Source organism: Phocoena sinus, chromosome 3 (genome assembly GCF_008692025.1).
Source record: "Phocoena sinus isolate mPhoSin1 chromosome 3, mPhoSin1.pri, whole genome shotgun sequence".
Taxonomy (NCBI): Eukaryota; Metazoa; Chordata; class Mammalia; order Artiodactyla; family Phocoenidae; genus Phocoena; species Phocoena sinus.
The window spans coordinates 10,138,279-10,199,226 of NC_045765.1; the positions used below are offsets into that span (position 1 = coordinate 10,138,279).

General features: G+C 41.7%; 2 protein-coding genes and 1 pseudogene across 4 annotated transcripts; 1 reads left to right on the top strand and 2 right to left on the bottom strand.

The window, feature by feature from the left end:
- Positions 1 to 7,497: 7,497 nt before the first annotated feature.
- LOC116750493 (zinc finger protein 709-like) lies at positions 7,498 to 40,800 on the bottom strand. 2 transcript variants are annotated; one of them, XM_032625207.1, is made up of 4 exons: positions 40,708 to 40,800; positions 10,854 to 10,980; positions 10,589 to 10,649; positions 7,498 to 10,178 (listed from the first exon to the last, which is right to left on the bottom strand). In XM_032625207.1, the coding sequence occupies exons 1-4, from the start codon at positions 40,738 to 40,740 to the stop codon at positions 8,198 to 8,200; spliced, it is 2,202 nt and encodes a 733-aa protein (XP_032481098.1). In that variant the 5' UTR covers positions 40,741 to 40,800; the 3' UTR covers positions 7,498 to 8,197. The 2 variants fall into 2 exon arrangements, with proteins under 2 accessions (XP_032481098.1, XP_032481099.1); XM_032625208.1 differs by lacking the exon at positions 40,708 to 40,800 and adding an exon at positions 17,793 to 17,922.
- A 41-nt stretch (positions 40,801 to 40,841) lies between these two features.
- LOC116750495 (zinc finger protein 709-like) lies at positions 40,842 to 59,560 on the bottom strand. Of its 2 annotated transcripts, none has more exons than XM_032625210.1 (4): positions 59,442 to 59,560; positions 45,119 to 45,245; positions 44,842 to 44,902; positions 40,842 to 42,832 (listed from the first exon to the last, which is right to left on the bottom strand). In XM_032625210.1, the coding sequence occupies exons 1-4, from the start codon at positions 59,442 to 59,444 to the stop codon at positions 41,431 to 41,433; spliced, it is 1,593 nt and encodes a 530-aa protein (XP_032481101.1). In that variant the 5' UTR covers positions 59,445 to 59,560; the 3' UTR covers positions 40,842 to 41,430. The 2 variants fall into 2 exon arrangements, with proteins under 2 accessions (XP_032481101.1, XP_032481100.1); XM_032625209.1 differs by having other exon boundaries at positions 41,409 to 42,994.
- LOC116752399 lies at positions 49,390 to 49,483 on the top strand (annotated as a pseudogene).
- Positions 59,561 to 60,948: the final 1,388 nt, after the last annotated feature.

Here is a 60,948-nt window from a genome sequence, read left to right on the forward strand (position 1 = left end):
GAATTAAGTTAAGACTCCATGCTTAACTTTCTTCATTTGTATGTGGGAGGAATGATGGGGACAGATCAAATGAGATATTAATAATTGTAAAGTCACATGTCAACACTGCTAAGAAAGCATAAATTAGTACTGAAAAATAAGGGGAGCAAGTTTGAACTTCCACCGCTGTCTAATGAAACCAAACTGTCACCTTTTACCCTACCTTCCATAACATGTGAAAATGTAAACACGGATATGATCCCTGAAAACAGAAAAAAAATGAGCTTTGAGGGCTTTGTGCATAAACCTCCCAGCTACTCCTCTTATAAGAAGGCATAGAAAATATCCTAGTTTGAGGACGTCAAATATACCTCTTTTCCCACTCCATTCAGATATTACTCAAAATGATACCTCTGATTGCAGCTTACCTCATTTACTCCTTGGATAACTGCCCTCTAAACAGCCATAGCTATTTTTGGTGTTTCAATGAGGAAATCATATTGGACTTGCACAGATATCACTCTACTCATAGGAAAACTAATGATGAGCTACAGCTGTGCAGATGACCTTTACTCAAACCCAAAGGAACTCGAAAGTTTCATGGGGTACAAATTGTGTCCGTCGGTCTAAAATAGCAGCAAAATGATAATGCCAAATCAAAAGGCAATTTCAATTCCCTTCAAATGCTAATCAGAAACATAAATACTATGAAAACTGATAGCCAAAAAGCAAAGGGGAAACTCACATCCCAGATACCCATGTCCAAACTCATGATCAAACAGCACATGCACTAAAACTTTTAACCATGGCTAAAATGAAGATGAACCATGTCTATACCAACCACTGCTGCTAATCCCAAGAACGCAGGACTGAAGTATTGTTTACATCCACATCCAAGCAGTTCCTCAGTATCTTAAGATGTTAGATGGAAAAATGATCAGTGGTGACATCCTCACTCACTGAGGCCACTACCCTCCATAAAAAAGATATACAACATACCCTCCCTTCCCTATCATCTCACCTGTCATCCTTTCCTTTCCTTTCACACACTTATATTCTTTTATAAAAGCAAAGGTTTCTTATTTAACCATCTCTCTTTTCCTACAAAAATATAAGCACCCAGAAGTTCAAGAACTTCTTTTATACTTCCATATCCAGAGCCTAGAGTGCCTGGAAAATTTTTGCTAAACTGTATATGTTTTCAGTCTACACTGCCTGGCATATGAGGAATGTTGAAAAATTAGCATCAAGAGATTAGTCTCTGAGCAAGAAGGTTTCACTGGACCAGGTATCCTGACTTTTTCCTTTGCTTGGTTTGTGTTCTCTGAAAAGTTGTAAGCTTCACTTGACTCATAAAGAAATAACAGAAGAAAATCTAATTTGCTAAGGAGTTTGTCATTACAAATACATATTTTAAGTGTGTACTTCTTTTAAAATCATCCAGTACACTGCAGGAAATATTTCAGTATTTAGACAAGAAAGGCAAAACCTGTTTCAGATGACTGGGAGCTGGCCTCACACTCCCCACAAGGCCTAGATATATCCTGTTGAAGAGAAAAATGTGACACACATCCATCATCAGACAAAGCTACTCTGTGACCATGATGGATCAAAATGAAAACAAAGACAAAATGAAAACCGTATCTCTATAAATAATAAAAGAGAACAGATTCTAAAGTTTTTGTTTTGTTTTTTGTTTTTTCTGGCCACACCAGAAAAACAGGATCTTAGTTGCAGCTTGCAGGATCTTAGTTCCCCAACCAGGGACTGAACCGGGGCCCTCGGCAGTGAAAGTGCGGAGTCATAACCACTGGACTGCCAGGGAATTCCCTAAAGATTTTAAATGACCCAAATTCCCCTCTTCTCACTAATGATTGGTACTTCTTAAAAATTAACTTCAGGGCTTCCCTGGTGGCACAGTGGTTGAGAGTCTGCCTGCCGATGCAGGGGACACGGGTTTGTGCCCTGTCCCGGGGAGATCCCACATGCTGCGGAGCGGCTGGGCCCGTGAGCCATGGCTGCTGAGCCTGCGCGTCCGGAGCCTGTGCTCCGCAACGGGAGAGGCCACAACAGGGAGAGGCCCGCGTACCGCAAAAAAAAAAAAAAAAAAAAAAAAAATTAACTTCAACATCATGCCATTCTTTCTGCCTTGTTAGATAATAACTATTATGATTACCCATGACAGAATTTGGCTCACTTCCTCACAGCATCCAATGTAGAATAATGTCTTGCTTCCTTGAATAGCAATCAAATCATCTAACACAAGTCAAAATCCAATAGGAAGTCCTCAAGTGCACCGTTACTGTTACACCCCACATTTTGTGGTCATTCCTAGTATGAGAACTCATTACACCCCTCCTTCTCCTTGACAACAGACGTGATCATGGTGGTCTTGGCAAAATGAGACAGAAAACACCACGATTTAAGTGCTTGGTGTTATGAATGAAGAAGAAACTAGTCTCATGACAGAAATTATAAGTATAAAAGAATAAAAAATAAAAAGTGCCTGAGGTAAAAATACCTGCCCTTGTATGCACAATAATACTGACTCAATGTATAATGATTAGGTGGAGAAAATTACAAGTTGATCTGAAATTCTATAATTACAATGGGATATTTAATATACCCTCTCAGGAAATGAAAAACAGTTATTTCCTAGCAGATGAGTGCTTGTTAAACAGCTAATAAAATATTTCTAAGAAAAAGCTACAAAAGCACTCATTACAGAAATTAATGCACATGCTTTGAATCATATACAATCAAAGAGAACTGAAAACATATTCAGGGATTACACTCAGATGTGAGTAAAAGGAAACACTGAGAATCTGCCTGATATGAGGAAGGTGCTGATTCTACACGGAAGGACTGGGTCTGAGCAGTCACTGCACAGTGAAGAACAGGAACAAACTCACAGGTAGTTCTTTTGGACTGCAACACAAAGGGGAATCAGGAGCACAAAGTCAACAGCAGTATTAACAGACCAAGGTGTTATTACAAATTAGAGCTTATATGAATACAGTCTAGAGAACAGTGTTCAGAGGATATTCTCAACCACGACAGCCTAAATTTCTTGCCAGGTGGACACAGTGGGCTTGCAGGAAAATCCAAACTGTGCTGAATCTTCTAGGTTGAACTTTGGAAAACACTGTGGAAGCCTACAGCTCTGATCAAATGGAAGTCAAACAGTCTGGTGGTTTTGAGGATATTCTCTTTTCCAGTTTTATTGAGAAATAATTGACATACAGCAGTGTATAAATTTAAAGAGTACAGTATGATTTAACTTATATACATCATGAAAGGATTATCACAATAAGGTTAGTGAACATCCTTCACTTCATATAGATACAAAATTTTAAAGAAATAGAAAAAATTATTTTCCTTTTGATGAGAAATCTTAGGATTTACTCTCTTTAACAACTTTCTCATGTTGTACATTACATCCCTAGTACTAATTATTTTATAACAGGAAGTGAGTACCGTTTGACTGCCTTCCTTCAATTTCCCCTTCCCCCCACACCTTGCCTCTGGTAATCAGAAATCTGATCTCTTTATGAGTTTGTTTTTGAAATATAAATGACCTACAACACTGTTAGTTCCTGTTACACAACATGGTGTTTCGATATTCCTATACATTTCAATATGATCACTAATATAAGTTTAGTTACAATCTCTCACCATACAAAGATATAATTATTGACTATATTTCCCACACCTTAAACTTCATACCTGTGACTCATTTTGCAATTCTAAGTTTGCACCTCTTAGTCTCCCTCACCTATTTCTTTCCTCCCCTACCTCTTCTCCCTCTGCCAACTATGTGTTTGACACAGTATCTGTAACTCTGTTTCTGTTTTGCTATGTTTGCTTGTTTTGTTTTTTAGATTCCAAAAGTAAGTGAAATTATACAGTATTTGTCTTTCTCTGTCAGACTTATTTCACTTAGGATAATACCTTCTAGGCCCATGCACAATGTTGCAAATGGCAAAATTTCATTCTTTTTTATGGTTGAGTAATATTCCATGATATATTATAATATAAATATATACAATAATATATATATATATATATGGATTAGATTGGTCCTTTGGGGACTGTAATTCCTGAACCTGGATGTCTGTTCCCTTACCAGGTTACGGAAGTTCTTGACTATTATGTCTTCAAATATGTCTTCTGCCCATTTTCTCTCCTTTCTTTCTGGGACTCCTATAATGAGAATGTTAGTATGCTTCTTGTTGTCTCAGAAGTCTCAAACTCTCATTTTAAAAAAATTCTTTTTCCTTATTTTCTGTTCAGATTGAGTGATTTCCACTACTCTGTCGTCCAGTTGCTGATTCATTCCTCTGTATCATCTAATCTACTACTGATTCTTTCTAGTGTATTTAAAAGTATCACTTATTGTATTCTTCAACTGTTTGGTTCTTTGTATTTTTTAAATTTTTGTTAAAAATGACTAATTTCTCACTCTGTTCACCCATTCTTCTCCCAAGTTCTTTGAGCATCTTTACGATCATTACCTTGAACAAGCAGATTGCTTATTTCTGCTTCCTTAGTTCTACTTCTGGGGTTTTATCTTGTTCCTTGTTTGGAACATATTCCTGTCACCTCACTTTGCCCAATTTGCTTTTTAAATTTCTATGTATTTGGCACATTGCTTGTTTCCAGACGTTGGAGAAGTGGCCTTTTGTAGGAGACGTCCTATGTGTGCCAGCAGTGCTCTCTCCTCTGGACACCAGAGGTATATGCTCTAGGTGTGCCCCCTATGTGGGTCCTTCTCGTGCAGCGGGCTGACTAGGTGTGGCTGCCCCTTGGTGCAGTTGGTTGCCAGGTCCTGCCTTGTGGGGAGGTTGCTGACTGTTGGTAGGTAGGGTCAGGACATGAAGTGGCTGGCTATAGAGCCCCAGGGGTTCTGAGGGCCAGTGCTGCCCCACTGGTGGGTGGAGCTAGTTTCCAGGGTGGGAGGTCATGGGCCTGGGACCCCCAAATCTACTGACAGCCTGGTGGTGATTGGGGCCAAATCCCAGGGTGGCTGGCTGAAGGGTCCAAGGTGTCTTAGAGTTGGTAGGTGGGGCTGAGGCCCAGGGGGTCCTAGGGTTAATGCCAGCTCACTGGTGGGTGGAGCCAGATCCTGAGGTCTTTGGCTGCAGTAAGCTGGGGGTCTCAGAGTTGGTGTCAGCCCACTGGTGAGCAGGGCTTATTTCTGTCACAGACGGCTACAAGGTCTGGGGTGTCCCAAAGCTGGTAGTGGCCCACTGGTGAATGGGGCTGGATCCTGGTGTAGGCCCACTGGTATATTGGGTTGGGCCCCAACAGCTGGCTGTGGGGCCTCAGGGGTCCCAGAGCCAGTGCCAGGGCAACTGGGGGCTCAATGTGTCTTAAGGCAGCCGGCCATATGGTGGGTGGGGCTGCATCCCCACCTGGCTAGCTGCTTGGCCTGAGGTATCCCAATACTGGTGCCAACAGGCTGGTGGGTAGTGCACATCTCTTGTGCTAATAAGCTAGAAGGACAATTCCAAAACCACACTTGTCAGCACCAGTATCCTTGTGGACAGCCCCAAAAGGGCTGTCACAGTGTCTATGTCCCGAGAGTAAACACCAGTTGCCTCCTGCTTTTCCAGGAGTCTCTCCAAGATCAGCAGGTGGGTCAAACCTAGGCTCCTTTCAAATTACTGCTTTTGCCCTGGATTTTGGAGCACATGAGATGTTATGTGCATCCTTGAAGAGTGGAGTCTCTATTTCCTACAGCCCTCTGAGTATCCTGAAAGTAAGCCCTGCTGGTCTTCAAAGCCAAATGTTCTGGGGGCTTGTCTTTCCAGTGCAGGGCCCTTAGGCTGGGGAGCAAGATGTGGGGTTTGGACCCCCTTGCTCCTTGGGACAACTTCTGCAATTGTAATTATCCTCCTGTTTGTGGGTAATGGGTCTTGACTAACATTTCTCCACACTTCCTACTGGTCTTGTTGTGGGTCCTTCTTCCTATCTTTACATGTAGAAGATCTTTTCTGCTAGTGTTCAGGTCTTTCTCATCAATAGTTGCTTGGTAAACAGTTGTAATTTTGATGTGCCCATGGGAGGAGGTGAGCTCAGGGTCTTCCTACTCCACCGTCTTGGACTCTCTTCAGTTTTGAGAATATTCCTGACTGGCAGAGCAAAAAATGAGGAAAATGAGCTGGAAGCAAGTGTCTGCAAAGGCCCTATGCTTCTTGTATGTCTCTTTCCATACAAGTGGCTCCAAAATCTACCTAATCCTATTTCACATCTGCATTTCAAGTTACCTGTAAATTAGGCTTTGGTGAATTCTAACATGGGGCCATAAAAGCAACAGAATCTAGAAAATGTAATTCACAACATTACTCACATTGACGTAACAGAGTCAAAAAGGGTCCTCTCCAACTCTAAATTTTATTGTCCTCTCACAGGTCTCTCTTTTTTTTTTTTTTCAGTACGTGGGCCTCTCACTGCCGTGGCCTCTCCCGTCGCGGAGCACAGGCCCTGAACATGCAGGCCCAGTGGCCATTGCTCATGGGCCCAGCCGCTCCGTGGCATGTGGGACCCTCCTGGACCGGGGCACGAACCTGTGTCCCCTGCAATGGCAGGTGGACCCTCAACCACTGCGCCACCAGGGAAGCCCTCACAGGTCTCTCTTAATGCAAATTCCATAGCCCAAATCTCAGCCAGAAGGAATGACAAATAACAAAGGACAAAAGATGAAAACAATAATTCACATGAGAGTATATGATGAACTTTGCATACTTACAAATATATGCCAACTCATTGTTAGCAAAGAAATGGAATAAAGCTCTTCAGGCCAATGAAAAGTTAGTTTTCTCTTAAGAAGTAAAGGTGGAATATGTATATAATGTATAAGGGATGTTGAGTACTTGCTGCAGGAGGCCAGTACAATAAACAAACAAGTACCAAAGTGTCATTTTTCAGTGTTCTCTTATTTGCAGAAGAGTATTATATAAAAATTAACCCCACTTACATATTAGAAATGCACTTCAATTCACCCATGGATCAAAGAGTCTTCAAAATAAAAACAAAAATTTTACTGAGTAAAGGATAAAATTACCTATTAAACTTAGGAACAATTGCCTAAAGAGTACCTACAGAATTATCTTACCTCAATATTTACTTGCAAAAGTAAGTACTACTCCATACTACAGATAATAACTTTAAGAATGTGCCACTGATAAAGACAATATATGTTTAAAGTTTACAACACTTCTTCCAGACTGTAACTTTGAGTATTCTACATGAATTAATTTGTACCAGGCTTACCCATATTACTTACATTAACATGAGTTTTTTCGGGGCTTCCCTGGTGGCGCGGTGGTTGGGAGTCCGCCTGCCAATGCAGTGGACAGGGGTTCGTGCCCCGGTCCGGGAAGATCCCACATGCCGCGGAGCGGCTGGGCCGCTGAGCCTGCGCGTCCGGAGCCTGTGCTCCGCAGCGGGAGAGGCCACAACAGTGAGAGGCCCACGTACCACAAAAAAAAAAAAAAAAAAAAAAAAAAAAACATGAGTTTTTTCCAGTGCAGTTTTCACATGACTACAAAAATATTTGTTTCAACTGAATAGTTTGTTTTACTTTTCAGTTACTTGCTATCTATCCAGTGTACATTCTCACATGGTTTTGTAAGGATGTAGGGCAAATGAAGGTTTTCATATATTGTTTATATTTAACAGAATTCTCTCTAGAGTGAGTTCTTTCCCAAGAAAATGGGACTGAAAACCTCCCCAATTCCTCATGCTTACATGGTGTGCACCATCTTGTGTCCTTAAAACGTTGTGTGATAAAGGCTTTCCAATATTCCTTACGTTCAGTTTCTGGTAAGAGTTCACATATTTGAACATAATAGGAATTGCTGAGGGCTTTACCATACAGTTTGCATTCACAGGGTTTCTCTCCAGTGTGAATTCTTTTTTTGTATTCAGAATGAACTGGGACAACTGAAGGTTCTCCTACATTCCTGACATTCATAGGCCTACTTTCCATTATGAGTGTTTTCATGGTTTTGAACAGAACTGGGACAATCGAAGACTTTCCTATAATTTTCACATTCGTGTGGTTTCTCTCCAGTATGAGTTCTTTCATGATTTCATAATGAACTGAAAAAACTCGAAGGCCTTCCCACATTCCTTACACTATTAGGTCCATCTCCAGTGTGCTTCACCACATGTCTTGAAAATTTAGTGACAGAACTGAAGGCTTTCCCAAGCGCTACTCTCCAATATGAGTTCTTTCATGGTTTCGTAAAGAACGGAGATGACTGAAGGCTTTACTACAATTCTTACATTCATACGGTTTCTCTCCAGTGTGAGTTCTTTCATGGTTTTGTAATGAACTGGGACAATCGAAGGCTTTCCCACGTTTCTTACATGTGTAAGGTCCAACTCCAGTATGTTTTATCATGTGTAATCGAAATTTTGAGAGAAAAATGAATGCTTTCCCACATTCCTTACATCCATAGGGTTTCTCTCCACTATGAGTTCTTTCATGACTTCGAAGGGAACTGAGATAACTGACGGCTTTACCACATTGTTTACATTGATAGGGTTTCTCCCCAGTATGACTTCTTTCATGTTTTTGAAGGAAACTGGGATAACTGAAGGCTTTACCACATTCCTTACATGCATGAGGTTTCTCTCCAGTATGAGTTCTTTCATGTCTTCGAAGGGACCTAGGAGTACTGAAGGCTTTACAACATTCCTTACATTCATAGGGCTTTTCTACACTGTGAATCCTTTCATGACTTTGAAAGTAATTGGGACAATCAAAGACTTTCTCACACTCCTTATAAGGTCCATCTCCAGTGTGCTTCATCACGCGTCTTTGAAATTTGATGAGAGAACTGAAGGCTTTCTCACATTCTTTACATTCATAAGGTTTCTCTCCATCATGACTTCTTTCATGTTTTCGACAGGAATATGGACAACTGAAGGCTTTACCACATTTTTTACATTCATAAGGCTTTTCTCCACTGTGTCTCCTTTCATGGCTTTGAAAGGATCTGGGACAACTGAAGGCTTTACCACATTGCCTACACTCATAGGGTTTCTCTCCACTATGACTTTTTTCATGTCTGCGAATGGAAGTGGGCCAATTGAAAGTTTTCCCACATTGTTTACATTTATAAGGCTTCTCTCCTGTGTGAGTCCTTACATGTATTTGAAATGAACTGGGAGTAATGAATGCTTTCTTACATTCCTTACATTTATAAGGTCCATCTCCAGAGTGACTTATCATGTGTGCCCGAAGGCTTGAGAGAAAAATAAAACCTTTTCCACAATCCTTACATTCATAGGGTTTCTCTCCAGTATGATTTCTTTCATGTTTTCGAAGAGAACTGGAATAACTGAATGCTTTACTACATCTTTTACATTCATAGAATTTCTTTCCATTGTGATTTCTTTCATGGTTTTGTAATCCTACACGGGAAATAAAAGATTTACCACATTGCTTACATTCATAGGGTTTCTCTCCTGTGTGAATCCTTTCATGTGTTTGAAAAGTTCGACGATATCTAAAGGCTTTTCCACATTGTTTACATTGATAGGGTTTCTCTCCCATGTGGGTTTTTTCACGTATTTGTAGTGCACTTAAAAAAGTAAAGACTTTCCCACATTCCTTACATTTATAAGGAGCATCTCCAGTGTGTGTTATCATGTGTCTCCGAAAGGTTGTGAGCCACTTAAAGGGTTTCCCACATTCCTTACATTTATAAGGAGTATCTCCAGTGTGCATTATCATGTGTCTTTGAAAGGTTGTAAGCCACATAAAGGATTTCCCACATTCTTTACATTCATAGGGCTTTTCTCCTGTATGAATCCTTTTATGTGTTTGAAAGGATGTGCGAAAACGAAAAGCTTTCCCACATTCCTTACATTTATAGTTCTCCTGTCCACTGTGTTTTCTTTCATGTTTTTCAAAACACTGAAGATAACTGAAGGCTTTACCACATTCCTTACATTTATATGGCTTCTCTTCATATTTCTGATACTCATACAGTTTGTGCCCACTATGACGGTTGATATGCCTATTAAGGGATGAATGATGCATAAAGACTTTTCCACATGCACTGCATTCATGTAGTTTCACTCCAGTAGTTTTCTTCTTCAGACTGAGTTTTGGAATAAGGCTGAAGTTTCCTGCACACTGACTACCCTCTTTACTTTCACAGAGTCTCTCTACAACATGACTTCTGTAAAAAATGAGAATCGCGTTAGTAATGATTTCTTTACCAACAATTTAACATTTATTAGTAGGATATTTGAACTACATTTTTATGATCTATAGCAAAAGTGTAGGTTATCTCCCTTCCCTGAATTGTTTTTGATTGAATATAAGAAATGCCCTGCAAGAAGACTTCACTCTTGGAATTATCAAAACACTGATATTCACATATAGGGCTTGTTAATACTGTTTCCAAGAGAACTATTTTCCAAACACTTAGTATCTATGTCACATATTAGAAAGTATTTGGGGGAAAGTTTTTCTGAGAATAAATAAATGTCAAGCAGGCATTATGTGTTTAGGTCCCTTCTTTTAAAATTTCATCACATACCAGGACCCTCATATAAGGCACTACTTTCTGTTGTGAGTGTGACTTACCTTAGTTTTCTCCCCTGGTTTTTGTACTGATCTTCAATGTCATGATCCTCCCATTTTTTCCCTAAATTGCAGATGCAGAAAAACGAATCCAAAATATTAGAAATTATAAAATAATTATTAGATTCTATATTCATTGTTGGCTGTGACCAGGCCTAGTTTATATACCAACATCCTTCCTTCCACATGGGACATCTTAGAAGACCATCAATGAGCAAGAAACATTTGTTCCCTAATTGACAAAGTAAAGGAAAGCTGTCACCCTTACCTACTGAGGCCAGGTTTCTGAAGGTTTCCTGCATCACATCTCTGTAGAGTTTCTTCTGTGAAGGATTCAGTAAAGCCCACTCCTCCAGGGTGAAATTCACAGCCACATCTTCAATGGCTACCGAGCCCTAAAATACCCCAAATATGTGTATAGCAGGATGAATGACACTGACAGGACTAGACATCTATACAGGATTTTTGTTTTGTGTTTATTTTTGGCTGCTTTGGGTCTTCCTCTAGTTGCAGCAAGCAGGGGCTACTCTTCATTGCAGCACGCAGGCTTCCCATTGTGGTGGCTTCTCTTGTTGCAGAGCACAGGCTCTAGGCGCGCGGGCTTCAGTAGTCGTGGCACATGGGCTCTAGAGCGCAGGCTCAGTAGTTGTGGCACACGGCCTTAGTTGCTCCGTGGCATGTGGGATCTTCCTGGGCCAGGGATCGAACCCATGTCCCCTGAATTGGCAGGCAGTTTCTTAACTGCTGTGCCACAGGGAAGCCACATACACTATTTATATGAAGGTTATGTATGATTCTGTCATATCCAAACATTTATTCTACGACTTGATCATCAGGAATTTACTCTGTCTCTACTTCCTCACAAATTTAGCAGCATAATGAACATGGAAGTATTTACTCTGATCACATTACATCTCATTTCTCACTAACAGCAGGGTCCAGAACATGTTGGGAAATGACAGACATGATATACAAATGAAACAAATGTTACCATTTTAATACCATCAATACTTTTGAGGAAAAACTCTTTCATCTCCTTCCTTTTTACATACCATTTTTAGCACTTATGAGACAGAGGGTCAAATCTGCACAAACTTTTATGAATAAGAACATAGTGCTGCACTGGAAGCTTTTTCTTCTATTCCCATCACCAAACAAGAGTCCAAGAAAACTGTAAAACTTTTAATAGGATCCAGCTGGCCAATTTGGCCGTAAAGTAATCCAGGCCTTTATAAGTAGTCAGATGTAGGTGACAAAAAAAAAAAATTCTGGTGGGGAAATAGTGCTGTTAACTTGTGTAATATTTACCACAGATTCAGTTTTTCCTTTCTCTTTGTTTGATCTGATGCACTAGAAAGTTAATTGGCGCAGACAGTAGGAAGATAGCATGAAAACACAGACCACAAAATTCCTATAGTCATGTACCTCAGGGCTGCTTAAGAGGCATACATAGCCACACAGAGTGAGACAATATGCCAGAAGATCTCTTTATGGCAGATCTAGAACACAGTGCCCTGTGCCTTTCTAACCTTGAGGAACAGATTAAGAGTTGTAGATTGCAAGTGCATTCACTGAAAATCACAAGGGTTTGATGGTGAATCTGCCCAAAAGTATGAAATACACAAAGGATTCAACAGTGCTTTCCTCCTAAAGAACATAAAATCTCCATTTTCAAATTGCAAGAGGAAGTTATTTCCTGACCAGCCACTCTAGAGGCTGCCCTGCCAACTTCTCTAATTTCCAAGCTCCAACAAGGTTTACAGGAACATGACAGCTTGACCCCTGGGGATAGGAATTCCTTTGCTGATGACAGCACACATTGCCAATAGTGTATGAAAGGTTTTATTACCTAAATAATTGAGGTATCTGAGGAAAGTAAGGCAGGCCTCTCCAGAGCTTTCAAGAAATGGCTTCACAAGCAAGGAAAGGTAATTGGACTTTTAAAAACTGAAGTTAGGGGCTGGGTTAGGATGAGGGTTCACACACAAGAGCAGGATCTTAGGAGGATTGAATCTCTTGCCACTGCCAATGGAAGAAGGACTAAGGCTTTCTGATCACTTTGTATAGATGTGGGTAAAAGTGTAAAGAGAATGAATGAGGTTTTAAAGCAGTCAGCAATCATCAAAAATTGAAGACAGAGACTTACAGGTTCTAATCTGGCATTTAAGGAGCTTAGAAGTCATCATTCCTGGCCTCAAAGAAAAAAAATGAAAAAAACTTGAACAAGTCTTCTTAGACCCATCAGAGCATTGAGGTCACAGGCAAAACACTCTCTCTAAAACTGGGAAAGAAGAAATAAAGATGGCATGTAAAAATAAGCACCAGGGACTTCCCTGGTGGTCCAGTGGTTAACACTTCGCCTTCCAATGTAGGGGGCGCAGGTTTGATCCCTGGTTGGGGAGCTAAGATATGCCTCGTGGCCAAAAAACCAAAACATAAAAATAGAAATAATATCATAACAAAATTCAATAAAGACTTTTAAAAATGTCCACATCAAAAAAAAAAATAATAAAAAATACCAAATACTCTGTTCTTAACAAGGCCTGTACTGAAAACAATATATTTCACCAGAGGCTAACACAAAGTCAAAAATACAAAAACAAAACAAACAAGACAGAACACAATATCCATGAACTGTACAGCAATGACAGGTTTAAAATACACAAAATGGGAATATCTGAAAAAAGAAAGGATACACAGAAAGGAACAGAAAAAATGAAGTAATAATCATTGAGATTTTCCTAAAATTAATCATAAATGGCATGCTGTAGATCCAAAAAGCTTAAAGAACACTAAACGTCAAAAATGCATACTAAGGGCTTCCCTAGTGGTGCAGTGGTTGAGAGTCCACCTGCCGATGCAGTGGACACGGGTTCGTGCCCCGGTCCAGGAAGATCCCACATGCAGCGGAGCAGCTAGGCCTGTGAGCCATGGTCTCTGAGACTGCACGTCCAGAGCCTGTGCTCCGCAAGGGGAGAGGCCACAACAGTGAGAGGCCTGCGTACCACAAAAAAAAAAAAAAAAAAAAAAATGCATACCAAGTATATAATATTCTAACTAGAGAAAAATCAAAGAGAAAGAGAATATAGTGAAAAAAAGCCAGAGGGGAAACCCACCTTACTTATAGAGAAAAACGATTAGAATTAAATCAGACTTCTTTTCAGAAACCATGCAAGCAGGAAGAGAGTAGAGTGAAATATTTAAATTTTTGAAAGAAAAAACTACTCTTCTACTTTTCAAAACTAAAACCTGGTCCGCAGAAAATACTAATTATAATAAAATTGATTGACATCTAGTCAAGATAACAGAGAAGAGAAGGCAAAACAGAAATAATATCAGAAATGAAAGGAGGGGGGAAATGAACATAAAAAGATTTGATACAATTCAACATCCATTTATGGTAACAAACTAATAATAGAAGGGAACTCTCTGTCCTTGAGAAAAATGTCTACAGGACACCTGCAGCTAACATCATACTTAGATACAACACCCAAAACAAACAAACCAACCATGAAAGGAAAAAATGATGTCTCACTTTATTAAAAGGAAAATTCCTGTGCTGGGAAAGTGTTAAGACAATGAAAAGACAAGTCACAGACTAGGAGAATGTCTTTGTAACACACATATCTGATAAACGACTGGTATCCAGAATATACATAGAATTCTTGGGGACTTCCCTGGTGGTGCGGTGGATAAGACTATGTGCTTCCCAACGCAGGGGGGCCCGAGTTCAATTCCTGGTCAGGGCACTAGATCCCAAATGCATGCCACAATTAAGAGTTTGCATGCCACAACTAAGGAGCCCATGTACTGCAACTAAGGAGCCTGCAAGCTGCAACTCAGACCCAGTGCAACCAAATAAATAAATAATTTTTTAAAAACCCCAAACCAAAATATATATATATAATTCTTAAAACTCAACAGTAAGAAGACAAACAACTCAATTAAAAATGGGAAAAAGATCTGAACAGACACCACACCAAACAAGATATACAGATGGGAAATAAGCAACATGAAAACATGCTCAACAAATGTCTTTGGGAAATTACAAAAAAAACCAACAATGATATGTCACTACACACTTATTAAATGGCTAAATTCAAAACACTCAGAACACCAGATATTAGTGAAGATGTTGAAGCTGCTGGTAATCCTCATTCCTTGGTGGTGGGAATGAAATTTGGTATGCCTACATTGGAAGATAAGAATTTTCCATCAATACTTAATATACTCTTATAGTAAGATCCAGCAATCACATTCCTTGGTAGAGACCTAAATTAGTGGAAACCTTAAGTACACAAAAAAGCCTACACATGAATGTTTCTAGGTGTTTTATTCATAATGGGCAAGAGTTAGAGTTAAGCATGATGTCCTTCAAGAGTCGAATGGATAAAATATCAGTGTCGTTCCCACTGTAATAAGATGAAATATTGTTCAGTGAAAAAATGAAATGAGGTATCAAACCATGAAAACACATGAAGGAATCTTAAAAGTACATTGCTAAGTGAAAGAAGCCAATCTGACAAGGCAACACAAGATTCCAAGTATTTGACATTCTGGAAAAGACATTATTATGAGCCAGAAAAAGATCTTTGGTTCTGAAGGATTTGGGGGTTGAAGGGAGAGATGAATGAATAGATGAAGCATAAGGGACTTTGAGGGAACTGATACTATTCTACAGGATAGAGAAATGATAGATACGTTTCAATAAACATTTACCAAAACCCATAGATCCTATAACACAAAGAGTCATTGATAATAAAAACTGTGGACTTTAGTGCATCACTATTGGTTCAGTAATTGTTATAAATGTACTGTGGTAATACAAGATGTATAAAACAGTGCATACTGTGTGGATGCAGAGGGGTTATGTGGGAACTACTAAGGAAAAGAATTACAGGACCACAATGTTCAAGAGATAAAGGAATCCAAAGGAAAGAAAAGCAAATATTTGAATCAGCTGAGATAAGCACACTGCTTCCCTACCGTTCAAAACGAAAATCCACATTCAGAAAGTTAAATACATTCTTAAAATTGTGGTCCAGACACTCCCAACTGAGATAGAACCCCTAGAAGTGAGTCAGTCCCTGGTGAAGAAGGGTAGGGACCCAAAATAAACTCTGGCAGCTGCACATACTCTTCTCTTGCCTGGCCACGTGTGAGCCCTTCCTCTCCCAGGCTTCCATTCTCACAAGTGAGGAATTTCTCAGCAGGTTCCGACCCAAATGAACTGCCAAATTCATAAACCCTTTGTCAAGGAGACAGAACACCAACCTCCATAGACTTTCCTGTGCACAAATTACACTGAATGCGCCAACATTATGGATGCAACACTTAGGCATACATCTGCACCTGAAGAAACCACTATTACAACTGCAGAAAGAAATCACCAAGTCTCCTCCGCTTACCCAGGTGCACTTGAACCCCCATCTTTCCAGGGCTCTGCACCTTCTCTCAGCATAAAGGCTCCTTCTGTAGTGGGTGTGAGCAGGTGAGAAAACCTACAAGGAGAGGTTCCCCAGGAAGAACCAATTGGCCTTCACTTCTACCTCTCTGTGCATGCTCAGAGAGGGCCTTGGTTTGGCTCACCCACCACAGGCCATACTCAACACTGGAGTTACTTGGCACCACTATTACATTTTTTTTTTTTTTTTTTTTTTTGCGGTATGCGGGCCTCTCACTGTTGTGGCCTCTCCCGTTGCGGAGCACAGGCTCCGGACGCGCAGGCTCAGCGACCATGGCTCATGGGCCCAGCCGCTCCGCGGCATGTGGGATCTTCCCGGACCGGGGCGCGAATCCGTGTCCCCTGCATCGGCAGGCGGACTCCCAACCACTGCGCCACCAGGGAAGCCCCTACTATTACATTTTAATGACACAAACACACTGACCAATCCAGCAAATTCACTCAGACTCAGTGTTTATGTGGAAAGGAGGAAAGAAAACTGGAACGTACTTTACTAGTTCAACCAGAAAATCCCAAACATATATTCCTTTCAGCAAAGAAGATGTCAGTTAATTATTAGTTCATGGCAAGACTTGTTTTGTAATTAATTAATCATACTTGAACACTTCTGGTCTGCAAGTCTAAACCCTGGAATTTCATTTGAAATCATCCAAAAGTAATGAACAGCCCTCTGAAACAACTACAGTCAGGGTAAGAGGGAGTGAAACCAGTATCTTAAGTGAAATGCAATACTGGAACCTTTCTTTTCACCCCTGAAATTCACCTCTTTTTTTTTGCCTCTTTGGAAATGTTTTATGCTATCTTTCGAGCCTATTGATTAAATAAAAACGTATTTACCCCTGAAAACGAACACTTAAAGCAATAAATCTTTTCAGGTCAACAAAAGCAGGGATGGGCAAGGCTGACAGAACAGATCACCCAGGAAAGTTTCAAAAAGGAACCTCCAACCAAAGGATTTTCCGTAGGATGTCTGGGCCCAGGAAAGATCCTGGGACGAGAGGCACAAGGATTTCATACAACATAGTTCCAGGCGGTCATTCTCGGCTTTCCTTTCATGTAAAATACACACAAAAAAATAAAGCTTTCAAAATCAGCCCATCCGTGGCTCTACTTAAGAAGGATAAACAATTAAAATATTGAGGCTATTTGAAATGTACCACGGCGGACAAACAGTAGAATATGTTGTGAATCAGAGAGAGGAAACTGGCGTTTGGGAATATGAAAGGGATTTTTAAATTTAGGGATTTATCGCCAACCCTAGGAAGAGCTACGCTGGTAAAACAGGGTTGTGGATTTGAGACCCCGCTCCCACCAAATTTGAAAAACTCAAGAGAAAACGTGTCGCGCTGGGGAGAAAGGAGGGAATGGGGACCTCACACACCACAGCTCCTCCCACGCCTATGGCCCAGACCCCGAGTCTAACGACCCTCCCGCGGTCACCGCACAACCTGGGGGAGACGCGGGGCTGCGGGCGCAGAGCTGCGCAGAGAGGCTCCGGGGTCAGGGCCGACGTCGCCGCGCACCAAGGGACGGGACAGGACGCCCGGGGTCCCGGCTGCCGGCCCCGCCCCGCCCCCACGCTGCGAGCCGGAGCGGACTGAGGTCCGAGCGGCGCCCCGGGTGGACTCGGGCCAGCGGACTCCGAAGTTGACCGCGGGGAGGCCCGGGTCCCGCCACGGCCGCTTCCGGCCGGTTCCCACCAGCCCCTCCTCTCCGTCTCCACATCCAGGGAAGCACACTCACCATTTCTAGGTTTCCTGGGTCTCCCCGAATCCTTCCTACGACTCCCACGACCCGTATAGATCACAGCACAACACAGCCTGCGGCAGAGGAAGAAGACCACTAGGGGAAGATAAGCATCCGGAGCAAAGCCAGAGCGGTTAGCTACAGCCCTTCCGTTGAGGGGCGTCACCCCACCCACAGGCCCCAGCGACCTCCCTGATTGGGCAGTTCCCAAGGCCTCGCCCCCTCGTGCCTGAGTGACAGCGGGGCGGGAGGACGCTTGGCTCAGGCGAAGAGGCTTCAGCCGTTGGTGGGTGACCTGTCCCCGCGGGAATATTTGAATTTAAACAGAGCTTATTCCTGTCCTAAGGCTGACTCTGTAGTCTTCCCGCAGCTTGGTCGGAACGCGAGGTCACAGGTGTGCACAGGGAATTCCTCATTCAGTTTGAAGATGAAGCAAGTATAGACAAGAAGGCGCCCAGACCAGGACAAACTGCAACAAGAAGGCTTGGTGTAACTGGAACTGTGACCCTTGTTTAGAAACGTAGCCACTTCAGTGTGACATCACTATCTGTAATAAAGAGTCAGGCTCCGTTTTTTTGTTTGTTTGTTTGTTTTTGCGGTACGCGGGCCTCTCACTGTTATGGCCTCTCACGTTGCAGCGCACAGGCTCCGGACGCGCAGGCTCGGCCATGGCTCACGGGCCCAGCCGCTCCGCGGCATGTGGGATACTCCCGGACCGGGGCACGAAACCGTGTCCTTTGCACCGGCAGGTGGACTCTCAACCACTGCGCCACGAGCGAAGCCCTCAGGCTCCGTTTTAATCTTAATTTGACAGCCTTGAGACTTCTACCCATCTCTTCCCCACCCCCACTCATTTGAGAAGAATCCCAGAGCGTTTGGCTCTAGTGGGGAGTTTGAACCCCACAGTCCTAGCTGGGGGAAGGGCCTCTTCTCTAAGCAGAGGGTGTGAGATGTGTCATTAAACTATCAGGTTTCATTAAATTCACATTTTACACTGGAAGGAAATTTATTTTAGATCAATGTTAGCTTGTGTCCCTAGAGAATTTTGAAATGTAAAAAGCTATAAGATCCCTAAAGCAATTGAATTCCTATTTTCACTAAAATAACAAAAAGAACAATAACAAACCGTAATGTAAATGTGAGATGCACCTGGAAAGTCTTTTTACCCCTCCAAGCTCTACTTCGAGGTATAACTGACTAATAAAATGGTCTAATTTGAGGATGACAATACGATGATTTGAGATACTTATACTGTATTGTATAAATGAAATTTGCTAAGAGAGTGGATCTTAAGAGTTCTCAACACACACACGCACACACATACACACACACACACACACACATACACGATAACAGTTTGAGGTGATGGATGTGTTAAATAACCTGGAAACTCTTAGATGTCTAAGAGCCTGAATTGCTTGCATTGCAAAACTCTTAACGCATTTATCCACTTATTTGCACGCTTTATTGAGATACAACACACATACTATACAATGGACCCTTTAATGTCTAAAACTCACTGGTTTTCAGTGAAACCGAATTCCCCTAAAACAAAGTTCCCTTACTGAGTTTATGATTAATCTCTTTATCCAAAACTTTATTACTTTTCTCGTCCCCTCTGACCTAATCAACTAGAGTCAAATTGCTGCTGTAGATAACATCGTTAATGTACTAAAATTGTTATTACAGATATCATCATTAACGTACAAACAGAGGTTGTTTCTCCAGGGCAAGATAAGCTAACAGACCTCCAAGCCATGGACCACCTGGGCTGGGAATCCTAAAGGAGAGACATCCTGACTCCTGAAGCTATCATTAAGAAATGTCACAGAAGTGTCACAAGATGATGATTAATCCCAGCCTCTTTATTCTTCCCCTTAAAAAAACCCTTAACTCAAAGACCAAGCTGGAGTGGATCTGAGACTTGCCTCCCACTCCCTTGCTTGGAACCCTGCAAATAAACCCTTACTTTGCTACAAACACCCACTGTCAGAGCTTTCTGTGCTGTGGGCACACGAGCCCTTGTTCATAGCATCAGTATATTCACAGGTAGATTCAATAATCACCACTACAGCCAATTTCTGAACATTTTCCTCACCTTAAAAAGAAACTCCTCTGCTCTCTTCTATTCCCTAGTGGGAACAAATCAAACAGCTATCTATCCAGTGATTTATATACAGGAAGTGTCTCTGGGGAAAAAAGAATGCAGGTGACCAAGTGTAAACTCTTTGTAAATATACTGAAAACTGAGCTCTTGGTAAATAGACTAATAACCTTTGAGAGAGAAGAGTCCTCACCAAAAGAATACTTTTATTAGGACATTTCTGGTTTAGTATTTTTTATGGTAAATAAATCATAATCACAGATTTATAGAAGAGCATGACTACTTAGAAAATGCCACATAAACTACTCAACTGAGTGTAAAATGGAAATTTATAGTGACCTGAGTTAAATCAATCACATTTTCACTCTGGAAACTGGGCTCAAGGGACACACAAAAAAAGTTGACAATGAGATATAATTTCCCTGATCACTTGACTTAAAATTGCAACTCACTGCCAAACCCATTTCTGATTCACCCTAGTCCTCTCCAGTATTTTTCATAACGCTCACGATTTCCTTATGTAGTGTGTAATTTATTCTTCATTGTTTATTGCCTCTCTTCATTGGAATATAAGATGCATGAGTAAAGGAATCTACTCTTGCTTCATTGATTTATACTAAACCCTTGAATAGTGACAAGTGTGCAACAAAGTGTTAACTGAATGCAGGCTGGAGCTATTATGCATCATGTGCAAAATGAAGCTATGGGAATTCAGATTGGGGTTAAGAGATTGCATTTGTATGAATTATAGAAGTTAAGAAGGAGAGAGAGGGCTTCCCTGGTGGCGCAGTGGTTAAGAATCCATCTGCTAATGCAGGGGACACGGGTTGGAGCCCCGGTCCGGGAAGATCCCACATGCTGCGGAGCAACTAAGCCTGTGCGCCACAACTACTGAGCCTACGCTCTAGAGCCCGCGAGCTACAACTACTGAAGCCCGCGCGCCTACAGCCTGTGCTTCCCAACAAGAGAAGCCACCGCAATGAGAAGCCTACGCACTGCAACGAAGAGTAGCCCCCGCTCACCACAACTAGAGAAAGTCCGTGCACAGCAATGAAGACCCAACACAGCCAAAAATAAATAAATAAAATAAATAAATAAACCTCTGTGAAGAAGGAGAGAGGCAGGAGGAAGACAAGAAAAGAGATAAGACGATATGAAAGAAAAGGAAAAAGGAATTGATGGGAATGAGGAAAAGGAGAGGAAAAAGTAGAGTATAGGATTAACTCATCTCTAGAGATCTTTTAGTTCTTGTCCTTATAATCATTGGTTGTTTATCTTCTTGGATCTCTAAGGAATTCTCTAAGAGACCCCTATACGTAACTACGCTAAACCACGTATTTCCCAAACATTTAAAAAGTGGATTTCTAGTTCCTGACACACAAAGAACTCATGAGAAAGAATGAATTCCCTGAAATCTACTACAAAATATTTTAATCTAATTCAATAGTAACATGAACAATAATCACAGTAAAATCATTTTGATGACAAACAAAAGTATTCTCATTTTTTTAAAAAATGAATGAAACCTTTTCTTTAAAATGAATGAATCTTTCTTTAAAGGTTGCATTCAAATTTTTATAAATCTGATACTTTTTTTAAAATTTCCAATAAAATTATGAAAATATAATTGAGAACACTAGTTCCTTGGTAACACATTACTTCTAGTCCACAACAGCTATAATTAGAGTTCACTGTTCTCCTTTTGACCTTGCAGAAACAATAAATGTTAATGAGGCACTCATTTTTTGTGTGGAGTTGTTCAGCAAAAAAACAAAACAAAAAACCATTAAAAATTCACCTGCTAACATCTGGGGTGCCCACAGACTTTACACAGAGAGTTGAATGCCTTACTCTCAATGATGCACAAAATATTCCCATGTTGACAAAATATAATCTTGTAGCTCCAACACCTTGTTATTAAAAACAAGATAATAAAAAGATTAAAAAAAAACTCCTCTGCTCTTTAGCTATCACTCCCAATGTTCCCAATTTCTTCCTCCAGTCCCCATGCCTAGACAACCACTAATCTTTGTATCTATATAGATTTCCCTACTCAAGGCTTTCAAATGAATGGCATTATATAATATATGGTCTTTGTGATTGACTTCACTCACTTAGCATGATTTTTTCAAGGTACTCCCATGTTGTAGCATGTATCAACACTTCATTTGTGTTTACGGCCAAAAAATATTCCACTGGATGAATAAAACACATTGCATTTATCTATTCATCCATTAATGTACATTTGGAATTTTCCTATCTTTGGCTACTATGAATAATGCTGCTATACAATTCATGTACAGGGACTTCCCTGGTGGTGCAGTGGTTAAGAATCCGCCTGCCAATGCAGGGGACACAGGTTCCAGCCCTGGTCCAGGAAGATCCCACATGCCACAGAGCAACTAAGCCCATGTGCCACAACTACTGAGCTTGCACTCTAGAGCCCACAAGCCACAACTACTGAAGCCTGTGTGCCTACAGCCCATGCTACGCAACAAGAGAAGCCACTGCAATGAGAAGCCTGCACACCGCAAAGAAGAGTAGCCCCCCGCTCACCACAACTAGAGAAAGCCCGTACACAGCAATGAAGACCCAACACAGCCAAAAATAAATAAATAAATTTACTTTAAAAAAATAAATAAAATTCATGGGAGACGCAAGAGGGAGGGGATATGGGGATATATGTATACGTATAGCTGATTCACTTTGTTATACAGCAGAAACTAACACAACATTGTAAAGCAATTATACTCCAATAAAGATGTTAAAAAAATTCATGTACAAGTTTTTGTTTGAACATGTGTTGTTATTTCACTTGGGCATATAGGTAGAGAGAAATTGATGGATTATATGGTAATTCTAGGTTTAATATTTGAGGAACAGCCAGACTGTTTTCCAAAGTGACTGCACCAATTATTATTTGCACCACTCAGTTATGAGGGTTCCAGTTGCTCCATATATCCTCAACAACACTTGTTATGATTCTAGCTTTTTGATTCTAGCCATCCTACTGGCTATGTAGTGATATTTCATTAGTGGGTTTTTTTTCCTTTTTTTTTTTTTTGGCCATACCACGCAGCATGTGGGATCTTAGTTCCCCAACCAGGGATTAAACATGCTCCCTGCAGTGGAAGTGCAGTCTTAACTGCTGGACCACCAGGGAAGTCCCTCATTAGTGTTTTGATTTGCATTTCCTTGATGACTAATGATATGCAGCCTTTTTTCATAGCTCCTGGTCATTTGTATATCGTTTTTGGACAAATATGTATGCAGATCCTTTGCCATTTTTAAACTGAGTTATTTGACTTTTATTATTAAGTAATAATAGTTCTTTATATTTTTCTATATAAGTCCTCTATCAGATATATGATATGCAAAGTTTTCTTCCATACTGTGGGCTGTGCTTTCACTCTTTTGCCTTAAAAACTTTACATTTAATTGTGGTAATATACACATATTATAAAATTTACTTTTTTTTTTTTTACTATATATAAAATAAGAAGATCCCACTGTATAGCACAGGGAACTATATTCAATATCTTGTAATAAGCCAGAATGGAAGAGAATCTGAAAAAGAAAAATAAAAGCATGGGGTAAATCTATAAGCACTGATCTATATGTGCTGTAGAATGATGTAGCTAAGTTAAAAATTTCCAATTTGCTGGGAATTCCTGGTGGTCCAGTGCTTAGGACTCCACGTTTTCACTGCCAAGGTCCTGCATTCCATCACTGGTCAGGGAAAAGAAAATTTCCAATTTGCAGTTATATATATATATATATGTTTCCATCATGGTTACCTCTACTGAGTAGGACTGAGGGTGCTGAAGAATGGTTAAATTTCTCCACACTTTGAAATGTTTATTATGTATGACTTTTTACACTTATTATTTTTTTAATTTTAATTTTTTAATTTATTTATCTTTTGGCTGCATTGGGTCTTTGTTGCTGCACGTGGGCTTTCTCTCTAGTTGTGGTGAGCGGGGGCTACTCTTCGTTGCAGTGCGTGGGTTTCTTATTGTGGTGGCTTCTCTTGTTGCGGAGCATGGGCTCTAGGTGTGCGGGCTTCAGTAGTTACGGTGCGCGGGCTTCAGTAGTTGCGGTGCACGGGCTTCAGTAGTTGCGGTGCGTGGGCTTAGTTGCTCCGAAGCATGTGGGATCTTCCCGGACCAGGGATTGAATCTGTGTCCCCTGCATTGGCAGGCGGATTCTTAGCCACTGCGCCACCAGGGAAGTCCCTACATTTAATTTTTAAATGTTTAATTAAGCAGGTAATTCATGACTACCAAAAATAAAAATAAAATAATAAATTAGTCATTTGACTATAAAGTATTAAAAATAAAATATGGGTACATTTTGTTTAGCATGATTTGTTTATTTTGTATATCAACTTTCAAAACCTCAGCCTGAGACATAGAGGTATGCCTGAAGACTCACTCCTGGCATGTCTTCTACCATTGGTGACTAAATTCCCCATGCTCCTGTAGATAATGATGTGATTTGTTGCTTATAAGTCTTTTCAGCACTTATGTAAAAAGAAGCTTAAATTGCTTCTTTTAAATTATTTAAATTATATATATTTTTGTTTCTTCCTCTTGAAATGCAAAGGTAATGTGGTTTACATTTTGAAATATGCTTGCTTTCTTGTTCATTTAAAATAAATCCTGGAAATTCCCTGGTGGTCCAGTGGTTAGGACTCTGTGCTTTCACTGTCAAGGGCCTGGGTTCAATCCCTGGTCAGGGAACTAAGATCCCTCAAGCCAAGCAGCTCCGCAAGCAAGCAAGCAAGCAAGCAAGAAATAAATAAATAAATAGATAAATAGATAGATAAATAAAATCCTAAATAAATAAATAGATAAATAAAATAAATCCTGTACATGTTTTCCTATCAATGGTGGTGTGCTACCAGCACATGTGAGCAAGAGCACTGGAAAGCTGCTGCTACAATCCCTAACCAGGCCACTCCTAGTCTGCAATGGCACCCAATGGGCAGCAGGATTAGTTAATCTCCAGGCAATCATGCTAGAGGATGCCCTGGGCAACAGTTGACCTCATCTGCACATTTTTACAGACTTTTAGGCCATTATCATGGTGTAGGTACTTGGTACCAAGAACAATGTTAACCAAATTTTTCTAAGTGGAGATCTGATTGCAATTAAAAACTATTTATTTGGGGTTTGTTAGGACTGCAGCCCGGGAGACACGGATTCAAGAAGCACTTGAATTGTGTTTTGCTAGACTACAGAATAGGGGTGGTTTATAAAGGCAAAAAGCTGCAAAGCTACGGTCAGTTACATAAATTGTTTGTCAAGAATTATAATTGGAGCTGACAGAAAGTGAGGGTACTTGTTATGCAAGGATTGGTTTGGGATGTGAAATGGTTGCACAGTTACCAGGGGAGACCTTGAGACAATAAGGTTGTAGCTGGCAGGTGTTGTTCTGAATATGGCTGGTGGTCCCTGGGTCTGGTTCAGTTCAAAGAAAGTTCAAGTTCTCAGTGGTAAAGAGATGTCTGAGATTAAATCCTCAATGGCCACCTGACTCCGTTTTAGTATGCCTGAATTGTGATTACTCGATTATAATTTCAATTTGTCATCAACAACAACTCCTTATCCAAGGGTGTCTCTTCGGGATAAAGCACTCTGAGATGATCTTGCCTCATAATCACACAAACACAAAGGTCACGTATCTCTGCACTTACTAAAAATCAAACTTCAGTGCTTCATTGCAATCCTCAGGCTGGTAAATTAGTTCAAATTTCTGAAACACATACTGACACCTCAGTTGCACTCGGGAGCCCAGAGAACAACCTGGGTGAGGGAGGCAGACTTTGCAGTGTCAAGAGGGTGAGGTGCCCTGTGTTCCCACGGGAGGATGTGAGCGACTTATTTGATTGCTTTTGTGGACAGACATGGAATGATACTATACTACAGACTGATAAGACTGTAATACAGTCATCCTTAGGTAACCAGGGGGGATTGGTTCCAGGAGACACTGACTATACCACAATCCACCGTTGCTCAAGTCCCATAGTAGGCCCTCTATATCCCCAGGTTCTGCATCCACAGATTCATCCAACGTCCAATGGAAATTTCAGTCTGAGTTTGGCTGAATGCTCCAACGCTAAACATGGGACTAGAGAGGACCGACTCTATATATGTTGAAAAAATCCGCATGTAAGTGGACCCTCGCAGTTCAAACTCATGTTTTGCAAGGGTCAACTGTACTATTCTGTAAAAGTACAATACTATACACTATAAAGTAATTATGTATATGCTAATTATATATAATATATTCTATTTACATATAGTATAAGCTAATTACATATAATGCTATACTACATACTACCTATGCTATGTACAGATAATATACTACATTTTACAGGTAATATACTACATTACAAAGTGTAATATACTACACTTTACTTTTTTTAGCTTTAAAAAATATATATTTTTTAATTTTAATTTTGGCTGCCTTGGGTCTTCATTGCTGCGCGCGGGCTTTCTCTAGTTGTGGCGAGCAGGGGTTACTCTTTGTTGCAGTGCGCGGGCTTCTCACCGCAGTGGCTTCTCTTGTTGCGGATCACGGGCTCTAGGTGCACGGGCTTCAGTAGTTGTGGCTCGCAGGCTCTAGAGCGCAGGCTCAGTAGTTGTGGCGCAGGGGCTTACTTGCTCTGTGGCATGTGGGATCTTCACAGACCAGGGCTGGAACCCGTGTCCCCTGCGTTGGCAGGTGGATTCTTAACCACTGCGCCACCAGGGAAGTCCTACGCCATTTTATATAAGAAAAACTTCTCAGGAGCGTGAAGAGGTGAGGGTCAGGGTCTGCAATGCCAGGAGTTATCCTGTTCCAACCACTCACGCTGCTATAATCACTTTCAGAAAAGCACCCCTCACGATGTGACCCTTCCTCACTTTATTTTCCCATTGGAAGCTCAGTGAGGGCGACAAAGGTTTCTGTGTCCTCACTCGGCCTCCATGTCCTCTGGGAGGTCTCCTCCGTATGGTATCCATCACCCCCCAGGTCTCACCTGCGCACTGAGGTCGCTCCGGTCCGCCTCACAGGCCGTCCCCACCGAGCCCTTGATCGCTGTCCCCTACTTGAACTTCCACTGATGGGGAGAGAGGCGGCCTCCAGACCTCGGACCCCAGGCTTCACAGCCACAGAGAGAGTACTTTCTGGGACCCTGGAAAGCACTGAAAGCTGTTGCAAGAGCAGGTGGGGACATGGTTCCGCCCATTTCTGCCTCTTGAGAAACCTGGAGCTTGTCCTCCGATTAAGGAGGAGGCACCACCTCCTGCACCTGCGCACTTCAGGGATCCCAGGCCTTTCGCGTGTCTTATTTGGAGACGGTGTCGCGCGTTGCATTCTAGAGTTTTGGGAAGCAAAGGGGCCCCAGCAGCAGAGGGTCTGGCTGAGATCACCGTTTCCCACAGGTCACGGGGCAGGAGATCTGCAGAGATTTTCCTGCACCAGGAAAGAGTTGTCACTAGCCTCGGTAGGGGAGCGCCAAACTCTGGAAGCGGATGCCAAGGTGACGGACCCCCCGGTGGTAGGCACATGTGCTACCGAAATCATAGCGTCCAGGGTTTTAGAACAAAGAGAGGATGATTTGGTAACAGTGGGGTCTGTCAGAGGGACTCTATAGCTAGGACAAGGCAGAGTGTCTCTTTTCGACATTATTGGTGGTTTTGAAAGTATTGTGAAACTGTGTTTGTTGGTACACAGCTGACCTTTATGAGACAGCAGGTAATACTGTGTCTGAGGGGCCTGAGCCTCGCACTCATGACATGGGTTCTGGGTTCCATCACTGCTTCACCTCACAGTTACCTGAGGTCACAACAGAAAATTTCCAGAGTGGGATAGTGTTTGATTTAAACATGTTTCCTAACAAGCGGTCACAGAGTACACTAGAGATGGGAAATTTATAAGTTGGAAATGGTCTCAAGACCTTCTCTGGGAACACGTGACGTTGATGCGCAAGGATTAGATTAGGACACACCCAGCTGTATCCCATTGGGGAGGTCTGTGACATGCACCTTTGTGTCAGACCACAGCATTGCCAAGATATGACCCAAAAAACTTGGAGTCAACACAAAAGTGGACTCCAAGAGCCCTATCACTTTCTCACCAGTTATGTGAATGGCAACGAGAGCAGGTGTAGCCCTAGAAGGTACCTCTTTCCTAAGTCAGACTTGGTACCAAGAAAGTCCTGTTGTGACCCATGATCTTCCTCCATTCTAGTCCTTCCATTTCTTCTTATGAAGGATCACAGAAGGTGGAAAGAAGTGTTACACGTGTAAAAATCAAGGTTTGGGAAAGTTTAACATTCTCCTAGCATGTGAAAGCATCTTTGTTGCTTTCTATTACTTTTTAGTATATACACATACTATTTGGAGTGTAGTTGTAAAATTTTACAAATGTATAGTTATACTACCATCAAGATAGGGTATACTTCATCATCTCAAAGGAACACTCTAGTGGTGCCTGGTTGTAGTGAACCCTCCCTACCCTTAATCACTGATCTGTTTTAGCTTCTTATACCTTTGTCTCTTCCACAATGTCATATATATGGAACACCATGTTGTCTTATGTTCCCTGCTGGAAACTCTGATTCTGCATTTGTAAAAGTACGTAATTATACAAACCTTATAGTATCCTTCTGAGTTTGCAATTTTTGACATTGCCCAGAAGACTGGCACACATTATGCCTTCAAAACTGAGAGATTCCACTGTTATCAGCTATGGGAATTGAGGTAAGACCCAATGCTTAACTTTCTTCATTTGTATGTGGCAGGAATGATGGGGACAGGAGATCAAACGAGATACTAATAATTGTAAAGTCACATGTCAACACTGCTAAGAAAGCATAAATTAGTACTGAAAAATAAGGGGGGGAGCAAGTTTGGACTTATTTTGCTGTTTAATGAAACCCAAACTGTCACCTTTTACCCCATCTTCCCTAACATCTGCTGAAAGTGTAAACGTGGAAATGATCCCTGAAAACAGAAAAAATGAGCTTTGAGGGCTTTGTGCATAAACCTCCCAGCTGCTCCTCTTGTAAGAAGGCGTAGGGACTTCCCTGATGGAGCAGTGGTTAAGAATCCGCCTACCAGTGCAGGGGACATGGGTTCAAGCTCTGGTCCAGGAAGATCCCACATGCCGCGGAGCAACTAAGCCCGTGTGCCACAACTACCGAGCCTGCGCTCTAGAGCCTGTGACCCACAACTACTGAAGACTGTGCGTCTAGAGCCCGTGCTCCGCAACAAGAGAAGCCACTGCAGTGAGAAGCCCGCACACCACAACAAAGAGTAGCCCCCGCTCGCCACAACTAAAGAAAGCCGGCGCACAGCAACGAAGACCCAACACAGCCATAAATAAATAAATAAATTTACAGAATAAAGTTTTAAAAAAAAAAAAGAAGGCATAGAATATTTCCTGCTCTGAGGAAATATACCTCCTTTGCCACCACATTCAGATATTACTCAAAATGATACCCTCTGTCTGCAGCTCACCTCAATTATTCCTTGGATAATTGCCCTCTAAACATCCATAGTTACTTTTGGTGTTTCAACCAGGAAATCATATTGGACTTGCACAGATATCACTCTACTCATAGGAAAGTGCATGATGAGCCACAGTTGTGCAGATGACCTTTACTCAAACCCAAAGGAATACCTTTAAAAGATGTATTCACTTGATGTTAGTCTGTGTTCAATTAATACATTTTATTTAATCAATAAAACTTGAAGCACAGTATGAAATTATATCTAAGATACAATAAAGAGATAAATATCAGAAAGAAATAAAAATATTCCAATATAATACTGCATGTATTAAAAATTGTTTCTTTTTTCATTTCCGGATCGTGTGCAGTAATAGTCATGAGGTGTGTTCTTTTATTTCAGGTGAGTTCAAATCGATTTCCAGGGCTTAGACTTGCACTCCTGAAGTGTTCAAGTATGATTATATTCAAAACAATTTTTTTGCCATGGAAATAATAATTAACTTTTTTCTTTTTATGGAATGTAATATTCAACAGATACTTGTGGGTTTTCTTGTTGAGCTAGCAAAATTCCTATAATTTTCTTTTCTCTTTTCCACATAAACACTGGGTTTGAGTGAATTTGCTGGATTTTTCACTTGGTTTGTGTATTTAAAATAGCAGTGGTGGTCCTAGCAACTCCAGTGGGAGCAGAGGCCCTGAGGCCAGTGACTCCAAGCTAAGGCCCCCTTGAGCCTGCGAAGGGAACTGCTTGAAGGCCTAGTTGGTTCTTCCCAGGGAGCCTCTCCCTGCAGGTGTCCTACCTGCTCACACCCACCCTGGAAGGAGCCTTTAGGCTGAGAGAAGCTACAGAGCCCTGGAAACCGGGGATGCACATGCACTTGTGGGGATGGGGGCTAGGGGGCGAGAGAGGAGTGGACAGGGAGGTGATGCCCTTTCTGAGGTTTTAGCTGTAGTTCCCTTGGGCCTTCTTGTAGAAAAAGGTTGGAGTTTTGCATCCAGTGTAGCTTCACTCAGAGTGTAACTTGTATACGTTAAGAAAGTCACAGGGGCTTCCCTGGTGGCGCGGTGGTTAAGAGTCCACCCGCCAATGCAGGGGACATGGGTTCCAGCCCTGGTCCGGGGAGATCCCATATGCCACGGAGCAACTAAGCCTGTGCGCCACAACTACTGAGCCTGCACTCTAGAGCCTGCGAGCCACAACTACTGAGCTCACGTGCCACAACTACTGAAGCCCATGCACCTAGAGCCCATGCTCCGCAACAAGAAAAGCCACCTCAATGAGAAGCCCGCACAATGCAACGAAGAGTAGCCCCCGCTCGCCACAACTAGAGAAAGCCCATGTGCAGCAACAAAGACCCAATGAAGCCAAATTAAAAAAACAAAAACAAAAAACCTTTAAAAAAAAAGATTAGTAAATAGTAAAATATAGTCTATATAAATTTCTGTTTTACATACAGAGTTTAATTAAATCTGTAAGATAGTAAAGTCTAACTTAAGAACTTAACCCACACAGCCTGGTCCCCTCCAGTGCTCTTCCTCCTGTCACCACGAAATACAGTTTTGAAAATTTCTTGAGCATCCTGTGTTTCTTTTAAACCAAGCAATTGCGAATGCATATTTATCTTACCCAGGTCTGTCCGTGCAGTGAGCGGTCAAGACTCCACATTTTTAGATGTTTGACTGCTCACCCCTTAAGCCTCACCCCACCCTCTTCCCCTTGTGCCCCTACTTGGACAAGCTGAAGAGGAAGCCTGGGTGGTCTCTCCTCTAGAGCAGGCAAGAGATTCCAACCATAAGCCCTGCCAGTGCGCAGGGACTCTTGCCCTAGCCCCATGCCCAACCACAATGAACACCCAGGCCAGGCTCCTCACCTTGCTTTCTGAAGCCATTTCAGAGCTGCTTCAGAGGCCAGCCCTCCCTCCTCCCCCAAGACCTGAGTCATAAGCTCTTTCCTACCTTCTTGGTGTGTGTGTCGGGGGGGGCACTTTGGCATCAGCCTCAACAAGGAAACCACACCTCTGCAGGTGACAATAATAATTGTCGCCGGGAGCAGCATATCCACACATGACCACCACCTGTGGGTCTGTCTTCTCTTGCTCACCTGCTCTGCTGCGTGATGGTTGCCAGCGCAGTGGGCTTCTGGGCGCTGGGGAGCTTGTGCCGTGAGCTGTGCTGCCCTTGTACTGTTGACCCCGCCAGGCCTCTGTTCTATGGTTGGCTGACCAGAATTCAAAGTTTCAAGAATTTCTAAGCCTTTGGGAGCAGGAGTGTGGGATTGGGGCTCTGCTTAAAGTAGTCCTGGGTTGATGTCTGTGCCAGGATTTATCTGTGTGTTATAGAGAAACTGTGACAGAGGCTGGGTTGACCCCAAAATTCCATGGGGATGGGGTTGGGAGAAAGGGACTACACCCTGTGAAAGAGGTAGCCTCATTGAGTGACGGGGTAGTCCTGAAAAAGCAGTCAGTTCAGAAGAAAAGGAGGACTTCCCTGGTGGCACAGTGGTTAAGAATCCGCCTGCCAACACAGGGACATGGGTTCGAGCCTCGGTCCGGGAAGATCCCACGCGCGACAGAGCAACTAAGCCCGTGCAACAAAACTATTGAGCCTGCTTCCTAGAGCCTGTGTGCCACAAGTACTGAACCTGTGTGCCACAGGTACTGAAGCCCATGCACCTAGAGCCCGTGCTCTGCAACAAGAGAAGCCACTGCAATGAGAAGCCCGTGCACTGCAAGGAAGAGTAGCCCCCCTCTCACCACAACTGGAGAAAGCACACGCACAGGAACAAAGACCCAATGCAGCCAAAAAAAAAAAGAAGAGGAAAGGGGGAAAGGCAGCCACTAGGTTGCAGGCTGAGCCCACATTCCTAATACAAGAAGGCTCACCAGGACCCTTAAAGACTTCTGTTGCTGCACACCCATGGCATCCTTGTGGCACAGCCAAGGGATTAATTCAAACCTGACTTAAGCCTGGGTTCCTTAAACCCTATAATGCAACCAATTGTCATGGGGAAGACTCCTAACCTTGATGGCACTGTTTTGAGGCTCTCGAGAGGAAAAAAAATTATAAATACAGGGTAGAGAGACACCCCTTCCCCAAAGTATATCCAGTGAAGAAGGACACAAAACAGAGTAGATCAGGAGGAAGGAAATAATAGATACAATACTAAAACAAAGGTCCACAATTTGATGCAATTGGAAATCCAAAATATACTAAAATAGTTTACAGAACAAAACAGATGAAAGTACACTGCTTAGCTTTTGGGCCTCTACAACATAGGTTCAGAATTAATTTTGCTCTCTGATATAAAGTACTAATTCAGATACCTTCAAGCAGTTAATAAATACTAGGTCTCAAAGTACAGATCTACCTGAGATCCCACTAAATTTAAGCAAGATACCTCTGATAATCTTAGGAGCATTAATGAATACAGAGGACAAATAGGACAGTGTTTCTCCTTAACCATCAGAACCATGGCTGTGCCTACATGCTCCATGGTCACAACACCCATTGTCCTAAAACATCCCATAATGAGCTGGGAAGCTCTGAACCAATGATTCATAGATTAAAATTAAAGTTTTTGCCACTTAAACATTGTCTTGGATTTCCCTGGTGCTCCAGTGGTTAAGACTCTGCACTTCCAGTGCATGGGTTGGATCCCTGGGTGGGGAAGTTCTGCATGCTGCGTGGCACGGCCAAAACAAAAAAAGAAGAAAAATTGGACCTCACAGACCTTACTCCCCAAATAAGTTAGTTCATATGGCCCAACATAAATTACACAGGGCCTTCACGGACTGAAAACTGTATATAAAACCTAGTTAGTGAAGGGTTAATTATTCTCCATCCTCCTTCTAACAGCCCAGTTTATCCCATTAAACCAGGAAAGAATGACACCTTACAGTGAATTAAGGCAACCTCAAGGCTGTGGTCGTACCAAACAGAACCCTATTCCTAGTCTCCAACATTATAGAAATTACCGACTCCATCTAATAAGCAATTGATAAATATTCTGATATCACAGATTTGGCTAAGTCTGTTGTGTTCAGTGCCTAGTTCAACAGCCTCTCAGCTGCACTTGGCCTTCACCGCTGAAGGGATGTGTGATACACCTTTACTGGGTTATCCTCATGGATCATTAACAGCTTTGCCCTCCCACACAATCATTACAGCCAAGATCTGAACAGCATGCTGGTTTCTCCAAGAACACAGGCAGAACATTATATCAATGACATCTCCTCTAAGGACATTAAGGACATACAAATATTGAAAAAAGCAGCTCACAAAAAGCAGATGGGACAAGGCCATGCTTATAATGTGAGTCCCTGATAACTCTGTTAAATTTCTGGAAATTATTTGATAAGCTGAGGCCAGCTCCCTCCCTAACACCATGAAGAAACGGCTATCGTTCCCCATAGCACCTACAACATCTACATCGTTCTTTTGATGTTCTGGAGGCAACATATTCCGTGTTTACAAATTTTACTTGAGCCCATTTTTGTTGTTATTTGCAAGTTTGCCACCTTGTATGGGTACCCTGCCACAAAAGGCTAAAGGCTCTCTTCAATTACAAGTGGCACTCCAGTTAGTGCCCTTAGAGAATCCTTCCCTAGAGGCAGTATCTGGATGACTTGCCTCTTTGCTCTCCTTCTCAGGCCTCCTCACAGGAAGATAGCAGCCACCTCCTAAAGCTTTTAGCCTTAAGGGAACATAAGGTCGCCAAAGAAAAATTGCAGTTTGCCCGAACCCAGGTTCAATATTTAGGGCATCTGATATCAGAACATGGGCGACACATAGATCCAGATAGACGTCATAGTTTCCTAAGTTTCATGGTTCCCAAAGTAAGCACCAATGGTGAGGTTTTCTCAGGCTAGTGGGTCACTGCCAAAACTGGATTCCAAATTTCTCTCTTATGGCTAAATCTGTGTATGTTTTACTCAACACTAACAACCCTGACCCAATTTTATGGAAAGAACTGGACAACAAAGCTTTCAAGGCCTTTAGAAGGGTTTGATGGGGACTTCCCTGGCGGTCCAGTGGTTAAGACTCTGCGCTTCCAATGCAGGGGGCAGAGGTTCAATCCCTGGTTGGGAAACTAAGATCCCACATGCCATGTGGCGCAGCTAAAAAGAACAAAAAAGAAAAGAATTGCAAAGAAAAGAGGTGTTTAATGAACCCACCTACCCTTGGCATTCCAATTATCAGATTCCCTTCATCCTTTTGGTATATGAAAAGGAATGGAATGCCCTTGGGGAACTCAACCAAAAACATGTACCACCATCCACCCATAGCATAGGGTTTCATAGCTAGCCAACTGGACCCTGTGGCATGGGGACACACCCCTGCCTCAGCTTAGAGCCATTATGGCCACTGCCCTTTTGGTTATGGCCATGCATAAAATAATTGTGGGATCCCTTTTAGCCATTTTTGTACGTCATGCATTTGAAGCTCTCCTAAATTTTCATCACACAACATTTCTCAGGCAGCCGCCTCACCTCCTATGAAGTCCCTTGTTAACTGCCCCTCACATAACTCTTTTACACTGTAATAACTTTTAACTCTGCTACTCTTCTCCCTTCCATCACTGATGAAGTACTCACAACTGTTTTAACACTGACGGACCACCTCCTGACTTGTAATGATGTGCAGGAAATTCCATTGGGTAATGTTGATTTCTCATGGTTCACTGATGGTTCTTTTTTTTTTTTTTTTTTTTTTTTGCGGTAAGCGGGCCTCTCACTGTTGTGGCCTCTCCCGTTGCGGAGCACAGGCTCCGGACGCGCAGGCTCAGCGGCCATGGCTCACGGGTCCAGCCGCTCCGCGGCATGTGGGATCTTCCCGGACCGGGGCACGAACCCGTTTCCCCTGCATCGGCAGGCGGAATCTCAACCACTGCGCCACCAGGGAAGCCCTCACTGATGGTTCTTATTTAAAAGGTGACAATGACAAATACTGTGCTGGGTATGCTATTACAACTCCTTTTGATGTTGTTGAGGCAGCATCTTTACCTATGGCTGCTTTGACCCAACAGGCTGAATTACGTGCTCTTACACAGGCTTGTACATTAGCCAAGGACAAAACTGCCAGTGTTGGTACTGATAATAGATACGCTTTCACAGTAGCTCGCGATTTTGCAATGCTGTGGAAGCAACGTGTCTTCCTTACTTCCGATGGAAATAAAGTTAAAAATGGCCTCTATGTTCAGGAATTACTGAATGCAATAATTCCCCTTCCGCATTAGCTATTAAGATTCTGAGGCTTTTTTTTTTTTTTTTCTTGGCTGCGCTGCACGGCTTGTAGGACCTTAGTTCCCTGACCAGGGATTGAACCCATGCCCCCCAGCAGTGGAAGCGTGGCGCCAGGGAATTCCCCAAAGGCATTTTAAATTTGACTCTCTGAAGCTAGGGAAAATCACCTTGCTGATATTTCTGCAAGGAATGCTGCCCTTAAAGGGATCTAGAGCAGCCAAATGTCTGTCATAGACCAAAGGGATATTTGCCCAAATAATTTAGGAAAACTGGCTAGACAGGCCCAACAATTGGTCTCAGAAAAGGAAAAACAAGATTGTAAATTCAACAACTTTTCATTTGATAAAAAGAGAAAGCTCTTGTTTGGACCAAATACCAACCCATTCCTACCAGAGATTCTAAAATTCCCACTCCTTACCACTATCCATGCATTAAACCATTGGTCAACTGACAAAATGATATCCTTTCATCACTCAATATTGGTGGGGCAACATTAACAAGTCCACAAAAAGTGCCTACCTCACTTGTCCCACTTGTCCAAAGCATAGCCCAGTGAAGCCTGTCTGTTTCGCCAATAAACATTTAAAACTGCGTAATGGGGATTTCCCTGGTGGCGCAGTGGTTAAGAATTCGCCTGCCAATGCAGCGGACACGGGTTCAAGCCCTGGTCCGGGAAGATCCCACATGCTGCGGAGCAACTAAGCCCATGTGCCTGTGCTCTAGAGCCCACGAGCCACAAGTACTGAGCCCGAGTGCCACAACTACTGAAGCCCACGTGCCTAGAGCCCGTGCTCCGCAACAAGAGAAGCCACTGCAATGAGAAGCCCGTGCACTGCAATGAATAGTAGCCCCGGCTCACCACAACTAGAGAAAGCCCATGTGCAGCAACGAAGACCCAGTGCAGCCAAAAATAAATAAATTTATTAAAAATAAAAATAAATAAAACTGCCTAATGAACCATTTGAGGCCAGCAAATAGATTTCATGCAACTTCCTGTCTGATGGATATAAATATGTTTAAGACATGGTCTGTTATGTTTTCATACTGGACTGAAGCCTTCCCTTACAGACATGCTACTGCCTCTACTGTGGCTAAAATCCTTTTGGAAAAGATTATCCCCACCAGGGGAACTCCTCAAATTTCACAGTGATTGAAGAACCCACTTTACTGGTTAGGTGCTTTGACAAGTCTCTGCTGTTTGACAGGCAACACTGTCACCGTGCTTACCACCCTCAATCGTCTGGTTTAGTCAAACACACTAATGGTATTAAGACTCAATTGGCAGAATTTATTGAGGTCCTACAAATACCTTGACCAAACGCACTGCCGTTAGTTCTTCTAAATCTCAGACCCACCCCTTTTGGAACTCATAAACTCTCACCCTTTGAGACAGTCACAGGACACCCAACGCACTTGACCTACTGCTTCTTTTGACCCACAACTGATAAAAGGGGAGATGCTCCAACATTGCAAAGGCCTAATTGTTTCTATGAAAAGTAATCATGTTTTGGTAGAAGAGTCTTTTCACAGTGTACCCTTGGGAAACAAAGACCTTTAAGTATCACATCTTGCAACCTGGAGATTTCATTTATTCAAAAATACACCTCCAGAAGAACTCTCTTCAACCTCATTGGAAACACCCCTATCAAGTACTGCTGATCAACCCTTGTGCCATCAGATTCCAAGGAATGGACTCTTGGATTCACGTGACACATCTATGACACACCTAAAGAAAACATCAAACCCTGACTGGAGCTGCACATCATCTGGTGACCTGCAAGTAAAGATTTCCCAGAATTGAAGCAGACAAGATTTGATGAGACAGCTTTCCCAAGATATCAGGACCAAGTCTGCTGGAAGTTTGTTGCCAAACCCTTGATGATGACATAACTCTTCAGATGATAGCCAATGCTTATTATCTTAATAACATATGGACTAGATAAAAAGTGCCTGAAGGTTCTCTCTTACCCCTTCTTGTTACTCAAATGTGACCTTAGTAGGTTTCTTATCTGGTCACTTTCCCTTTGACATGAGATACTAAACCCAGGAAACCCTGACATTGAGGGAAAAAAGCTGCTGAAACTATATAGAAAACCTGACTCTTGATCAATGATGCTTTCAGAGAAAGATTTTCATCAAAAGGGGAAAATGGAAAAAATGAATACACAGAAACCTCAAATAGAGTGGGCAGACCACAAGGGGGAGCTCTCACATCCTGCAATGACAGTAGAGCCCAACAGGAAAGAAGAAAGATACCTCTTCTTTCCTGGCAAGGACTCAGCCAATGAAAAGTCACTGATGCTCTGTTTACTACAGCCCTTCCAACTTTCTTTTCTGCTCTACACAAGTGTTCACCTTCCCTTGCTGTGCAGGAACCTGCAATGTGACTCACCATGTTGCAGACCACGAGTTGCAGTGCTCTGCTGATCCTGAATAAACTCACCTTGGCTAGAGTAATATCTTGTAGTCTACTTGTTTCAGGTCAAGAAGGTAAAAGGTCAGGTTATTGATTTGCGATCTCTTGTTAACATAGGCATTAATTGCAAATAGAAACATTTCTATGTACTATTTTAGACGCAAACTATAAACTTTGACTCCTTAGGCATGATATAATTTTCCTCATTATCTCTAATTATATATTTTTTTGCTTTAAAGTCTATTTTGGGGGCTTCCCTGGTGGGGCAGTTGTTACGAATCCCCTGCCAATGCAGGGGACATGGGTTCAAGCCCTGGTCTGAGAAGATCCCACATGCTGCGGAGCAACTAAGCCTGTGCACCACAACTACTGAGCCTGCGCTCTAGAGCCCGTGAGCCATAAGTACTGAACCTGCGTGCCACAACTACTGAAGCCCGAGTGCCTAGGGCCCGTGCTTCACAACAAGAGAAGCCACCACAACGAGAAGCCTGTGCACCTCAACCAAGAGTAGCCCCACTTGCTGCAACTAGGGAAAGCCCGTGTGCAGCAACCAAGACCCAACACAGCCAAAAGTAAATAAATTAAATAAATAAATAAAAAATAAAGTCTATTTTGCTAGATATTTTTATAATCTCTCCAGTTGTGGAATCATACTCCCCTAGACCTCATTGCTTCCTCCCATGGTGGTTCCACCTTCTTAACTGAACCCTTTCTCCTTGACATCAGTGTCTAATTTGCACCCATGAGATTTTAATTTGTGGAGATGACTGGCAACACTGCTGGTGGGTGGGCTGAGTCCTGACACGAAAATGTACACTTTTTTTTTTTTTTTGCAGTATGCAGGCCTCTCACTGTTGTGGCCTCTCCCGCCATGGAACACAGGCTCCGGACGCGCAGGCCCAGCGGCCATGGCCCACGGGCCCAGCCACCCCGCGGTACATGGGATCCCCATGGACCGGGGCACGAACCCGCATCCCCCGCATCAGCAGGCAGACTCCCAACCACTGTGCCACCAGGGAAGCCCCACACTTTAAATTAAATACAATAAAACATGACTGAAGACATATTAGGGATTACACTCAGCTATGAATAACAGGAAACACACAGAACCTGCCGGATATGAGGAAGGTGCTGATGCTACACAGAAGGACTGCATCAGAGCAGTCACTGCACAGTGCAGTAGAGGAACAAACTCTCATGTGGTTCTTTTGGACTGTACCACTGTAACTGTCATAGTGGAATGGGGAGCACATAGTCAGGAGCAGTATAAACAGAACAAGGTGCTTACAAATTAGACCTTATACAAGTAAGATCTAGAGAACAGGGCGCTCAGTGCTTCAGAGAATATTCTTAACCATGACAGTCTAAATTTCTTACAAGGTGGACACATGAGAGCTTGCAGGAAAATCCAAACTGTATTGGATCTTTAATGTTGAATTTGGGGACAACTGTAGAAGCCTACAGCTCAGATCAAGTGGAAGTCAAGCAGTCTATGGTGGTTTTGAGGATAGGGAAAATAATGTGGAAAACGGGCTGGAAGCAAGTGTCTACAAAGGCCCTATGCTTCTGTCTCCTTCCATACAGGTGACTTCAAAACCTGACTAAATCATACTTCATTTCTGCATTCCAAGTTTCATGTAAGTTAGGCTTTGGTGACTTCTCACAATGGATCATAAGGCAACACATTCTAGAAAATGTAGTTCACGTTACTCACATTAATATAACAGGATCAAGGGACATTGCCAAATCTAAATTTTATTGTCCTTTCACACGTCTCTCTTCTTTTTTTTTTTTTTTTTCAGTCTGCGGGCCTCTCACTGTTGTGGCCTCTCCCGTTGTGGAGCACAGGCTCCGGACGCGCAGGCTCAGTGGCCATGGCTCATGGGCCCAGCCGCTCCGCGGCATGTGAGATCCTCCCGGACCGGAGCACGAACCCGTGTCCCCTGAATCGGCAGGTGGACTCTCAACCACTGTGCCACCAGGGAAGCCCCGTCTCTCTTCTTAATGTAAATTCCATAGTCCAAATCCCAATCAAAAGAAATGACAAAGTGTAAAGGACAAAAGATGAAGATAATTCACAAGAGACTGCACTATGATAAACTTTGCATACTTACAAGTATATAGCAATTATATATTCCATGGAAAATAGAATAAGGATCTTTAGGCAATAAAAAGATAGTTTTCTGCTAAATAAGGTGGAATATATATATATATATATATATATATATATATATATAAAATGAATAAGGCATATCCAGTACTTGCCACAGGAAGCCAGTAGGAACAAAAAACCAAATTGGCATTTTTCAATGTTCGTTTCCTTACATATATATAACTTATAAAATTAGGTAAAATTTAAACCTACTTGCATACTAGAAATAAACTTCAATTCATGGTTCTAATAGACTTCAAAATAGACACACAAAAAATTACTAAATAACTAAAAGAAAAGACTACCTATTAATTTTTAAGGAACTCTTGCTTAATGAGTATCTACAAAATTATCTCACTTCAATGTGTACTTTGAAAACAAATTAGAAATCCATACTAGATAGAATCACTTTAAGAATGAGTCAATTACAAAGAAAATTTATAACATTTCTTTCATGTTGTGAATTTTCAGAGAGCATACCCATAGTACTTACATGGAGATAATTTCTTTCCAGTGCAGTTTTCATATGACTTTGAAAGTATTTGTTAAAATTGAAAAGTTTCCCTAATTTTTCAGTTACAAAGTCTCTAATGCGTGTACATTTTTTTTTTTTTTTTTTTTTTTTTTGCGGTACGCGGGCCTCTCACTGTTGTGGCCTCTCCCGTTGAGAAGCACAGGCTCCAGATGCGCAGGCTCAGTGGCCATGGCTCACAGGCCCAGCTGATCCACGGCATGTGGGATCTTCCCGAACCGGGGCATGAACCCGTTTCCCCTGCATCAGCAGGCGGACTCTCAACCACTGCGCCACCAGGGGAGCCCCGCATGTACATTTTCACATAGTTTTGTAAGGATGTGGGGCAAGTGAAGGTTTTCCTACATAGTTTACATTCAATACAATTCTCTCCAGTGCAAGTTCTTTCGTGGCTTTCCAAGGAAATGGGACTTAAGGCTTTCCCACATTCCTTACATATATAGTTTCTCTCCAGTGTGCACTCTCATGTGTCCTTGGAAACGTGTGATACATGAAGGCTTCCCCACATTCCTTACATTCAGTTTCTGTCTAGTACGAGTTCTTTCATGTATCTGAATATAACAGAGAGTGCTGAAAGCTTTGCCATACTGTTTGCAAAAATACGGTTTCTCTCCACTGTGAGCTATGTATTTGGAATGAACTGGGACAAATAAAGGCTTTCACACATTCCTTACATTCATAGTGCTATTCTCCATTATGAGTTTTTTCATGGCTTTGAGAAGAACTGGGACAACTGAAGGCTTTACTACAAGTTTTACATTGATAGGGTTTTTCTCCAGTGTGAGCGTTTTTATGTGCTTGTAAAGAACTGGGACAATCACACGCTTTCCCACAATCCTTACATTTGCAAGGTCCATCACCAGTATGCATTATCATGTGTCTTTGAACATTTGAGGGATAAATAAAGGCCTTTCCACATTCCTTACATTCATAGGGTTTCTCTCCAGTATGAGTTCTTTTGTGTTTTCCAATGGAACTGAGATAAGTGAAGGCTTTACCACATTGCTGACATTCATAGGGCCTCTCCCCAGTATGACTTTTTTCATGTATTTGACGACAACATAGAAAACTGAAGGCCTTACCACATTCCTTACACTTATATGGCTTTTCTCCACTGTGAGTCCTTTCATGACAACAAAAGTAATTGGGACAATCAAAGACTTTCCCACAGTCTTTACATTTATAAGGTCCATCTCCAGTATGCTTCATCATGTGTCTTTGAAATTTGGCAAGATAACTGAAGGCTTTCCCACATTCCTTACATACATAGGGTTTCTGTCCAGAATGAGTCCTCTCATGTTTTCGACAGGAATTTGGACAACTAAAAGCTTTACCACAATTTTTACACTTATAGGGCTTTTCTCCACTGTGTCTCCTTTCATGACTTCGAAAGGATCTGGAATAACTGAAGGCTTTACCACATTGCTTACATTCATAGGGTTTCTCTCCAGTATGAGTTCTCTCATGCTTTCGAAAGGAACTTGAACAACTAAAGGTTTTACCACATTTTTTACATTCATAGGGCTTTTCTCCAGTATGTGTCCTTTCATGTCTTCGAATGTAACTGGCACAACTGAAGGCTTTACCACACTGCTTGCATTCATATGGTTTCAATCCACTATGAGTTCTCTCATGTTTTATAAAGTAACTGGGACAATTGAAAGCTTTACCACATTGCTTACATTTATAAGGTTTCTCTCCAGTGTGCGTTATTTCATGAATTCGACAGTATCTGAGAGAACTGAGGGCTTTACCACAGTGCTTACATCTATAGGGTTTCTCTCCAGTATGAGTTCGTTCATGTTTTTGAAAGTTGTGGTGATATCTGAAGGCTTTTCCACATCTTTTACACTCATAGGGTTTCTCTCCAGTGTGAATCCTTTCATGCCTTTGAATAGACTGGCGAAGCTTGAAGGCCTTCCCACATTTCTTACAATCATAGGGTTTCTCCCCAGTGTGAATCTTCTCATGGGTATGTCTGGACTGACGATGCTTGAAGGCTTTCCCACATTCCTTGCATTTATATGGCTTCTCCTCATATTCCTGATACTCACGTGGTTTGGGTGTAGTGCGAGATGTCATGTGCCTATTAAAGGATGAATGACGCATGAAGATTCGTCCACATACACTGAATTCACATAGTTTTATTCCAGTTTTCTTTTTCTGATTATGATTTGAAATTTGGCTAAATGTTTCCCCATACTGACTACCTTCATTATTTTTACAGAGTCTCTCTACCATATGACTGCTGTAAAAAATAAGAAGCATATTATTAATGAATTGTTTATTAATTATATTTAGTAATAGTTATGACAATGAAAATTTTACCATTTTAAAGGAAAGTGCACATTTTCTGCACATTCTGATTGAAAGTGAATTTACTAAAGCTCTGCAAGATAATCATAGCAATTATCAAAACAGTAATATTCATAAATGGTGATTCTGAATACTGATTTCCAAGTGTACTATTTTTCAAACACTCAACATTTAGGACACATTTGAGAAAAAAGGTTTGATGCAAAAATTCTAAGATTCATTAATTTTAAGGCTGGGATGATTTATCTTATTTCTTTGTTTTACAATGTCATGGCATAAACAATCTTGAGAGAGAAGAAGCTAGAGGAATCAGGCTCCCTGACTTCAGACTATACTACAAAGCCACAGTAATCAAAACAGTATGGTGCTAGCACAAAAGCAGACCATAGATCAATGGAAAAGGATAGAAAGCCCAGAAATAAACTCATGCACTTATGGTCAATTAATCTATGACAAAAAAGGCAAGAATATACAATAGAGAAAAGACAGTGTCTTCAACATGTGGTGCTGGGAAAACTGGACAGCCACATGTAAAAGAATGAAACTAGAACATTCTCTAACACCAAATACAAAAATAAACTCAAAATGGATTAAAGACCTAAATGTAAGACTGGATACTATAAAACTCCTAGAGAAAAAACATAGGCAGAACACTCTTTGACATAAATCACAGCAATATTTTTTTTGGATCTGTCTCCTAGAGTAATGGAAACAAAAGCAAAAATAAACAAATGGAACCTAATGAAATTTAAAAGCTTTTGCACAGCAAAGGAAACCATAAACAAAATGAAAAGACAACCTACTGAATAGGAGAGAGTATCTGCAAACGATGCAACTGACAAGGGATTAATTTCCAAAATATACAAATAGCTCATACAGCTCAATATCAAAACACCAAAGGACCCAATCAAAAAATGGGCAGAAGACTGAAACAGACATTTCTCCAAAGAAGACACACAGATGGCCAACAGGAACATGAGAAGATGCTCCACACCACTAATTATCAGAGAAATGCAAATCAAAACTACGAGGTATCACCTCACACCGGCCAGAATGGCCATCATTAAAAAGTCTACAAACAATAAATGCTGGAGGGGGTGTGGAGAAAAGGGAACCCTCCTGCACTGCTGGTAGGAATGTTAATTGGTGCAGCCACTCTGGAGAACAGTATGGAGGTTCCATAAAAAAGTAAAAATAGAATTACCATATGATCCAGCAATCCCACTCCTGGGCATATATCTGGAAAAGACAAAAACTCTAATTCGAAAAGAAACATGCACCCAGTATTCATAGCAGCACTATTTACAACACCCAAGACATGGAAGTAACCTAAATGTCCATCACGGATGAATGGATAAAGAAAATGTGGTATCACTTACACGTGGAATCCAAAAAAATGATACAAATGAACTTATTTATAAAACAGAAATAGACTCACAGACATAGAAAACAAACTATGGTTACCAAAGGGAAAAGGGTGAGGAAGGGATAAATTGGGAATTTGGGGTTAACAGATACACACTACTCTATATAAAACAGATAAACAACAAAGACTTGCTGTATAGCACAGGGAACTATATTCAGTATCTTGGAATACCCTATAATGGAAAAGAATTGGAAAGAGAATGGATATATATATACGTATAACTGAATCACTTTGCTGTACACCTGAAACTAACACAACATTGTAAATCAACTGTACTTGAATAAAACAAAAAATATCATGGCATACTAACATTCTGTCATGGGACATTGCTTTCTCATGTGAGTATAACTCACCTTAGATTTGTCCCATGATTTTCATACTGATCTTCAGTATCAGGGTCTTCCCATTTTTCTCCTAAAATGCAGACCACCAACAACAAAAAATCATAGTAAGTTATAAAATATCAGAGAAAAGTTGTTACATGACAGGTCCATGATGAACTATGACCGTGCCTGGTTTATTTACTAATGTAGTCCCTTTCCACATTTCACCTCTTGAAAATGTTGATAAGCAAGCAACACTGGTTCTCTAATTGACTAAGTAATTAAGTAAGAATGTCATCATCCCTACCTATTGAGGTCAAGTTCTTAAAGGTTTCCTGCATCACATCTCTGTAGAGTTTCTTCTGGGATAGATCCAGCAGAGCCCACTCCTCTGTGGTGAACTTCACACTCACATCCTCAAAGGTCACTGAATCCTAAAACATCCCAAATACGTATGTGAGAGAATGGACAGAATGAAGAGCACCAGCAATCCATACTCAATTCATAGGAAGTTCACATATGACTCTGCGGTTTCCAAACATTTGTTCTGTAACTTTGTCATTAGAACTCTCACTCTACGGTGACACTCCCTCATGAATTCAAGAGCATCATGAACACAAGGAATTTACTGCTACATTTGTACTGTGATCACTTCAAGTCTTTATTCCTCTCTGTCAAGACACAGAGCACCTTGGAGAAATAAGAGAAACTTGCTATACAGAGGAAAGAAATAATCCGTTTTAAGCACACCGGTTCATTCTGATAAAAACTTTCTCATTCCCTCTTTAGTACCCACCATATCGTGCAGCACTATACGAGCACGGGTTCACATCTGCATGAGGTTTTAACAAATAACAACACATTGAAGAACTGGAAGGTTTTCTTTCTATTCTCATCATCAGACACGAGGCCAAAAGTCCTGTGGAAATCCAACCTGTAACAAGATCCAGCTAGTCATATTGTCCTGAAGTACTCCAGGCTAACAGAAGTAGTCAGATCCAGGTGGGTGAATGAAAATATTCTTGTGGAGGAGTATAAATTAAAATTTATATAATATTTATCACACACTCAGTTTTGCTTTCCTTTCTCTGTCTCATTTCATGGGGCTAGGAAGTTATTCAGAGTCAGAGCCGAGACATGAGGAGGAAAACAGGACAACTCACACCTCCACAAAATCCCTATATTCATGTGCCTTGGGATGGCTTCTGAACAATTTTTAGAACACCCATACTGAGATGATAAGATCACAGAAGACCTCATTTTGGCAGAATCATACAACTATAATCTGGGCCTTGATGACCTTGGGGAACAGGTTAAGACAAAGTTTGCAAGGGCTTCATTAAAATCTTCAATGGTTTCATGGTGAATTTGCACAAATTATAAAAATACATAAAGAGTTCAACAGTGCTTTCTCAAAAAAATACACAAAACCCTTTTCTCTTATATCAGCAAGTGATACCTGACCAGCCACTCTAGAGGCTGTCCTCCCACCTTCTCTCATTTCTGAGCTCCCAGGTGGGGCACAGCAGCATGATAGCCCATCCTAGGTATAGGAATTCCCCAGTGGCATAATTTCCTAAATGCTGGTCCCTGAATGAGACCAATTACCCGTTGATGTCCATGTGAAGGGAACAGAAAAAAGGCTCCCATCCATCAATTCTGATGCTAGAATTAGCTTGTTTGGTAGAGCAACATCAACGAAGGAACACCTCTCTTGTTGTGGGTCCAGGGAGTAAGAGGAGCGGCCTAGGGCAGCCCTAATTACTCTTTCTTCACTGGAACAACAGCACTTGCTCATAACAAAATCCAACTACCTAGTGTGCAAAAGACAGTGAACATTAGCAGGCCCAAGAATGCTTAGCCTTAGAAATGCTTGCTCACAAATTTCATCTTTCACTAGTATCTGGGATCTGTGATTTTTGGGTGTAAGCCGACCAACCTTACAGATAAAAGTGCCTCAGTGAGACTAAAGTGTATATGGTAAACTCCTGTTTTCCTTTGGAGAGTGGTAATTTTGTGTCATGTTCAGCAGAAGGTGCCTACCTGATCAGCACCCACCTCCCTAAACAACTATGGTCACTGAGTCTCTAATCTGTTACTTGGAGAACTGAGCCCATCCTACGTGGTAACACCAAGAGACAACATTTGAAAGCCTGCTTCTGGTTTCCTCCACACCAAATTTAATTCAATACTAAACAAGACTAATACAAAATATTTAATGATCCTCATGTAAAAATGTTTTTAAATTATTGGGTAATGTTAAAGTAGACTGAAGTAAGTAAAATGATGGCATGTGTTCTTAGAAAGAATTCAGCGTCGCCCAGATGTCATCTCTCCCAAATGATACATTTATTAAGTTTCGCAAATACCTAAAACAGTTTTTAGGACTCGATAAAAGCTACTCCTCCAAACCTAATACAAAGAAGGAATGTCCAAAAATGGACAAAGTCTTCTATGGAAAAACATGGCAGTCTACCTAACACACCTCTATGGTAATTCAGAGGATACAAGTATTAGCAGAAAGAAAAACAAACAGAACAAAGGAAAGGAAAAGTGTCTTCCATAGACCAGCATTTAATATGGAAAGTTGTTCAAGGACAGAACAGGAGAGTAGTGGCAAATATCATGGACACTTGACTACATAAGGGACAAACTATTATCCAGTTGGAAAAATGCAGCATATTTCCCTTCATTCCATAGACAATGGCCTCCTCATTGTAGATTTAAATGTGAAAGATAAAACTAGGCCACTTTTAGAAGTCAGAGGTAAATGTTTTATTGATAGAAGAATAGAAAGAGTATCTCATATAAGCAAAAGAATGATCTATAAAGACAAAAACAAATTCAAATGTATTAAAATTAAGGTAGTTAAAAGATACATAGGGCTTCCCTGGTGGCGCAGTGGTTGAGAGTCCGCCTCAGCAGGGGACACGGGTTCGTGCCCCGGTCTGGAAATATCCCACATGCCGTGGAGCGGCTGGGCCCGTGAGCCATGGCCGCTGAGCCTGTGCATCCGGAGCCTGTGCTCCACAACGGGAAAGGCCACAACAGTGAGAGGCCCGCGTACCGCAAAAAAAAAAAAAAAAAAAAAAATTACATAAAAAGGAAAATATCTGCAATGCACACAGATATAAAAATAGAAAAGGACTACTTTGTAGAGTTAAAATGAACAGAGACAATTTTAGAATGGAAAAAGAAGCAAAACATATTTAACAGATATGAAAAGGATAATATATGAAAAAATGTCTATCACCTTGGCAACTGGGTAATAGGACACTAATATGTCCAGTAAATCCCATTTCACAGTGATTAGAACAAAACTTAGTCAATTTAATAATCTCAAGTGTTGGGACTTCCCTGGTGGTGCAGTGGTTAAGAATCTGCCTGCCAGTGCAGGGGAACAGGTTCAATCCCTGGTCTGGGAAGATCCCACATGCTACGGAGCAACTAAGCCTGTGCTCCACAACTACTGAGCCTGCATGCCACAACTACTGAAGCCTGCGTGCCCTAGAGCCCATGCTCCACAAGAGAAGCCACTGCAATGAGAAGCCTGCGCACTGCAATGAAGAGTAGCCCCCACTTGCCACAACTAGAGAAAGCCCGCGCGCAGCAACGAAGACCCAAAGCAGCCAAGAAAAAAAAAAAAAGAAGAAGAAAAAGAAAATCCCAAGTGTTGAAGACCATTGGCGGAAAAAATCATTAAATTATGCACAAATGGAGGAATGGAATGGCCAAGTGATATACTCCATTGCTATTTTCTGTGAATATGGACTTGATCACTATTTACAGCCCAGCAATTCCCAACAATGTCCACAGAATTTATTGCATAGTTGCACTTGGAGAGATATACAAGGGTGGCATACACTAATATCAACAGATCTGAAGGTTTTATCAATAAAACAGTAAAGCAAAGAGTACTGCAAAAAGTGCAGCATGTTACCTATTCTGTAACTGTTATGGTCTCCTGCAAAGACTGATAAAGCCTCACCCGAGATTTAGTTCAGATATCTGCACTGATGATAACACATACACAGGTAAAGAGCATGAAAGGGGTTTCTTACTTCTATAATGGAAGTGTTTGGGAAAAGGAAAGGAAGCCTCTGAAGAAGGTGAAAAATGCCTTGAGACATCAAGGAAAGAAGGAAAGGAGCCTGGCCTGGGTTTTTTATTGAGCTTAGGGGATGGTATAGGGTGAGAATTCAAGTACACGAGCAAGGCCTTCTGTGGATTCAATCACTTGCCAGAATCAAAGGAAAGGAGACTGAGGCTTTCTTATCACCATGTACAGATGTGGGCACAAGTAGATGAAAGAAAGAGGAAGTAAGGTTTAAAGTTGTTAGCAGTCAAACATCAAAAAAAGGAGTCAGAGACTTCTTATCTATGGTCTGGTATCTAAGGAGCTTGGAAGTCAGCTTCTGGTACCTTCTAGTCCTCAGAAGAAAAAAAGCCAAGAAACTTAAAAGCAACAACTCTTCCACCAGAGAACTGAGGTCACAGGGTAAACTGCTGTCTCCAAATTAGAAATAGAAACAAAAAAGTATACCCAGACACCTGAAACTAAAACAACATTGTAAATCAACTGTACTCCAATAAAAATTTTTAAATAAAATTGGAACAATACAGAGAAGATCAGCAGGATGACATGCAAATTAATGAAGTGTTCCATATTTTTATAAAAATACTGAATCACTATGCTGTACACCTGAAACTAATATAATACTGTAAATCAACTGTAAAAATAAACACATAAAAATAAATAAATAAATAAAAATATACCCAGAATAGTCTCTTCTTTTTAACAAGGCCTGTCCTGAAAACAATCTATTTCACAAGCACGCAACTAACTGGGATTTTGCTAGAGCCTAACTGACCTGTGGCTGTAGGGAAATAGCCAACATGAGTCTCTTTTAGCATTTTCTGCTCTCAAAGGTGGGGGCACCTCTGAGGATAATAGTGTTTTTTTCCCCTCCTAACAACAAATATGTGGTGTCCCAATGCCACTTCTCCAACTCTCTGTCACCAAATAGATGTCCAACAGTTCAATTCAATTCTAACACTAACTCACATATGTTACACTCTATAGATTTAAGCGCTCAGTACTAGACAATGCCTCTACTTCAGATGCCAGACACAAATGGCGTGCTTTGGTTACCAACGTTTCTACTCAGCCGTCTACAAATCATAGATTTCCTTGACACACCATCAGGTTTCATAATTTACCTAAAACAAAAGACACTCTATCACCCTTATTACTCAAGTCATTCCAAGGACTTCAAAAGTTTTTGCTAGGAATGCAGAACAAAGACCAAACATCTTTCTCATTGTATCACAGAAAGTCAAACCCAGAGATACAGGATCACTAAAAGATTGAGATCAAATCAGTGTCCTAGAGAATGCTTCCCCTCTGCCCACATCTACTTCTACATCAACTGGCCTCTTGTTTAATATAAATGCACTATACAGAAAGACCTAGATGCTTTCTGGTAACATCAAGAAGAAGGCAAGGATGTCCCCTCTCACCATTCCTTTATCAATCTTATACTGGAATTTTTAGCTAATGCAATCAGACAGGAAAAGTAAATAAAAAGGATAAAAAATGAGAAGAAATAAAACTGCCTTGGCTGGCATATGACAAGACTGTCTTTGGAGAAAACCTCAAAGAATTCCAAGAGCAAAAAAAAAAAAAAAAAAGACCTTGAACTACTAAGAGAGTAGAGGAAGGTTGAGGATTAAAACGTTAACATGCACAAGTCAAGTGCTTTTCTACAGATCCACACATAATAGTGAACTCAACTTTGATGAAGGACCAAAGGCAATATTTAATTTAGAAAAAATTTAGTCTTTTCAACAAATAATGCTGGAAAAATTGGATATCCACATGCAGAATGAAGAAATGAATCTAGACAGAGATTTAAAACCTTTCATAAAAATTAACCCAAAATGGGTCAGAGTAGTTAGTGTAAAATGTAAAACTACAACATTCCAAAAAGATAACATATGAGAAAATCTAGGTGACCTTGGTTTTGGTGACTAATTTTTAGATACAAAAGCAAATGCAAGATCCAAAAGATAAAAATAACTTTGACTTCATTAAAACGAGAAACTCCTGCTCAGTGAAACACAGTGCTAAGAGAATGAAAACACAAGCCACAGACCGGCAGAAAATCCTTGGAAATCATCTATACGATAAAGCGCTGGTATCCAAAACATCCAAAGGACTCTTAAAACTGAACAAAAAGAAAACCTAATTAAAAATGAGCAAAAGATCTGAACACACATTTTATTGACGATATACAGATGGTAAATAATCACATGAAAAAATTCTTAATATATTACCAGGAAACTGAAAATAAAAGAATGAGATATCACCCGACACTTCCTACAATGGCTAAAATTACAAACCTTCAGAACACCAAATAATGGCAAAGGTGAAGAACTGGTGGTAATGGAAAATGGAAAGCTGGTGGAGTTTTGATGTGGATCTTGTGAAGCCATTAGTGGAAAACTAAACCTTTCAGGAAACAGAAATTAAACAGTTGGTGGTGCTTTTGAGGATAAGCTTGATTGGAAAATCAAAGAATGTGGAAATATTTAAAGGAGCAAAAAATCTGAAATTATTTAAAATATATTGAAAAAAAACACTCTTCTGTTTTCAATAACAAAAGCTGTCCTTTGATGAGATCAATTTAATAAAAGTGATAAGTATCTAGTCAACATAACAGAGAAAGGAGGGAAGACAGAAATTACTCATATCAGAAATGAAAGAAGGGGGAAATGAACATGAAAAAGGACTTGACACCATCCAATATCCATTTATGATGACAAACTAATAATAGAAGGGAACTCTCTCTTTTTGAGAAAGAACATTTGCATGACACCTGGAGCTAACATCATACTTAGTGGTGGGAAACTAGATGCTTTACTGGTAAGACAGGAATGGAACAGAGCAAGAAGATCCCTCTCACCACTCCTATTCAACACTACTACAAACAACACACACACACACACACACACACACACACACACACACACACAGAAAAAAATAAAAACAAAACACATTGTACTAGAAGCCCTAGTCAATGCAGTAAGAAAAGAAAAGGAAATAAAAGATATACAGATTGGGAAGCAAGAAATAAAACTGTCTTTGTTCTATATGACATGATTGTCTATGTAAAAGATCTGAAAGAATCTACAACAGAGATTACTCTTGGAATTAATAAGAGCAGAGCAAGGTTGAAGGATACCAAAGGAAATAAGGTATCAAGCCATGAAAACACATGGAGGAACCCAAAAGGGACTTCCCTGGTGGTCCAGTGGTTAAGACTCTGTGCTCCCAACGCAGGGGGCATGGGTTCGATCCCTGGTCGGGGAAGTATGATTCCCCATGCCGTGCAGCCGAATTAAAAAAAAAAAAAAGTATATTGCTGAGTGAAAGAAGCTAATCTCACAAAGCTACACACTGTATGATTCCAAGTATGTGACAATCTGGAAAAGACAAAACTATAAGCCAAGAAAAAAATCTCTGATTGTAAAGGATTTGAGGGTTCAAGGGAAGAATGAATGAATAGGTTGGGCATATAGGATTTTTAGGGACATGAAACTACGCTATAGGATACAGAAATGAAATGAAGGATATATGTCATTAAACATTTGCCAGGATCTATAGATCTTTTAACACAAGGAGTCAATGCTACTGTAAACTGTATACTTTAATGTATCAACATTCACTGAACAATTTTAACAAATGTTCCACACACAAGATTTAAAAATAGTGTAAACTGTGTGGATGCAGAGTGGTTACGTGGGAACTCTCTATTTTTCTTTTTCTGTAAGCCTAAAATTGCTCCAAAAGAAAACTGAAGTGAATTAGAAAAAAAAAAAAAGTTGAAGACAGACTCATTGCAATTCACCCCTGATGACTGATGACCAAAACGGGACACCTTTCATACAACTGATTTGAACTTATTTCAATAAGCCAGTATGGTGCTCCATGAGCCTGAGACCTGTTAACGGAAGTGAAACTTCAACTGAATGTCATGTTGGAGAGCAGCACTGTATTTTCTGAGAAGTGCCACGGTTACTACCAGTCATGTCTGGGACTCCAACATGGATAAGAGTGTCCTGGTGAGTCCCTATATTGTGGACCTAGTATATGTACAGGTGAGAATAACCCTGAATTCTATTTTGGGTATCTCTAAATCAAGAGATCCCAACATTTCTTTTAATACAAAGGGGCAGTTCTCGGACATCGTCCAAAAGGCTGTGAATACATGTAGATGGGGCCAATTTTTGGCCAGTATCAAGATGACTCTCTGATGTTTGGTTAGCTGTGTGGGTTGGTCATTTATCAGGGATATCACAAGGGATGAAGAGCAGCAACTCTCCACTGAGCTCATCATGCACAAATGCATATTGTCATCCTTAATGTCTATGCACACCCCAGAGCTATGCATTCAGTTAATCCCAAGAAACTCCCGAGGGAAGTCTCCATCTGGGGGAGTAGTGACCTCTTCCAAGACCACAGCATCCTTTAATGGACTGAAGAGAGAACAGGTCACCCTCCTGCAGGATGCATAAACCAGGACAGGTTTCGCTCCATCATTGCACACAGTGGTGCTGGTAGGCATGCCAACCCGATGGGGTGCTAGTTCTAGGGTCAAAGGCACAATGGGCAGCTCAGCAGAGGGTCACAAGCTCAGTGCTTATGAGATCTTTTCTTTTTTTTTTTTCTTTTTGGCTGCGTTGGGTCTTCATTGCTGTGCGTGGGCTTTCTCTGGTTGCAGCGAGCGGGGGCTACTCTTCGTTGTGGTGCACGGGCTTCTCATTGCGCTGGCTTCTCTTGTTGGGAGCACGGGCTCTAGGCGCACGGGCTTCAGTAGTTGTGGCTCGCGGGCTCTAGAGCGCACGCTCAGTAGTTGTGGCACACGGGCTTAGTTACTCTGCGGCATGTGGGATCTTCCCAGGCCAGGGCTTGAACCCGTGTCCCTTGCATTGGCAAGCGGATTCTTAACCACTGCGCCACCAGGGAAGCCCCAAGACCCTTTATTTTCAAGACAGCTTAGTGTGTGACAGTCACTGCAGCTCTAATGGCAAACAGTGTGAGGCACAGGGCAGTTTCTTGCATCAGAAGCCTATGGACAATTTAAGGCCATCGTGGGTAACTCCAGGAGGTATGAAAGGTCACTGAAAACTCTACAGTGAAGGAGGCTAAGAGGACTCTAACACAAGTTAGTGTTATGTATGGCTGTTGTATGGCAATTTAAACACAGTCTAGAGCCTTCTGTGGTAGGGGTGACCTCAAGGTGGGCAAATTTCCAAGCAATAGCAAATATGGGCTCAAGTAAAATTAGTAAACAAGGAAAACGTTGCCTCCCAACACCAAAAGGACCCAGCAGATCTTGTGGGTACTGAAAAAGACTATATAACCATTTCTTCACAGTGTCAGAGAGGGAGCAGCCATCTAATTATCCAAGAATTTTCAGGAACTTGACCAAGGCATGAGGGTCTTATCTTAGGCATGGGTCAATGGCCCATCCATCTCGTGTGAGCTCCCATTCCAATACTACTTCTGAATGAGTGTGAAACGAATATCCTCAGAGGAGGACGTCATTAGTGTGATGTCATACCTGTGTTCCTGGAGCAAAGTGCACGCAGTGCAGATCCTACCTGCAGAGACTGTGAAATGGCAAGGATGCTGAGGTTCCCTGAGGATAACTAGGTGAAGATGTATCATGGCTCTTCCTCCATGACATATAATTTAAGTAACCCAAGCTTAAATCAGTTAAAGCTAATTCCTTTGCTGTGTCACAGTGAGGTTATTGTGTCGTCCCTAATAACTCAGAGGGTCAGGATCTTTGTTGCAGTAGAGGGAGAAGCAGCTGCAGCAGAGGTGCTGCCGATGAGCCCTCTGGTATTTGGAGAGTATACTCAGTCCACCAACTACTGGCTCCCTTCCTTCTCTTCTCTTTCTTTCTCTTTGAAATAACTGCTCTTTAAGAAGTAACCCCTAGGCTCACCTCATTCACAGGGTATAATAGTATTCATAACACCCTAATGTAACAGGGGCTATTTGCTCTCTTGCCTTGTTACAAAAGTCCTTTTACACACACATACGCACACACACACATATGTGTGTGTGTGTGCGTGTGTGTATGTATATATATATATATATATATATATATATATTCCCCCCCACCCTTTGCCGAGCCAGTCAGCTTGCGGTATCTTAGCTTCCCGACCAGGGGCTGAACCTGGGCCACAGCGGTGAAAGCACTGAGGCCTAACCACTGGACCACCAGAGAATTCTCAGGCCTTCTATATTTTATTAACTGACCTGATTAAGCTGTACTAACTTCACAGAATGCACTAAAGTATTTTACTTTGTCCTCCTAAACTTCATCCCCTACAGCATGAAAATCATTAACCAAACCCTAATTCCTAAGAATAACAGCACTTTTGACTAGCTGTTTTCCAGGGCTAGATGGTATCTACAGATAAGGGTGACTTAGGAGCTGGGACCTCCTGCCTCCTGGGAAAATGCCACAAGAAGATGAAAAACTGCCCTCTCACTTCTCCTCCTAGCATAAAAGAAACCTAAATTCTTTTCTGAATTAAGATGGTTCTTTAGGAAGTTAGTCCACCTTCTCGGTTTGCTAACTTTCAGAATAAAGTCACTACTTCTTGCCCCAACACCTCACGTCTCATTTTATTGGCCTGTCATGCAGCTGTAAGCAGGTAAGTTAGGGGAACCTCAGGGAAAAAGAACCCTGGCTTTCTTGACATAAGAGAAGCCATTTCTGGCCTAAGCCACTTTGTGATCTAAGCCTGGACACAATGCTTGCCCTTGAACAGGTCTCAGTAATCAATGAGCTTAAGGAACAAAGGAATGAAAGAACAGAGAAAAAGTAGTCAAACAATAGTGCAGTGATACAGCAGAGTCCTAGTTCCTCCTCAAGGGATATAGATATATATACAAAATAATATATCTTTGAGTTCTGCAGGAACGAAGGCCCCCACCCGGGTGCAGGACAGAATGATGATGTTGACCCTCCTGACTTCACAAACCAAAGCTTGGACTCTGTCGACCTTTGCCCCAATTTTATGCTGAATTCTCCTCTGCTAAACCCCCTTCATGAATATGCATATACCCTTAGCTTAAAACTTCCCCAATTTTGTTGTTCAGGGTAACAATGCTTTGGGAAATATCCCCAGTGTTCTCCTTACTTGCTGCAAGTAATAATAAATCCTTCCTTCTCCCGATCTTTGGCTTGGTTGTGTCTATTGGCTCAACACCCACCTAGAGGTGAACCCAGTTTTTGGGTAACACAGTGAGCAGTATGAGCTTGAACTTGGTAACACTAAACCCCTCCTAAAGTTGGGGAGACACCAGCCTCAGACACATCTTCACTCCAAACACATAGATGGGTTACACCCAAGACATCCACCCAGAAACACTGTAAGGAGGGCCCCATTCCCATACTCCTGCTCCCAAAGGACAAAGAATTACAGAAACTGCCAATTCAGAATCCTCTGTACATAGAACCCAGCGTTGCTGGGATCAACAGTGCCACACAGGGCAGGAGAGCGCACAGGAGGAGACCCCAACAAACAGCAGCAGGAGCTTCCAGGCTTTCTTATCAGCCTGCCCAGGTAAGAAGCGCTAGGGGAAAAGGGAGGGGTGAGGCCTAAGTTTTCAGTAGTCAAACATCAAATATGTAGATCCCCACCACCCCACCCAAGAACAAACAGAAGAAAAATGTGCATTCACATGACTTGGTTTTATATAAAGAAACACTAGCAGGATGATGGAAGTAATCAAAACTGGTTCTTTGCACAGAAGTGGAGTGGGATATGTGGGCAGGGAGTTGCCTTAAGTTAGTTTCCTATCTTAGGGATTTTTTTAACCTTCCCATGAATTATTTATTTAAAAGAAGGAGAAAAAATTTTATACGCCGTATTTTGCTATGCTTAATAATTATTTTATATTAACTTTTACATTTAAAAATTAATTTAATTTTAACTTTTCTTCATAGGAAACCACATCAAGACTTAATCCTTTAAACAGTAAGCTGTATAAGACTGCAGACTGTAAATAATTTACAAATCCCTTTCTAACGAAAAGGACTAGGGGCCTTACAGTTTGTCCTTCCACTATATTTCACACTGGTGATGTTTTCAGGAGCGAATGGCATACTTTAATACACTAGGACTTGCAAAGTAAGAGCTGAAGTAAACTAAGAATTTCAAATATTTACAGAGGTTTTGAGGATTTTCCTCATATCGATGAAAATAGAAATTCAATTGTTTTTTTCCTCACATTCATTAAAATAGGAACTCATTTACCTTAGGAATAGTATAATAGCCTTTTAAATGTCAAATTGCTCTAGGGACAGGCACATACACTGATCTAAAAATGAAAAAAGCACCTGAGAACTTAAATATGCCCATCTCACATCTTGAGGTTCTCTTGCCTAAATGGAATAAAAATCCTATTTGGTTCCACAATTTTCTTGCCTTACATCATATCTCTCGATCAATTTACATTTTAAAATCCCAAGTGCTGGTGCAAACTAGAGTTAAAGGGCTGCAATATTTTGGATAAAAGAATCCAAATACTGAAATCAAAACAGATGAGCAGGCTGCTTCCCTCAAATTCAGAAGAAAACCCCATTTTCAGAAAGTTGAACATATTCGACTTGGTGTCTAAACACTCCAGGTTGAGATGGAACCCCTAGAGTGGGTCAGTCCCTGGTGAAGGAGGGTAGGGACAGGTTAGCAGCCACACAAATCACCTCTGGGAGCTCTACATGTCCTCCCCTCTCCTGTAAGCATGGAAGCACTCCCTCCTCCAGGCTTCTCTTGTCACAAGTCAGGAAATTCTCAGGCTGATTCAGTTTAAGGCTCTGACCCAAAGGAACTCCCCAATTCATAAACCTTCTGTCCATGAGACAGAACACCTGATCTTCACAGACTCTCAGTGTGTACAAATTACACTAACTGCACGTACACTGTGGATGCAAAACTCAAACACTCTGTCTAAAAGTATCTAGGCCTACGGAACTACAACTACAACCTAAAAAAGGCATCATCCCCACCCCCACGTGCAGGTGCACCGCCAGCTTTCCAAAGCTCTGCATCTTCTCTCACTATAAAGTTTCCTTCTGTGGTGGATGCGAACAGGGAGGACACCTGAAAGGGTAAGGCTTCCCAGGAAGAACCAACTAGATTTCGCAGTACTTCCCTTTCCAACCTCAAGGGGGCCTTAGTGAGGCTCACTGACCACAGGCCTCTACTCTCCCTGGACTTGCTTTGGATCCCTGAGATTTTAAATGACACAAAGCCAGTTTTTGAACAATACGGCAGAATAACTTAAATCCAGTGTTTATGTGGGAAGGAGGAAAGAAAATGGTAAGGCACTTTAGTAGTTCAAGCAGAAAACCCCAAATATCTATTCCATCCAGAATAAAAGATGTCAGTTAATTATTATTTCCATGGCAAGAAATTCATTTGTAAATAATTAACTATACTCGAACACTTTCGGTCTAAGCCCTGCAATTTCATTTGAAAATATCCAAAAGTAAACACAGACCTCAGAAACTTACTACACACGTTCAGGGAAAGAAAGAGTGGAACCAAAACTCTCAACAAATGTAATGTAATACAAGAATATTTTATCTTCTCTCAGAGTCACCTCTTTCTTGCCTGTTTGGAACTATTTTATACCGTCCTTATAGCTCTATTGATTAAATACGTTTTTCCTTTATTGAAAAATGCAGACTAAGTCGGTAAATCTCTTTAAAGTTACAAACCCAGGGAGAGGCAGTGCTGACAGTTTCCACAAAAATAAACTCCACCCAAAGGCCTTCCCATAGGATGTATGTGTCCTGTAAGGATTTTGGGGGAGAGGCACAAGGTTTTCATACAATGAACATGGTTCCGTGTGGTTATTCGTCTTTCTTCACATGTAAAACATCCACAGATAAAAAAAATAAATCTTTAAGGGCCATCCATGGCTCTGTGGGAAAAGGATAAACAGTTAAAATATTCGGTCGCTTTGAAATGCACCACAGAGGACAAATAGTTGATAGTGATGCTGTGAATCGGAAAAGCGAAGCTGGCTTTGGGAATGAGAGGAGGTATTTATTGCCAGAGCTAGGCTGGGGAAACAAGAGCTGTGAATTTGAAAGCCTGCTCTAAAAACCACAACACTCGTAAAACTCAGAAGAAAACGAGTCCCGCTGACGTGAAAGGAGAGACTGTGGACTCCATAGAGCACAGCTCCTCCCACGCACGATCCCCGGAGACCCAATCACAACTGTTCCCTGATGACCCTCCCTGTGGTCACCGCACAGTCTCGGGGAGACGACAAACTGCGGGCGCAGAGCTGCCCAGAGAGGCTCCGGGGTCAGGGCCCAAGTCGCCGCGCGCAGTGACGGGACAGGACGCCCGGGGTTCCGGCTGCCGGCCCCGCCCCCACGCTGCCAGACCGAGGGGACTGAGGTCCGAGCGGAGACACACGCGGCTCGGGTCCGCAGACCCCAGAGTTGACGGCGGTCAGACCCGGGTCCTGCCAGGGCCGGTTCCGACCAGACCCTGCACCGCATCTCCACATCGCTGGGCAGCGCACTTACCATTTCTAGGTTTCCCTGAGTCCCTCCTATGACTCCCACGACCGCTGCAAAGCACAGCGTGAGGGACACTGCGGCAAAGCCACAGAGACGATTAGGGGCGAGTAGGGATGTCTGCGCCAATGCAGTGCATGTCCCCACCCACTTTCCCCAGCGGGATTCTTGATTGGACAGTTTGAGAGGCCTCGCCCCCCACGCTTGAGTGACAGCGGGACAGGAAGATGCATGTCTGCTGAACCAGACTCTGCGGCTGGGCGGCGACCTGATCCGGCAAAGGATGTTTGCATTTAAACCGAACTTCTTTCCGGCTTCGGGCGGCCTGTGTTGTTTTCGCCCAGTTCTTTATGAACGCGGAGGTACAGGGAAATGCTGATTAAATACCCAAATGAATAAAGTAAGTACAGCACTGGAAGATGGCCCATATCAGGCGACACTGAAACAACAGGGTCTTACGTCCTATATGGGTCAGGGTCTTGGCTTAAGTCTGTCAGACCATTCTAAATTGTGACCCTTGTTTAGAAACAAAGACACTTAAGGTGACCCCGCCATCTGTAATAGTCTGGCTCCATTTTAATATTTGTCCTTTGACAGGATTGAGCCTTCCATCCATCCCTGCGTCTTCCCCACTCATATAAAATTATGAAACAACTTGCCAATTTCTTACAAAGATTATAGCTGGCATTATAATAGGTACTACATTGAATCTTCAGATCATTTTGTGAAGTAGTGCCAGTTCAGCAGTGTTAACTCTTCTGAACCATAAAATTGGGATGTTTCCTATTTACACTTGTCTTAATTTCTTTTCATCATGTTTTGTAGTTTGAAAAGTACTCATTTTATACTTTAGGTTTAGCTTGTTCTTTTTCTAGTTTTTGAGGTGTAAATTTAGGTTGTTAATTTGATAGCTTGCTTTCTTAATATAGGTGTTTATAAGTTTCCCTTTTACTATACCTTATGCTGTATACAAGTCTCCTTGTATTTATCTCCCCTGCTATGTTTGGGTATCCCTAGAAACCCAATGTTAAATAGTCTGTGTCTTAAAACTCTGTTTTAATCCACTCGTTATATACTGAGCCCTGTTGATACGGTAGGAAGGTACTGGTGTGGAAAAATGTTCTCTTATGATTGAACCTGTAATGTTTTGGCAGGACAGAATCCCTGGACTATGAGCCTCAGAACAGGTTCTTAGTATTCATTCCTTCCCTTTTGACAGAGAAAACCTGAAGGGTCAGGGAGCTGTCTGACTGCTCTGCCCCATTTCAGATAAGGTTTTGGCAAGTTAATTTTCTTTGAGAGCCTGAGTTACAGGGAACAGAGTGCTTTGTATGCTTATCAAAATTGTTTTCCTGATTCGTGCATGAAGCATGAGGCAGTGTTTTTCCATCATTCATGAGGAGAACCTGGTTGGGCTCCTGTAGGAAAAATTCATAAATTTGGGGGGTTCCCTGAGACTGGACTCCCTAAATGTTTTAAATCTCAAGGTAGTCCAACCTGTGTCTCCAGCAAATTC

Coding starts and splice junctions, on each gene's coding strand:
- LOC116750493 (XM_032625207.1), bottom strand. CDS start 40,740: ATGAAAACTGCACTGGAAAGAAATTATCTCCAT. Junction 10,981..40,707: donor TGGAAAGAAATTATCTCCAT/GTAAGTACTATG, acceptor GGGGTATTTTAG/GGCTCGGTAGCCATTGAAGA. Junction 10,179..10,588: donor AACCAGGGGAGAAAACTAAG/GTAAGTCACACT, acceptor CATTTTTTACAG/AAGTCATGTTGTAGAGAGAC.
- LOC116750495 (XM_032625209.1), bottom strand. Junction 44,903..45,118: donor TAAGAACTTGACCTCAATAG/GTAGGGATGATG, acceptor TCTGCATTTTAG/GAGAAAAATGGGAAGACCCT. Junction 42,995..44,841: donor AATCATGGGACAAATCTAAG/GTGAGTTATACT, acceptor TATTTTTTACAG/CAGTCATATGGTAGAGAGAC.